The sequence below is a fragment of the Pogona vitticeps genome, chromosome 2 (genome assembly GCF_051106095.1).
Source record: "Pogona vitticeps strain Pit_001003342236 chromosome 2, PviZW2.1, whole genome shotgun sequence".
NCBI classification, from domain to species: Eukaryota; Metazoa; Chordata; class Lepidosauria; order Squamata; family Agamidae; genus Pogona; species Pogona vitticeps.
In genome coordinates this window covers 282,536,189-282,608,277 of record NC_135784.1, presented here as the reverse complement: position 1 = coordinate 282,608,277, position 72,089 = coordinate 282,536,189, and the positions used below count along the sequence as shown (strand labels likewise).

The window sequence follows — 72,089 nt, the reverse complement described above, 5'->3', positions numbered from 1 at the left end:
CCCAAACACAGAGCTCACAAAGGTATCTCAACACGCCCTATGACACGGTGCCACCGGTTGATCACTTTATCAACTTAATTTTGTTATAAAAGACTAAGGTCCATCCAGTACTGACTTTTTAACAGAAACAGGTTTATTGATTACACATGGTTTCAGGTATAATTCTTAAGCACATTCTTAAAGTTCCACACAGCTTCAGGATTTTACTTTAATCTCTTCTATATTAATCAACACTGGTCACACTCTGACTAATCACAGCCTAATCACTCCTTAAACACTCTCTGACTCAAAACCCAAAAAAACTATTCCCTCTCCAGCTCTCTCTGACTCTAACTGAACTTCTCTCCCAGGCTGCACCTCTCAGCAGCTCCTTTGTTGATGATTGATATACAGTATATTGTTAAGTGGTTTATCAAAACTTTGCTGGTTTAAGATTGTAAGCATGATGGCTCAAGCACCACAGAGCTCGGGAATCAGAAGCTAAGAGCCTGAATCAAATAAATAAATAAATAAATAAATACATTCATGATCTGTAACAATGTTGTGCAACTTCACAAATAGCGCTTGCCTAGAATTTACCACCAGTACACACACATTTTTTCTTGATCTTTCACATTCAAATCCGCATGGACAGGATGACGAGCAAAGGTGGCCCACCTGGTACTGTGTTGCCTTATAAAATATCTGAAGCTGACTGTATTAAGTTGACATTCCTGTTGTATTTCGGCTTTTTGATTAACAAAGAGTAGGAATAAGAAATTTTGACGTCCTGACTAAATGAATTGTTATTTTTCCATTTGAGCAAAGGCTCATAAAAGTATTGTTGCTAATCTATGCAGAAATGCACCCTAGTGATGTTTAACAGAGTTGGGCTTATTTTTAAAATGTTTTATCTACCCACACAAAATGACATAGATACTTCTTGTGGTTCATTTGGTTCAGTTTGGTTTGAGGATTTCAGTATTGTACTATTGCAAACCAGCTCAGAATGTATTTATTTTTGAATGAAAATGGGCATGAAAATGTCTTTAAAAATTAAAATGCTGAGTCACTTTGAAAACTAAATGTCCATACAAGACATAGGCATTTGTGGACACCGACTGAAGTCTATCTGATATAATTACACTGGTATAATACAAATGGCATAATTTCTGGAAGGGAACTGACCCCAAGTTAAGAAGTCACCATGACTCAGCATGCAGCAATTTGTGTACCTACACAAAAAAATTATTAAACAAGCAGAGCAGGGTGGGGAGAAGGAAGCAATGAGAACATTCCATTTAAGTCTACAGTTTATGGTAAGCCATAGTTATCCAGCATGCATGAAAGGTCTGTAATCACTCAAAACATCCTTATGGCTTCCTTTGCCACAGCATGGACAGGATGATCATGATCTCACTAGGCTATGCTTGCCCTATCTGCCTGCATACTCACTGGCCAGTGAAGGATGACATACGTGTTCAACATAATGTATTTTCAAGTACTGTACTGCTCCTCACATACTCTCATTATACCCAGCCTTTCCCCACCCCAGGATGATTGTCTTATTACTGCCTTGGCTGGAAATGGTTGACCTGGATTTCAATTTTTCCCCAATATTTTTTAAGTGTATGGGCAGAGATGTGAGGCAAAACATGCAGTCACTCTTGAAGACATTTGTTTTGTGAGAAATGAAACTTTCATAGCAATTACCCAGTGAAAAAGTGAAGCTGTCCATAATTTGACAGGATCTTATAGATGTATAAATTAAAAAGTTATACTTTTCTAATTGATGGGTAATCGTTTCAGGTGCAAGGAATTCTGGCCCTAACTAGTTTGTAGATAGCTGAAATCTTTTTGAGAAGCTGCTTGAAAATGTTGTACAAAAAGCAATGAAGCCAAGAATGTTGTTTAGGAGACTCCAGGAACTTTAGTTACAAAAAGGAAAAGAAAAAAAATCAACCCATATTATTATAAATCTCTCTGGGCTTTAACAAGTTCTGTTTCTGTCTTCAACAGTATTCTGGGAACTTAGCTAGGTATTACCCTAAAGAGAAGATAGGAAAAACAAAAAGTGAGGAAGAAGAGGAGAAGGAGAAGGATAAATATTAGAACCTTTCCCTTATTTTCATTGCTAAGCTTATTCAGTTTATGGATGCTGTGGTTTCTGAAAAGAGGTTTCAAACAGAGACAAGGAAATAGTGGTGTCTTTTCCAAGAAGTAATTATACAGCTGTTTGTCTTGAGAATAATGTGAAAATTTTTGAACACACCCAGATATAAGTCCTAGTAAATTAAATGGCTCTTATTCCTCTTATTCAGTAATGTTTATAGAAGAGTATATTTCTAGAGCCAGCAATTGGCAGGCATTTTGTGGATTACAGTTCCCAGAAACCCCCAGCCAACATGATGGGTGAGTATATTGGGTGAGAGATTATTAATGGTATAGTCCAAAAAGTAAACATTTTAGTCTCTGATTGAAATTCATTACCTGCTACAGCATAGTCCCATAATAGTGAAACTAAATTACAGGTTGTAGACACTTAGCAAAGATTTATACTGAGGAGGAGGCAAAATATGGGAGGTGCTAAATTTGATTGGCACTTGCATTCAGAAGGAAATAGAAGGAATATTGAGTATGGCAAAGAAAGTTAAGTTAGGATGTTTTCTAGTCATAATGACAGATAAAATCTGTTCCTCTGGTAACTGTGTACCTCAGCCTATGACTCTCTGGTCCTAAAGCTTCTGTGGGATGAATGCTTTCTGAATAAATGTCACACTCCCCATTGTCTTTTGTAACTGTTGCTTTCATCCATACTTTCTCACTTTGCTCTCTCAAGTTTATTTTCTCTTTTCAACCTTGCATTTTTCCTCAGACTCAACAGGCAGCAAACTCCTCCTCAGAATCAACTATGGGAGCTCCTCAAGCCCCAGAAAAGGTTGGGCTCCAGGCATTCTGGAAGCACCATATTCTCATTCTAGGGTCTTCTTGAACCATGCAGCAATGTACAATTTGAACTTGTGAAGTCGAATTCCATAACTAAAAATATAGACATGACATCTAAACTCTGTCCAAACATTACCTGCCTAATTGTTATTGGCACTCTCAGAGATGAATGTCTGGTGCTTTCCCTTCTCCATAGCTATTTTCTCCAAATGAAGAGAGAGGTGTCTGAAGATGAGACTCATCTCTCAGCATATAGGCTTGTGTATTCTTACTCCCATGTATAGCTGACACACAAGGAGCATTTTCTCTTCTTCTGATACATTGGTCTCCTGATGGAAAACAAGGAGGAACTATTAATGCCTTTCTAAATGTATTGATAGCAACCTAAAATTCATGTGTGAATCCATATAGAGTGAGATAAGTGGTGAAGAAGACTGCCTCCATATTTCCCTATCTGGAAATCTCAGGCCTTTGTGTCTCTAATTCAAAGATATGCTGTCCAACCTGTAAGGACATTAAACTGACTTGAGCACATTTACAATGTGTTTGTGACTGGAAGCCCTCATAGTGCAGATCACCCTACAATGGAAGTACTGGAAACATGTCCATTTGAACCCTTTTACAGGCTGAAGTGCAGATGTTTATATTTAAGGTCTGTATTACATCTGGGTGAGGTGGAGATGTAGCAGGTGAGATTTATGTGCATCTCCACATTTCCCACACCCTTTTAGCCTTACCTGGCTTCAGGGCTAATGGCTGTACAAGTCTATAGAATTCAAACTATAGTGTGCAGACAGTAGTCAAGCGTCAGAATGGCTCAGCTTGTTCAAGTTAATTTTGTTTGTATTTGTTGCCATGGGCAGGAAAATCTCAACAATTTTTCAGATACTCCTGAGAACATATGGACTGCCATTCTTGACATGCACAAATGAAGTATCTCAGTTAACTCTCACCAAAATCTGACAAGAATATATAACTGTCCAAAAATGAAAGGGTAAATGTCAGTTTTCAGTTTTTTTAACTCGCTGTATCTGTGGCAGGTTTTACAAACTAATTTGAGAAGATAACATGTCCTTGCTCCAAGGAGTTTCCTATCTAAACATAGCTCTGGAAAGGAAGGAAGGAAGGAAGGAAGGAAGGAAGGAAGGAAGGAAGGAAGGAAGGAAGGAGCATTACTAAACAAAAGAAGAAAGAGAAGAGAGGGTGAGGCAATTATAACAATCACAGATGAATATAAGCAAATACCTGTGCTCAGTTTTCATTTTAGTTGAGGCTAATAGCTAAACACTTTTTAAAATAGATGGTTCATGAAATATGAAGCTGAGCTGCTGGTGATGGAGAATCAAGCCATGGAGAGTTTAAAGCACATGGATTATGCATTCATTCATTTATTCATTCGTTCATTCATTTGATCCACTCTGATAAATAAAATTGGGTGGGGGAAGAATAAATCAAACTCCTATGAAAGGCGGACATAATTAGTAGTAGAGTGCCATGGTATCAAATTAACCACAGCAATGGAGGTGAGCTGAGATGCCACTAAGAGTGCAACATAGTGAATCATTTCAGAAAAAGTCAATAATCATTGCTCTGCTTCTCTGCACAGATCATTACTTTTACCCTCTGTGGTTTTTCCCATTAGGATCGCCAAACTTATTGTCCAATTTCGCAGGCTTTTCATAAGAATTTTATTACCGATCTGTTCCTTTCATCGTGACTTACTTTCTTCTTGTTGTTCCCCTATGGCCATTTTCAGTGCAGCTTTAGCCTTTACTAGATCCTGTTTCTACATAGAAAAATCAAGTTCATTCTGTGGTCCAGCTTCACAGGGAAATATTTGGAATGGTTAAGTCATATATTCCTTTTGGGGAAAAATAACAAGCCATCTGGTAGAAGCCAACATTACATACAGGTGGAACAAACACTATACAATTATAGTGCAATTATACTGAATGTCAGCAATAAGTTATACCTACTAAGAAGAAAATAAATTACTAGCATTAGCGAATCTTGATCCTGATGAACAGCAATCCAGTGAATTAATGGAAGAAAACACTGGAGAAAGAATATTGTGCAAAGCATGAAGAAATAGAGAGATATCCATGAAACTTAAATATAGACGTAACTGCCATCATGATATAGTGGTCAGAGCATTGGACTAAGATTCAGGAAACCTATGTCAAACCTCACAAGATTGTTCTAAGGATAAAGGAAGAAGAACAGTGATATGTACACAGAACTGATGGAGTTAATCTATACTAGTTTCTAGTATATAGTGCTTGTCTCGGTCCTTGTCTAGGGAATGAAAAGGATGTGAATCCTGCAGTCCCACTATCTCTCTTGGCAGATCTCTGACACAACCCTTCAGAATGCCTCTTTCTTTTCTCCTACCTTTCTACACCTACACCTGTCACAGAAATTCTAATAGAGGATTTGTTATTCGTAGAATGTGAAACATAATTCATCTCTAAAAGCACAGTCCACATATTAAAGAAATACAAAAAGAGCGAAGTTCTTCCAGGATGAAAGTCAAATCTGATCAGAGACAATAAATGAGATAACACTGGACTTCATAATATAAATACATAAGAACAGATATTGCAGTTTTAAGACAAATAATGGCAGAACACAGAATAGTAGATACACTATTCTGTAGATAATTAAAATAGTTTTCAGCCATATAGACTAGAAATAAGGATCATGGGCTAGAATCCAAATGAAAAATTAAAGTGTTGTAATGCCATCAGTGTAAACTTTGGCTGTGAATTGCTGCAAGTTGGGATGCTAATGCTGGCATTTTCTGCTCTGTGGCAAGCAGCAAAGCAAATGCCTACACCAACTCTTTAACTTGTAGCAATTCACAGCTGAATTTTACAGTCATGGAGTTATGCCAGCAGGTGTACCAAAGAGGATTCTGGTGACTCCTTTTTCAGATTACAACTTCCAAAATCCTACAGCTAGTATTGCAGTGACCTGAGTATGGATCATTAGATTTCAAAACTAACTCACTGATTTTAAATATGAGAAATATGAGCTGGGAGGAGGCCTAGCTCCGAGTTCAAAAGTAAATACCGAGTTGCCTTATAGGCATTTAGTCTCCTGGGCTCTGAGGGTCCAGGACATACAGCACTCAGCACTCAGGTTTGGGCACTCCAACTCATCCTCATTAAAGGACTCATCTGGCCAGGCTGTGACATTGTTTGCTCCTTCTTTCCTGCATTGTCTTTCCCATTCCCCAGGCTTCCCTTGCAGGGGCTGTAGGCAATGCCATGTGAAGAAGGAACATGGAAAGCTGCTTCAGGCAAATCCGTTTGTCTGCACCGAAATCTAGATGCCTTGGAAATAAACAAAAGTAATATGGCTTCAACAACAACAAAAAAGATGGATTTTGAGTGAGATAAAAAGTGTAGTCAATAGATTAAGGGAAATGCTGAGAAGCAGCAGAACAGAAATTTAAAATATGCAGCCCTTTTCTCCTTTTTTGTTTTCACTTTCCAGAAATAGCTTTGGATATGAGAACTGGGCAGTTTTTTAGAAATGTAAAAAGATGCTTCCCCCCGCCCAGCACTCTATACCAGGCTTGGTGTTTGTGAAGTCTTTGGAGCAGGAACCTGTCTCTTTCCTTCTTGAGTGTGAGTATGGGAAGAGTCATTTATATCAATGAGCTATACTGATAACCAGTGTTTATTCTAAGGTACAGCTGAAACAATAACTCTAAATATTTGAAGTACTAGCATTGGAAATCTATTATCAGAATAGCTTCAGATTTTATTTTTGAAAATCAGCTTGGAGGAATACATTTCAAATGTCTAAAATTTGACTTGAGGCTTTACTCAAATATTTGGCATTCACAATTGTGATTAGAACATTCATAGTCACTGCTCTTTTTGAACAGTTTCCACCTGTTACCCTGAGTCACAAATGAGCCCATCAAAATGCTTTTCCAGAAGAGATCTATGGGGAGAAGATTACTAGATCTGGTAAATTTATCAGCAGTCTTTTCCACCACAGTTCCCCCCCCCCCAGGGAACTGAATTAAAGGTTTTAATTAGTTCCACTTGCTTGGAAAAAAAATTATAGCCAGGTATACAACTAGTTTCTGTACTTCTGGGAGTTGGGTTTTTTTTCCTTAAAAAAAAGTTCAGTCATTAGGATAAGCAAACTTTCATCTGCGCATTGTGTGGTGTTTTCTAACACTAATGGGAATTCAAATATATTGTGGGGTATAAAATGTACCACATCCAAAGGACTATTTATGTGCTCAGAATAAAACATGGTCCCCCGAACATCCAAAGTGTGAAAACACAGGATGATATAAAAATAAAACAGAACCAGATGAAACAAAACATGACATATGTGTAATCTTGAGGGCTGCTTTCTGGCTTCAGTGAAATGTACACCCAGAGAACTTTCCATTCCCCTCAAATAGGACCAAACTAGTGGCAAAATCAAAGAGCAACATTGTTACTTCACTGTCAACGTCTGGCGGAAAATATCATGGACCTTTTCGTGGAGGAAGGAATCTCCCAATATATTACCTTGGCTGGATACAAACGGGGACAAAGAAACAGCTCTGTACAAAATAGAAAATGCTTCCTGAAGATGAGGAGACATTTGGAAATATATTCACTTCTTTCACCAACACTTCTACTGCTAGCAGCACCTGCTGTTTCTGGAACCTTCACCATTATCAGGGGAAAACTGTAGGGACTGTTTGCATTTTCCTCATTTGTGGGATTTTAAAGAAAATAAAAGGAAAACAGAGTTTCAGAAACATATGGATGTTGGACCTGGGAAAAGAGCAAGTCAGAATATCTCCTTCAAGATACTGTACAAGGTGGTTTGGTCAGATCTGTATGCTGTTAGTTTGAATATAGAGTGGGTTGGAGGCTTCCACAATAGCCCACAGAATAGCAAATTTCTTGTGCAGGATTCACCAGGAAAGCAAAGGGCACAGAAACACCAATTGAACAGGGGGTGGCTGTGGCACTAAGAAGTGGTGGTTAGGTTTAAGGTGTTAAAAGATGCTATAGGAGAGCCTGTGACTAATTATGTGACCTGCTAGTGTGAAAATTAGTGGAAAGAATCATCACCTCCTGAGAAAATAAGAATATCACACAGTAATTCCACAGCCAGTACAGACTGTCATAATTGGACCTTAGCTATGGTATGCTGACAGATCAGCATGAAATGAACAGTAAGAAGACTTGCAAATTCAGGGGTGGCCAAAGTGTGCCTGGAACAAGGTGTTTTTTTTAAATTTTTATTTTTATTTTCACAGAACAAGAGAAGAAGGGGGAAAACAAGGGAAAAAGAAAAAGAAAAAAACTAACTAACCCCTCAAATTAAACTAACTCCTCCCCCCCTTTGGAGTCAGAGACTCCAGCCTCGTTAACCCCTCTGCTCCCCCAATTTCATTTCCAGTGTATACTGAGTAGATATACATACATCATAAACTTTGCCCTACACTCCTGTCTCCTTCTGGGCCCAAGAATATATTAGTTCCCAGCTTTGTTTTACATAGTCTCTTGGTTGTTCCCGTAGTGCTTCTGATAAGAGTGTCCAGTTCTGCTGTATCCCATAGCTTCTTTAACAGCTCTTCTATTGTTGGAATCTCTTCGGTTTTCCATTTTTGGGCCCAGAGTAGTCTGGCTGCTGTGAGTATATACATCAGACAATGCTTCAATTTTTTATTATTAATTCCTGGCATGATATTCAATAATGCCATTTTAGGTTTTATATCTAGTTTCTGCTGGATAATTTCCTTTGCTAAGTCCCATACCTGTGTCCAATAATTTTTGACCTTTTCGCATGTCCACCACATATGATAATAAGTTCCTGCATTTTTTTACACTTCCAACATATATTGCTGTTATCCTCTGCTGATATTCTTCCCATAAATGAGAGTTGTAGTTTGCTCCAATCCTCCAGATTTTTCTGACTTTCTTTCTGTATTGCTAAATAGTTCTCTTTCATTAAATTGCTTGGTTTTTTGATAATAACCACCCCTAAATATTTTTTTCACCGCCTCAAAATTGGAATTCTGTGCTAATTTTTTGACATCTTCCTTCTCTATGTTTTTTGTCATAAATTTTGTTTTTTGATAGTTTATTTTAAATCCAGCCACCTGTCCAAAATCTTCTATAACTTCCAATAACCCTTCAAGATTTTCCAAAGTATTATCGCTAAATCGTCCTCATACGCTTGTAGCTTAAATTCTTCTCCTCTAATCTTGAGTCCTTTGATTGCTTCGTTGTCACTGATCTGTTTGTTAAGTATTTCCAATACTAAAATAAAAAATAGGGGGGATAGTGGGCAACCCTGTGCCTGGAACAAGGTTAACCCCCTTTATAGTGCTTTGGAGAGACCTCTACAAGGCCAGTTTTCTTAGCTTTGGTTTGGGCTGGGTGGGATTTCTGTCCTCTTCCCATTTCTATAACTTTACTTGAGCAATTTAAAAATCTGCAATGTGATGGCTGCCATGCTAGATTCCCAGCCCTCTTTCTTCCCACATAACTAAACTTTCCGCCATCTTATCCAAGCCTCAGTCAAAGTGGTAGGTTCAAATCTGCTGTTTGTTTGTGTAGACAGCAGGTACTACTTTTTGCTCTATACCTGTCCTGATTCCAGAAAACCTGGTGGTCCCTCTCAGATTTCATCCGGTTCCTGGTTCTTTGGATTTCAGCAACCTGAATATTGTGCCTTTAAGAGGTATGGAAGGGAGGACTTTGGGATTAATAGAAACCAATTGTTTCCTATCTACCTTAGCTTCCTTTTACTGCCTTTTCACTCAGTCCCTGTTCAGAGTCAGTAAACAATGTCAGTGTTCTATGTGTGTTAGAGTTTGACTATTGTAGAGTCAGAAGACAGAGGTTTGAGTGAAGTGTTCATGTAACCAGTCAAAGTAATGAAGTTAACCAGGTAAGATCTCATTCTATGTAACAAGTGAATGTGTTTGTTTGTTTTTCTGATATACATAAAGATTTGTGAGTAAAAGAGAAACATTTTTATTCTTCCTCAACACCAGAGTCTCTGAGTGAACCTATTAAGACTATATTGCTAGTTGGAGTAAAACTAACAACAAGGGGTGGTATATTTGAGGGAGACTTGTAATTATAATAATCTGCTATGTAGGTCCCTGTCTGGATTTTTTTTCCTACTGTATAGCTGGACGTATTAAGCCAGCAATTTCCACACTCTGTTAATAGGCTCCACTCCTGCCTCCTACTGTTCATATCATTTCTGGGAGTCATAGCTGAACTGCTTGCTCCATAGGAGCCTTCCCACAGCTGCAGGGCACAATGCCAAAGCAATGGCCTCATCAATCTTCTACAACTGAACAGTGAGGTTCATGGCTACAAGAAGTTTTGAATTAAAGACAGGTAAAGCAGAGGCATAGGTCTACTTAAGCATGACAATCGAGGGAAGGGGGCTGACATAAACAGAAAATAAAGCCCATTTTTCTGAAAGTTACAGGCTTAGAAACTTTCCAGACATATTCGCTGAGTCCCTGACTTTGTAAATTATTTAGTGCAGACAAAGGCACTGAGTTATGAATTTTCATGACTTCAGAAGCATGCATTCTTTTTATAGTTCCAAGCTTTGTTCATTGCCATTGAACACCTCAGCTCTAAAATGGAGCTTTCAACCCTCTGCTGACTGTTAAAAGTCACCAGTTTTTCCAAATGATAAATGCTAATATTTAAAAAGATTCAGTGTAAGGGAACAGGCAGAGCACTACCAATAAAAATGACTAAGTCCTGTTGCTTTTGTTGCAACAGGCAAACATGGCTGCCCATTGAGAAAGCAATGGAGTTTCACTCATGTTCCTCCAAATACAGAATTCATAAACTAATGGTTCTGTTTCCACATCGTGGAAGGGCTTTGCATAGTCTTGCACATTGTGCTTACTTAAGAACAGAGTAAATGTGCAGTTTTTCTTCAATTTTTAACTGACATTTTTATTCTAGCTTATTTCCATATTGGATCAGTTGTTCTTCCTGTCTAGAAATTCATATATATATGTATATATCTGTAAGTTTTCATTTATTTTGAAAAAACCCACAGAGGGAGAGGGAGAATGTTTAGTATGCATTTTTCTAGCATACCTTTTCAAAATCCATTTCTGCACTGAGGTATATTTGTGTTCTTTTTTCCAAATGCACACCATTTGATACCTGCATTTTTAAACACAAAGAAAGTTTTGAGCACTTCTTTCCTCCATGGATTTCCAAAGCAAGAGGTGTTCCATTCTACTAACAGTTTTGAGAGGTGTGAGATGGATATTTCTGTAGGAAGAATAAATAAATCCAACAAATTGCTTTTCTCTCTGCATGACCTGCAACTTAGGCTCCATGTACACACAATCGACCTTTGTCTGTCAGCTTGTAATAGGCTTGGGGATGGATCCATATAGACATTCAACAGTTTCAGCTTCTCCCAAAAGGTGCAGCTTGCAAGGATATGTACAGACATGTGATATACACTGGAGATTTGCATGGAATCCAAGATTTGATTTGCACTTTAACACAAAGTGGTATCCTCTTTTTTGAGCTGATTAAGAACTGAACTACTGTAATCTCAGTCCAGAGTCCATGTTCAGAAATCTAAGAAGTTCATGTCTCCCACTGGATATCCTGGGCAATACAATAGTTTATCTTCTCTTGGGCACACCATACCTTGGCATAAGAATCATACTGCAAGCTAGAAAGGATATACTGCAAGCTGGGAAATAACTGGTTGTTGCACATAATAACGTCCTGCCCATTACCAGTTAAAATGAATTCCACTGATGGCAGTGTAACTGTGCATGCTAAAATATTTGAGTGTGAAGGGCTGAGTTATGGTGACTTTATGGAACAGGCAGTGCAGAAATAAGATAATATTCTATGGGAGTCCTCTTTCTGTTTGCCATCACCTTTTTGACGGGTGTCAGAAGCAGTGATCAGAGGGTGAAACTACTGTATGTAACTTTGTTCCTTGTGCTGTCATTTTTCTGGAGACCACAAGCATAAAACCCTTCAAGGAAATCCTAGGCTTCTAAGTTTGAATGAATTTTGTGATTTTGTGCATTCTTCGGTAAACATTTTTTAAAAACCATCAACCAATATTAGAATTTTTTATATTATATGGCCATTTATAAATATCAATAGCAATTACAATCATGTACATTTCAGCCTAATTTGTATGGTCTACAAATTAGACCATACAAATGTGTATTTGTGTGTGTTTGGCCCAAGAGAAAGAGAAATATTTTCACTGGCTTGGACCCAGTGAATGGAAAAGCTCCTTCCATCCATAGAAAATTTACAATCTAGTGGAGAATTCCCACTGGTAGGAATGAGGAGAAAGCAATCTTAATACTGTAGATCATCTCTTCCCATGCAGTTCCTTGTCCTCCTCTAAAAATCTACTCCACCAGGCTGAAGGAGCCTCCAGGCGTTGACAAAGACTCCTGATGGGGCATGTGTGGGATGATCACCACCTCTTTGTCATTCCATTGGTAGGCATGTTCTGCATGAACCACAAGAAATGCCCCTGTCAGTACAAAAGAAGCTGGATACAGTCCAAGTGGAACTGGACATAAAACTAAGGCAGTGCATCCTATTTCATCACTCCCTCTTAACATCTCTTGGAAAAAAAAAGTAGCAAAGCAAGCCATGGACATTAAATTTATGGGCGGGGGGTTACCAGGAGAAATGAACTGAAAATTCTTATTCTCTCCTCCCAGATATCAGACAAAGACTTCTCAAAAAAGTCTCCTTCTGATGCTGAACAGAAATACAATTGGAGTGCCAGGAGGTTCTGTCCTAGGTCTGATATAATTCAACACTGTTATAGATGACTTGGATGAAGGGCTAAAGAGAGTGCTCATCAAATCTGTGGGTGACACCAAACTAGAAGGGACAGTTAATACTGGAGAACAAGTACAATGGGTTTCAATAAGGAACAGTTTAAAGCTCTACATTTAGAGAGGAGAAATCAAATGAACAAATATAGGATGCAGTGACACTGGCTTGGCAGTAGTACTTGTGAAAATGATTTAGCAGTCTTCAGAGGTTGCAGGCTAATCAGCAGTCAGTAGTGTGATGCAATGGCAAAAAAACAATTCTAGGTTATATCAAAAAAAAGTATAGTGTCCAGATTATGAGAGGTAATAATATAATTCTATTCTGTTCTGGCCAGACCTCTTCTAGACATTGTAGCTTGGGAACAAGGCAACTTACATACCGTATTTGCCATGGTGTATAAGACGATCCCCCAACATTTCCACTCAAAATATAGAGCTTGTTATATACTTGCCGTATAAGACTACCCCCTCTTCCGCACACCTTCCACACACCAAATAAAAGGTGCTATTCATTGTCACCATTGTATGGCCGCAGCGTGACCACAGCGCCTTCGGCCCGCCCCTGCATCTCCCTGTGATCGGCACTAGTGCGCAAGTGCGCATGTGTGAGCTCTGCGTAGACAAGGGGTGGGCCAGAGCACTGCTGCTTCCCGCCGAGCAGAATGGGCCGGTCATGGGCCATTATGGGCAGCTATGTCTATCCCAACGGAAGTGCACCTGGCATATAAGATCTGTATTTGCTGGCGTATAAGACTACTTTTTTGCCCTGTAAAACATCCCCCTTGGAGGCATGTTTTACAGGGCAAAAAAGTAGTCTTATACGCCAGCAAATACAGCATTTCAGAAGGGTCTCAACTAGCTACAGTACTTCTAGAGGAGGAGAAAGGAACTGGCAAATTGTCTGGAAATCAAGTCCTATGAGGAGTTCTTGAAGGAGGTGACCATGTGAAGAAAGAGAAGAGAAAATGGACAGGGATTAAGATAGCTCTTTTTAAATATCTAAATCTCTGTTGCACAAAAGATGAAGTAAGCTTGTTTTCTCTGACTCCAGAGGAAAGGATCCAGAGCAATGGATACAAATTCCAGAAAGATGATTTCAACTAAAAGTCAAAAGAACCTCCTGATGGTACAAGCTGTTTGGCAGTAGAACAGACTACCGTACCTCAAAGTACAATGGACTTTCCTTCACTAGAGGTTCATAAACAGAGGTTAGATGACTGTCTGTCAGAAATGCTGTAGCTGTCTTGTAGCAGTCTTGAAACAAATATGTACATATGAACCAAAACAGTGGTATTTGTTTCATTTCCACATCACCCACAGTAAAAAGAAAAGAACCCAAGGCATTAACATGTGTCCAAAGTATGACAGTCTCAGTTTCATCATTTTTGCTGCCAGAGATAGTTCAGTCTTGATTTGCTCTAGGACCTACATGGCATTAGTGGGGCTAAATAAGTTTAAATGAAAATGATGTGACATCATTACAAGTAGTAAAAGGTAAACTACGAATTGTGCTGAGTTTGTTCTAGAAATGGGGGTGAACTGCCAAAATGATGGTTCATCCTGGTTTGTGATTCCTGAAGGTTGATGAACCATGAACCATAAATTACCCACCTGTGAACCAGTGAACCACAAACTGGTTCATCAGTTGGTCGGGTTTATTTTCAGACAGCCCAAGGCTGTCTAAAGTTGGGCACCCTGACCCCACAGCCTGCCCCTGCCACCTTCCCACTGCTCCCCTTTGCCACCCCACCTTGGCTGCTACCATCCATGCCTGCCATCTGCACCACTGCCACTGCCTGCATGGCTGTTCCCACTGTCACCCGCACTGCTGCCATCACTGCCATTGCCTGCACTGCCATCACCATCCATGTCGCCACCATCTGCCAACTGCTGACATCCACCGACATCTGAGCAAAGTGCAGCCAGCCATAAAGGAAGCTGCAGCTGCACCCTTTGCAAGGGGTGACCCAGGTTCTCTTAGCTTCTCATAAGGAAATCTAGGCTACTCTTTGCAAAAGTAGCAGCTCCGGCTTCCCTTAGGGCAGGGAAGCCACAGCTGCCATCTTTGCAAAGGATAGCACAGATTCCCTTAAAGCAGCAAGTCTGCCCTACAGGCAGCCACAACAGCAGTTTTGCAAGGGGTAGCCTGATTTCCCTTACGCATGCTGTGTTTTGCCAAGATGGTGGCGGAGGCCAGATGCTGTAGCAGTGAAGCCATTGGTGATATGGTCACTGGTGGTCAAGGTAGGGAGGGAAAAGGGATGGGGGTAGGCTGAGGGGTCTGGGCTGTGAGATGGGTTTGTCTGCTTATGGGCCCACCAATCAGCTGTTTGGTGGGCCATAGACACAGTGAGAAGGCCATAGGCTCTTTCTCTCTATGCGAGACAAATAAAAATGGAGAAATATTCATCCCTTTGTATTGATTGGGGTCTCTTGAACTGATGAACAGAAGGGAACAAATATTAAACAAATCAGGGATTTTGTAACGAATATGACAATTTGCTTTTTATTCATCTTCATCCCTATTGCCCCCCCACCCTCCAGAATAATGATGTGAGACACAAAGTGATGGGGTAAACCAGGGCCACACTTTATTAACCAATGTAATATTTAAGTTCTCACAACAGAGAGGGGCCTGCCATAGTGCGGAATGGGTATAACAGGGTCTCACGGGACCCCTTCTCAAGATAATGGGCGAGTCCCACACCCCGAAGCTGCATGGTCCTGTAGAAAGCACAACTCCAGCCAGCCTTGCTCTCACCACCCCTGGGCCTCAAGCCGCCAATTCCATTGATGGCCCTCGATTTAGGGGTGGCCGCAGCGCATCCTTCCCCGCACACTATAATCTCACAATCCGCAGTGCTGGGAGTTTGGATGCGCTATAACCTTGCTTGTGTTCTCACCACGACTCACCGACTCAACTTCATTCCACACTACTCGCCATGGCACTGGAACTAGCATAGCTATGTCCCTTGCTCACCCACCTCATCTACAACCACATGCAGGCCCCTCTGAAGATCCCAAAGGAAGAGCTCCAGTCCCAAATCAGACAGGTGTACCCCATGAATTCTAAACAGCTTTGGCCTGTCCAAACGGATGCCCTATAACAAATCCAAATCCCTTGCACACTGCATGGCAGACTTCCCTATTAATTCTTCTACAAGCTGTGTTTATGCATGGTGGGAATTAATCCACTCTCCAGCTGGACCAAGGAATCATAATTGACCACAAAATGCTCATTGCCGGGTATTCTGACTTCAACAGGCTCAAATCTTGTATTATAGCAATCACCAATGACTTGCCGCTACACTTAGCCAAGTTGTTGCCTCCTAAATGCACCACCAGGACATCAGGAGGTGAAACATGAAGGCCACGAGGCACTGCTTGTAGGAACACATCCCACAGCATGCTCCTCCGCCCATTCCACTGCAACTGAGCTACTTCACCTAGGTCTAAATCCCTTCCCCAGGCAGATCTGGCCATATTAAGAGCCACCCAAAATATGTACAGGAGCTGTGACCAACGAGCAGGACACGCATTCTCATCTGCAGTCTCACCACACCTGGAACAAAAGAAACAAGGCCAACAACCAAACAAAACCTACGGGAGAGCACGGACATAGCGACCACAGCAGCCCGATGCTCATCATCTCAGCTTCTTACCATATTTTTCTGTGTATAAAGCAACACTTTCCCTAAAATAGAGGAAAAATTGAGGGTCGTTTTGTAGACAGAAGTAAGGAAGGGGGGAGGGATCAAAGCGCTTTGATCCCTGCATTCCTGCTCCACTTTCCTTACAAGAAAGTGGAGGGGAAAAGCAATTCCAAAAAGAAACGCCATTAAAACTCTCTAAAAATTCAGCCACACCTGAATATCCTGCCGCATCCCCACTGTCACGCTTGTCCTGTGGTTAGGCCATCAGAGACCACTCATTGCACTGCAGAGCCTTCTAAGAAAAGCCCTGCCTGGAGCCACAACACATCAGGCAAAATTCGGCAACCCCACTATTTGTAACTCTTTAAGATACACCTCCTTCCTCTGAATTAAATTGTTAAGTCTCCCCTGCAACTCCTTCAACTTAGTGTCAGGCAGCCTGGAAGCCTGCCATTCTGTATCTAATTCGATCCCTAAGAAGGTTAGCACGGTGGACAGACCCTCAGTTTCCTCTTCAGCCAGCGGAAGTCCTAACTCTTTTGCCATCCTCTGGAAAGCCTCTAAAATAAATCTACACCTTCCAGATCCTTGCTCTCCACAAAAAAGATAATCATCTAAATAATGAGCCATCATCCTGTACCCTGCCCTGCACCTGAGGTTCCACTCCAAAAATGAACTGAAACACTCAAATGCAGTGCAATATATGGAGCAGCCCATTGGCAATGCCCTATCAATGTGAAAGGCACCCTGGAAGTGAAAACCTAAGAAATCAAAGTCGTCTGGATGAACGGGAAGGAGATGCTTGCTCCCCCCTCCATCCTCTTATTTTGAGTGGTGTCCTTTGTTCCTCCCCTCTGTCCACGGCCAACCTCCCAATATATTCAGTGTATCTAAATAATTTATAATGTTATATATTTATTTATAAAGGGGGGGGGCAAAAGCTCCCTACACTAATGTAGAACACCAACTCTTTCCTATCTAATCCCCCACTAATTGATAAATTATTGTGTCATTTTCCTTTCCTTTCTTTTCTTTTTTTAATTTCATTTATTTATTTATTTTATATCCTGGGATAAGCAAAACCACAGGGGGTGAAGCCTTACCAACACCTGAGTGCCCACATTCCAAACTATCCGCCTCCCAAGTGCGGCTGCACTGTCGGGCGCAGCACCCCTGCTCCTCACAGAGCTTCCAATGGGCACGATTAATCGTTCCATATTCCTATTACAATCAATGACAGATGAATCAAACCGCGGGGGGGGGGGCTGACGTGAGCCCCCCATCCCAATGAAGCTGCGCCATGATCGGATGAAACTGTGTCACAGTCTCAGTGCTCCGCAGCAGCTGTCCGTCCGTCCTTTGTGCTTTGCAAGCCTCGAACAGGCCGAACAGTGGGCAGAGCACCTGTTAAATAGACACTCGCTCCCTCTCCCTGGCGTGTGAAGGAAGGGCAGGCTTCCTGGGTTGCCTTTTAAAGAAGGAAGCAAAGAAGACCCTGTCCACTGTCCTTCCTCCTCCTCCTCCTTCTTCTCCTTCTTCTTTTGGTGGTTGCCTTAGGAAACTGCTCTGCTGAGCTGTGAAACAGAGACGTTTTCCCGGCATTTGGAGAAAAGGGAGTAAAATAAAACAGAGGACTGAGTTCTGCAGACTGCTTCAGAAGTACTTCTGTCCTGTATGCACCTCCGGACCTCATCACCACCCCAAACCTTGGGGCCTGGTGTCCTTGCAGCATGTGCTGTGCTGTTTGCGTATCCCCATTTGTGGGAAAGGAGGTTTTCCTGGAGATCCAGAAGCACATCAATACCAAAATGGATTCAGACAAGGATAAGCCAAAGTGTCTGCAAAATGACAATTTGGGCACCAAACAATGTGCCCTTCTATGGGCACAGAGTGGTTGGAGGTAGGCAACACATATCTCTGATATAAACTTATGTAGGTATTCTGTGATATATGGCTGGTATTCAGGGATGGTGTAATTTGTTACCATAGAATCCTCCTCATCAAGTCACCACTTTTAAACTAAAGTTTGCTTCTTTTGCTAGACATCGCCAGAAAAGCAGCCCACAAACCTTATTTCCTGAATGTGCCACATATGAACTCTGAGAAATATTATAATGAAAATATACCATTATACTGTTCAGCTGTACTGAAGCAGGTTGGCTGATCATTTTAATTTAGAGGGCTCAGGCACCACCAAGCTGCTGCCACTTACATTCAAACCTAATTAGAAGGCCAAGCAACTCAGAGGTATTTGCATATGAAAGGAACATTATTTTCCTGAAGATGCTTTTTTTTGTGTCTTTTCCAGTTTGCATCAATCCTTTTGCTGTATGAAACTATTTGATGAGCTACATTTATCCCTCCCTCTTTATCTCTTGAGCACCAAAGCAATATTCTTTGGGTGGTCCAACTGGACTTGACCTTCCCAAGAGCGTGTGCTTTGAACTGCTGGAGTACATTTTTTTTATTATCCACAACTGCAGATGCATGATACACTCAAAGACAAATCAGATGGGCTATTTGTAGACTGAAATCTTAATTTTGCTTCCCTGGCAAAGACTTCAGAAGGAACTTTTGAAGATTAGAGCCTAACTTGGTAATCATGAGCATTTGCCCTCATTCTTCAGAGGGCAGGAAAGGAATCACAAAAGGAGGTGGGGGTGGGTCAACTGGTGAGTCATCTTTCTATTTCAGGCCATTATTGACCATATTAAGCTTTATATTTGAATTAGAATGGCTGGATGCAAAATGAAAAAAAAAAGAAGCATGGAGGTTTTGTGATTCATAGAAAAACATGCTCCTTTTCTCTTTACATCCCTTGACTTTCCTCTAGAGGGATTTAAGCATGCTGTTTATTCTCATGCCAAGTTCCATCCATGTTTTTGGTGAATTGTGCTTCCTATTTTTAGTGTTTAAGCTGTTCACAAATCAAATCTCTCTCTTCACTAAAATAAATACCAGTGCTTTCTACTCCTGGATAGCTCAGTAGTTTAGGTATCTGGCTGTGGAGGCAAAGGTTGGGACTTGGGAGTTCTGTTCCCCACTGTGCCTCCTTGACGGGCTGGACTTAATGATCCATAGGGTGCCATTCATCTCTGCAGTTCTAAGATGATTATAATGATGGTGATTATACAAACCACAGATAGATTGACTTGTCATCAGTTTCAAAGATGTCATAAATAAGGTTTGCAGTTTTTCTCCAGTTCTAATATCTTAAATTTGGTTCATCCCGAACTATGAGAATTTTTCCAGTATTGAGTTCATTCCTGAACATTAAGATACCACCAATTGTCCCAATTGTTCACAAGAAAATTCAAATGTATTTTTGTGTGCGTATCTCCCAATAAAACACCTTTTTGTCTATAGTTTTGCCTAATGTTCACATTTTTTTCAAACTATTTGCATGATCACATGGTCAAAATCCTGTTGGTCATTAACATGTGCATAAGTTAAATTGTGTAATTCACCATGAAAAATTCTAACTAATTTATAACTACTAATGATGTAATATTAACTAACAACTGGTGCACAATGAGGCATATGTCTAATGATGTGATTGGTGCCTATTAATCAGAGCCAGTTTGCTGCAGTGAGTTATGTGTTTTAATTTGCACATGAACAAATCACAAACAGGATCCTGGCCACTGCTTATGGTTACAGTGGATGCATCTGGTGAAGATGGTTGCTATCCACAAAAGCTTATATCGAATAAAAATTATCAGTCTTTTAATTGTGCCATGACTCTTTGGATTGGATTGATATGAGTTGGAGCCCTGATCTATTTCCTTCCTTAATCTGGAATCCGTCACTCCAAATTTCCATACCTGTTAATCCATTTTCCTTCACTGTATTCAGGATTCTTCTGATTCCAGTTTCCACAGCATCTTCCTCTTCCTATCTCTTCTCTCACTGCCCTCTCATGCCATCCCCATCCTCTACTCCTTGTTTCTATTCCTTGTCTCCCTATCTTGATGTTGCCTTTCACGGCTTTTGTATGGCTCTACCACCAGATGGCTCTTCTGCCTCCTAAAGACTGACACATTGTAGAATGAAGGGGACTGCCACAAAACAAAACAAAAATTAGCCCCCAAGCAAAGGGAAAATAACTCCAAAGTGGAACAGGAGCAGAAGGGATTAATTTGAGTCTTCAGTAACCTCTTATAGATCTGTTAAACTAAATTCAAATCAATGGCTACAGAATTGTACTCAGCTTAACAATGGCTCCTTCTCAAACTGAGAAGATATGACAAGTGAGGTACCACAAGGCTCAGTCCTGGCCCCGGTGCTCTTCAACATTTTTATTAATGATTTGCTTCAGGAGGTGCAGAAAATGCTTATCAAATTTGCAGATGACACAAAATTGGATAGAATAATACCCTGGAGAACAAGGGAAAAATGAAAAAGATCTTGATAAGCTTGAGCACTGGGCTATTTCCAGTCATGCCTGGGAGTCTGAATGGATCGTGAGATGGGTAGCTGTTTAAGGGGCTCCCCCTATATAACATAACAGCAGTAAAACTATCCTTTTCTCCTCCCTGGAGATTACAATGGACCCTTGCTACTTCCTTGTACTATTCAGGGCAGTTTCGTTCTTCCTGAAAGGCTAACATAGTAATTACACATGGAGACGAGGAAAGCTTTTTAAAGTACTGTTTTCAGCCTGCATCTCTCAGGATTCTGCCTGAGAAAATTCTGAGGCAATTCTGTGAGTAGTTGTCCAAAAGAAACAAAATTTTCATTCCCAATTACAACCCCAGTTTCATGGGTTGGTTGGTTGGTTGGTTGGTTGGTTGTTTGGCTGGCTGGCTGGCTGGCTGGCTGGCTGGCTGGCTGGCTGGCTGGCTGGTTGGTTGGTTGGTTGGTTGGTTGGTTGGTTGGTTGGTTGGTTGGTTGGTTGGTTGGTTGGTTGGTTGGTTGGTTGGTTGGTTATTCGATTTATATCCCACCCATCTGGTATATTCTACCACTCTGGGTGGCTTTGATGTCACAGAGCTGATCCAAGCAAGTGGCCTCAAAACCCATTTTAGGAATGCTAAGTTAAAAAGGGAAGAATCTTGCATGGCTGCGGTCAAGCCTGGATTCCCAATGAACTTGTTCATAGGGCAAGTCACCATGCACTACATAATAGCACTCAGAGAGTACATAAATGACCATCTGCATTGAAATCAATCCCTGTAACATGTCATGAGAGAGATTATCTTCATCTTCAGTAAGAAAGGGAAGCAGATCATGGATAATTGCAGAGTATGTTTAGCCTTCAGGCGAAACAAAGCTTAAAAATAATGAGAAGAACTTATAGATATGGGAGCCGGGGGAAGAAACTATACAAGTTCATGCAGGTTTTATAAAGGGCACAACTTCTGTCTCTGATAGGCATGTACTTTGAAAAACAACTAAATTTCCATTGTAAAATTTTGGCACTAAACTCAAATTTTTATGTCAGGCCTTAGATAAGTTGGGCAGTTTCTTGTTAAGTGATGATCACTGTGCCAGCAAATTATGGAGATTCCTCTCATTGATTTCCATGGGTTCCTGAATGGCACATTTATCATGTTTAAAGCATTTGTAATCTAAACTTTGGTCAAAAGGATTCCCAGTACAATTTATAGAACATAACAAACATGATTGCCCTGCCTTCAGACTTACTGTTTGAAAAACATAAGACAAAAAGAGGGAAAAGTAAGAGGATGACAAACAAAGTAAAGACCTGTTCAGACATTCTAAACACTTTTGTTTATCTTGCTCCAGGTGCACAATCCAGAACAACAAAGTTTAAGTCAAAGTGAGCAATTTTCTGAACTCCAATTCTAGACCTTGAAGAAATGTCCCTATACTCCCAATTTAAAAAGAAAATAAAAGTGAGCATGCAGGCGAATGTCACCAGGTTTCTTATTCCTCTCCACTCCTCAACTGTTTTAAGGCCAGGATGGATACTTTTCCCAAAAACAAGATGAGATTATGGCTCATGTCATGTTTTGAACAAAGACAGCCTCCTTCCACATAAGACAGATCATGGAAGTGCACACCAATGAAATCTACCCCACAATCTTTGAAGCAGCCATTCCCAACCTATTGGGTCTCAACTGTCAAGGTTGCTATAAGTCAGTTCTGACTTGACAGCACATAACAACAACTTGGTAAGGTGCTTGAAGACAATTATATTGCTTGTGTGTTGCAGGGAAAAGACAGCTGGGACCCAAAAGAGCCCACCAAACCTGTCACTGGGGTTCTTTTTTTGGTCACACCTGATGGTTGTGTTAACATGTACTGTATCCATCTCCCTCTCCCTCTCCCATGGAGATTTTTTCAAACAAAACCAGCAGAGGGGAACAGGATTCTTCTGACATGACCCTATTGGCTTGTTTTGGGGACCTTTTATTACCTCACATTATACTGGATTATAGTCAGAGATATAAAACATCTCCTGGAATAATATGTGTGTGTGTGTGTGTGTGTGTGTGTGTGTGTGTGTGTGTGTGTGTGTGTGTGTGTGTGTGTGTGTGTGTGTGTGTGTGTGTGTGTGTGTGTGTGTGTGTGTGTGTGTGTGTGTGTGTGTGTGTGTGTGTGTGTGTGTGTTATTATTATTCCAGGAGATGTTTTATATCTCTGACTATATATATATATATATAAAAATCAGGTCTTAGTACTGACCAGCCCATTAAAATATATATATATATTAATGGGCTGGTCAGTACTAAGACCTGATTTACGATTAACGGCTCTTCCTATTTTCCCACCTGTTCTTTCAATTTTCTCCTCAGTTTACCCTGCCTTTATGCCAAAATCAATGACAGCAGGTCCTGTGTTGTTTGAGATCTTTGCACAGTACCTAGTGCTTTTAGGAGCTTTTATTTGGCCTTCTCGTCATCACCACTGGAAACCAACAAAATGAACTGAAGCCCACTTCTGTCAGGAGTGCTTGAGGTGCAGAATTTTAAAACCATTTCCATTTCAATATTATTCTTTTTTTCCTATGTTATTATAGAGCATGTAAATTTGTAATTGAGAAATAATGTGATGTTTTAAAAATGTCCTCTCTCTTTCTCTCTCTACATATGTGTAAGTCACATGAAAACCCCGAAAATATGTTATTATTTTGCCCCAAATTGTTCCAATTTGATGAATTTTGTTGTTATATGCCATCACAGCACCACTGACCCATGGGGACCCTATGAATGAGCTATCTTCAAAATGGTCTGTTCTTAACAGCTCTGCTCAGCTCTTGTAAACTGAAGGCTATAGCTTCCATGATGGAGTCAAGTCATCTCATAATTGGTCTTCCTCTTTTCCTGTTATTTTCAACCTTCCAAGAATTATTGTCTTTTCCAGTGAATCTTGCCTAAACATCTTGCAATAAAAGTGGAGAGTTGTTGACGATACTGTATATAGTTACTCCCTTGTTCAAATTTGGACACAGTACTATAGTGGTAAATTTTGAAGTGAAGATTATCAGCATTTTGTATAAAATGTAATATGAAATTGCCTTGGTGGTTTGTGGGAAATCAGAAAAGGCTGAGTCACTCTGGTTGGCAATGAGCCAAGAGTGAAAGTCATGTGACTCTGCTGCACATGTGCAGAGTTCAATTTGCTCTGTCATGATTGCATCAGACTACACTATATAAGCAAGGTGCTGACTAAGCTTAGTGTTGGGTTGATGCGTGGAGGAGCAGCACGTCACTTTGTCAGTTGGAATGGTGGACTTTGCCGGTTCTGAGCTGCTACGTATGTATATTTGTAAATACACTCTCGGTGAAGGGAACGTCTGTGTCCAGAGTCTTTATTTTTGCTCTCAGTTTGGAGATTACTGAAGAATCTCAAGCAACATAAACAATACTGCTGTGTGTAAATCTCAACTGGTTATGGGCTGAATTTATGGACTATTTTTGAGCTTCTCATATTGTGAGAAATAGCCCATGTGCGCAGCTTAATTTTTGTTGTTAATGTGAGAGTGTGAGAGTGAGCACCAATTCTTATCAGAATGGCAGCGACTGCTCCTAATTTCCAACTTCCCTGTCTTAATGAGAGGAACTATCTTGCATGGGAGCTGAAGATGAGAATATTCCTGCGCAGTGAAGGTCTTTGGGATATAATTAACAACCCACCAACTCCCATAAGGAGGGAGGAAGATATCCAGAACAACCAACGTGCCCTGTCTACTATTGTTTTGTGCCTAGAGGACAGTCAGTTATCTCTGGTGAGAGGAATTGACTCAGCACAACAATGCTGGTTAGCATTGAGGAGGGCACATGTACGGGACTCTGTATCTTCACGGATAACCGTCACCAGGCAGCTCTATCGCTTGAGGCTGCAGCCAGGAGGGAGTGTATCCAAACACCTCGAGCAGATGACCTGGTTGTTCATCCAGCTCAAAGAAATGGGTTTGGAGTTTTCTGAATTGCATAAAATTTATATAATTCTGTCAAGCCTTGATGAATCCTATGATGTGTTGGCTGTGACATGGGAGGCAGTTCCGAAGGATCAGTTTACTCTGCCTTACATTTGTGCGAGACTCAGAGAGGAGGAGTCCAAAAGAGCAGATAACCAGGTGGCAAGAAGCCAGCAAACCCCAAGCGTGAAGGAAGCTGGACCTAGACAGCATGAAGTTCCAGGCACCTTGACGGTGAAAAGGTGTTTTTCCTGTGGAAGTACCTCACATCTGCTAAAATCATGTCCTGAGAGAAAGGAGAAATTCTCATCCAGCAGAGCTTCAGGAGGGAAAGGCAAGCGGTGGTGACAGTAGCAGCCAAGAAGTGGGAGTTGACAGATTCCAGAGGCTTCAGTAGTTTACCAGGCTGAGCATTTTCAAGGACAAGACTGGATCCTTGACAGTGGAGCCAGCTACCACATGACCAGGAATCTGGGGTTGCTTATATCCAGGGACAATCATTACACAAGTTACAATGTGTAAGCTTAGCAAATGGTTTGTGTACCCAGTAGTGGCACAAGGAACGGTTCAAATACCTGGTTTAAGTAAGCTTGAAAAAGTATTGTTGGTACCCCAATTAAAACACAATTTGCTTAGTGTGAAATGCTTAACAGAAAAATTCAGACATTTAATGATGAAGCCTGTACAGTATTATTAAAATGGTAATGTCTGTGGGCAGGCTGAACAGTGCAACAGCTTGTATAAATTAATACACACAGACCAGTTGCAAGCATGTCTAAGCCTAAATAAGACTGAACATGATCAGTGCATACATTTACTACACAGGAGATTTGGTCACATGGGGTAGAACATAATTAAGGAAAAAATTGAGCACTCAGATAGTTTGAAAGTAAAAGATTGTGCAAAGTACTTAGATTGTGATATGTGTCAACAAACAAAAAGTAGGGCTGCACCGGTTTCTAAATGTAGCTGCAGAGAAACTCAACATCCTTTCCAGAGGGTGGCAGTGGATCTGATAGGACCCGTGCCAAAGTCATTAGGTGGTACAAAGTACGCATTGAATATCATTGACCACCACACAAGATATTAATTCACCTACCCAATACATTCAATGGATGAGACAGCTAAAACTCTGAAAAGTTGGATTAAGTTTGTTGAAAAAAATATCAACCCCACAAAGCGGCAGAATTCTAATCAGATAAAGGGACAGAATTCACTAAAAATGCATTGTGTAATTGGCTGAAAGCCAAAGGTATAAGGCAAAGATTTACCAACATAGCTAATGCTGAAGAAAATGCATTAATAGAGAGGCAGAATGGTAGACTGCAATCAGTGATGGAGGCTCTATTAAAAGATGCAGGACTTCCTTTTTTGTTTTGGGCTGAAGCTCTGAAAGTATCAAATTAAAGATCCTATAGAGATGCAATTAAAACAACACCCTATCAAAAGTTATATGGAAGAAAGGCAAACCTGTCTCATTTGAGAGTTTTTGGAGCCAAGTGTTCGGTAAATGTTCCTAAGAAATTTAAGAGAAAGGACCAACCCTGTGCACAAAAGGCCATAATACTTGGTTATGAGCTGGGACAAAAAAGTTACAGGTTGTACAGTCAGTCCTGACAGAAGGCTCATATTTTCTCAATCTGTAAGTTTTAATGAGCAGGATTGGAAAAATGTTGAGATGAGTTCTCCTGTGTTTGTGCCTGCAAGTATAGATGAGATACGAAGCACAGAAGCTCAACAAGAGATTAGCAAAAGTAAACATTCTGAGGTTGAACAGAGAGAAGTGTGCCCAAGTTCAGTTGATGAGGAACACGGTACTTCAGGGGATTTCAGACAAACGGTTTTAAGAAGGTCTGAGAAAAGTAGGGAAGGAATTCCACCACTGAGATATGGGCACGTGGAAATATGTACAGTAACAGTTCCTCAAAATTATCAAGACATTCAAACATTGCCTGAAGCAGAGCAAAATAAATGGGAAAATGCTATTAGGTCAGAGCTGCAATCTCTAAATAGCAAACAGGTTTTTGTTGAAACACACTTGCCAGAAGTACACAAATCCAGAAAAACATGTTGCCATCAGTATGCAAACGTTAAGGATGCAGTTCAAAGAAAAATGGTTGAGCTGAGATACTGTCCAACTGGAGAAATGGAAGCAGATATACTAACGAAACCATTTGGGGTAATAAAGCATTACCAAATGTTAGAAAAGATTGGTTTAAAGGAAATTTAAAGTATGTTGTACTAATGTAAAATGTTGGAACAACATGTGTAAATATTCTGGAGTGTATAAACTTGTAAATATAATTACAGAACAATGCAATTGGGAGGGATATCAGCATTTTGTATAAAATGCAATATGGAATTGCCTTGGTAGTTTGTGGGAAACCAGAAGAGGCTGAGTCACTCAGGTTGGCGGTGAGCCAAGAGTGAAAGTCATGTGACTCTGTTGCACATGTGCAGAGTTCAATTTGCTCTGTCATGATTGCATCAGACTACACTATATAAGCAAGGTGCTGACTAAGCTTAGTGTTGGGTTGATGCATGGAGGAGCAGCACGTCACTTTGTCAGTTGGAATGGTGGACTTTGCCAGTTCTGAGCTGCTACGTATGTATATTTGTAAATACACTCTCGGTGAAGGGAACGTCTGTGTCCAGAGTCTTTATTTTTGCTCTCAGTTTGGAGATTACTGAAGAATCTTACTTGAATTCCTCTATATGTATATTATCTATTCCAGGAGGTGCTAGCTCAGCACAAAGGTGTTCATATGCATGCTTGCTCACATAACATGTGTTTAAAAGGTAGTGCTTGAAACCCACTATTTCACTGTCTCATGCATACGAAAACGCTCACACTTTTCCAGTTGGTACAGAAGGCCCTGTCTCTGGAACCATTACAGTGGACCCTCTATTTATGGAATTAATCTATATTGGAACGGTGGCTGCAGGTCGAAAAGTCTGTAGGTCAAGTCTCCATTGACCTACAATGCATTGAAAACCAATTAATCCGTAACTGGCCAGTTTTGTTCTGTTTTTGTTCCATTTTGGTTTTTTTCTGGTCTGTAGGTCGATTCTCCGGCTGCAAGTCGAACCTAAATTTTGCAGCCAGAGAAGTCTGTAACTCAAAAAGTCTGTAAGTCAAGCCATCTGTAAGTCGAGGGTCAACTGTACAGTGGTCCAGCCCCAGTCTCACGTTTTAGCCCTGACATTCGAAGAAACAAGACGTTTCTGATCTGGCAACCTGTGGAGAGGCCATGGGCGTACTTACACACTAGAACCTGCTCGCCCCTAATCTAAATCTTTCGTTTGCAGAACTAAATATATATAAAAGTGTGCAGCCGATATATTTTTCACAAATTATGCACTCTTCTGCCATAGCTGACAAATAAGAGGTATATTTTAAAATATCAGATAATTAAATATTATTTTATTTAGATTTAAGATAGCGCATTTCATTACCTGGATTTAGGTTTGGCCTAAATTCTTCAGTAATCCTTGCCTGATTCCCTACAGTCCATTCACACATTTCTGGCTATCAGCCTGGTGTGCTGGAACCCATTCTATATGTAATCAGCACTCTTTTGATGCAGTTATCATGGCTAACTTATTTGCAGTTCGACAAGAGTGACTTCCCTCCTAGAAATGACTGCAGTTCACTGAGGGAGAAAAGGCTAACCATTGTCTTTTTCTCAGCTGGAAAGAAATCATTTGCCCAAATAATTTATCAAAGATGATAATAACGGGAATGGGGCCTATTGATTGAAATGTTGGCCATGCCAGAAATCTGTGCAATTCACAAGATGTTCATTGTTTCACACAGCAGCACATACTGAGCACAACATTATCACACTGCTTGCACACAAACATGTTGTAAACCATATTCAGAAAGTGTCTGATTAAGGAATGGAAATCTGTTCTCCAGTCCCCATCCCTGTTTTCCCCCCTCTTAATCACATATTATGATACTCTTTCGACAATATAATGTATCAGATTTACTCAGCATTCAAATTAGATGCAAAAAGGGCTCACAGTACATGTACTTCGTCCCTTGGATTCAGGAAGGAATCGATGCAATCTACCACATGCAACGCCGTGGCAGATGCTCATCTGGATCCAAATGGTGAGGCGCAACTGTGCCCACTTCACTAGCTAAGTTTCTTTCTTTCTTCTTCTTTTTTTTTTTATACAGGCAACTGGACCACAAGTTGGTCCTTGCACTCATAGAAAACACAATGCGGTTGATACCTGTCCATAGAGGACAAGTGCAGACAGTTTGTGAGAAAGTCTGTACATGCTCTTACCTTCATATGTGCATAAGGAATGCTGGATTAGTTTGACTGGCTCTTCAGGTATTAGCGAGAGATATTCCAAGGACAGTGACTTTCCTGGAAATACGATTCCTAATCAGCACATTATCACACGTTACAACTCCACATATGCAACATCCCTTTATAGAAATGGAAACAGGAGGTCTACCTTATCTTGAGCCAGACTTAGCAGCATATACAGGGTTGATCCATATACAGGGAGATGATTGAATGTGGATAAACTGCATGTCTCCACATAATGTCCATTCCCCAGGTGTTGCCACCTTTTGGGGTGAGGCACCAGGAGAATTTCACCTCTAGAATCTTCTTCTAGGTTAAAAAAAAAAATTAAGAAGCAGCAACAACAGCAACAAAAGCAACCAGGAAGAGCTGGGGCTGCCCATCTTAGATCCAGGGGTATGAAGAATAGCCCTTAAAGGCTCCATTGGTGCTCACGCTTGGTTTAAACAGATTTTCTCAATGCTTAGGACTTAAGATTTAACACTGGAGGGGCCAGTGATTTCACCTGGCTTCTTTCAGATGCAAAGCAATATATCCCCAGAGATATGCACCAGCCCCCACCAGCAGCTCTGAATAGTTGTTTGTGGGTTTTGGGAAGGAGTTTGGTCTTAACCCCCCTCCCCCCCGATTTAAAATTTAGGGTTATTAAAACAAGTATGAAAATACGCTTTATTATAATGATAGTAAAGGAATACTTTTCTTTTACCCCAGTAGTATTTAAGTCTTGGATTATTAAAAAGGTATAATTAAACCTTATTGTTATCATTAGGGGGAGGATTTCTATAACATTTCATTCCTCCTCCTCCCCCCCCCCCCCCGCAATCTATGTTTGAGTTTATGGGTGGGCTTGAACATGTTTATGACTAATCTGATGAAAAAGGTGAGATTATTTATTAATTTATTTGAACTTGCTTAAGGGTTCAAATGTAGGTTGCAGAGAAAATGTGAAATGACATAGAAATCATCCCCCTAATTATAATTATAATAAAGAACTTTATTTATATGAAATTATTGCATTTCTTATTATAAACATAATATTTTTCTTAAAAAATTAATGTTTTCTAATAAAACATTTCAACCTTTTGACAAAAGACAGATGTTCCATCATAACCTGACCTTAAGAAGGAAAGACTTTTGTATCTATCAATGCCCAAGTTATCTCTGGCCCTTATAAAATCAATAAAGGGACACTAGACAGTAGGAAAACAGGTGGTCTTTTGTCTACCATCTCATTAATAGATATCCTATATGTTTGGTGTTTCCTGACAGGAATCTGTCAGGATTGACTGCCATTTGAGTCACAAGAACCTGCTCTCCTGAAAGTGAACAAAATGTTGTGCACCTGTTATTTGAATACCAACCTGGTGGCTGCTGGATCATAGCAGGTGATTCCAATCCCAATTTCATCTCTAAACATGTACCCTTCCTACTAATCTACCCATCTGAAATCAGGCATGCCTTTGCTTAAAATGGAGTCTTTATGATGAACCTCTAATATTAGCATTAAGTTGAAGGAGCAATCTTGCAGTGAAGCAAAGGCGGCTCTAGGCAGTCTCTGAATCATAGATTGCCAGGGAGCTTGATGTCCTGATGATTGAAGGTTGAGCTATGCTCACAGTTCTGAGGTCCACCAAAGTACATTACACATCTTAAGAAGTAAAATTTGCAGTCCTGGTCTCATCATCTGCAAGCCCTTACCCCTGAATCCTGCTATTGAGGAACTGAGTTTCCTGCACTGGATCCCCTGCAACGTTAGTCTCTTCATAGCTCCCAGTTGACTTTACTGGGGCCAGTCAGAATACGAAGCATGGAATCACCAAAAGTCCTCATACTAGTCCATGCCCTCGATCTCTTTCAGGGAGGGCTTATACCACTTTCCAGACTGGGTTGTTCTTGCCTGCATCCTCACTGGCTCTGGAATTGTATCCTCCAGTGTCTCTTCCAGCTGGTTCTTCTTGAGGGCTGGCATTCTCTGGGTCCAGCAGGCTTTTCAAAGGGCATCAGATGAGTTCAGATGACCTGTTCAGGATGCTTCCATAGGGACAAACCCGCCTCCTAACTGTGTGAAAAGTTTTCTTCATAGTCAGTCGAAATCTGCCTTCCTGTAATTTCAGCCCATTATTGCATATCCTGAACTCGAACGTCTGGGGACTAAAGATGGGGGTATTCATATTTGTATATGAATACCACTGCACAGTTGGACTAAATGAGGGCCTGGCCCCTGGGGCTGGACAGTCCACTCACTCGTCCAGTGGCAGCACCCTCGATCAGCCTTCCAGTTGCTCCTGGAGCCCCGCTCTCTTTCCACTCATCTAGCCAACTCCAGGCAGGAGGAGGGAGGATGACCCTCCCTGCATGGCTGCCAAGTGGCTCTACTGAGGACCAATCCTGCCTCTCCTCTCTATGATCTCTATGATAACCTTTCAAGTGTTTGGAAAGTGCTATCATATCTCCCTTCAGCCTTTTTCCCCTCAAGGTTTGATATGCCCAGTTCTTTCAATCATTCTTCCCAGGGTTTGGTTTCTGATCATCCTTGTTGCCCTCCTCTGAACTGGTTCCAGTTTGTCTGCAACCTTTTTTGAAGTGTGGTGTCCAGAAGTGGACACAGTACTCAAGATGAGATCTAACCATTGCCAAATATAGGGGAGGTTTCTATCTACTTTGTTGCAATTGGTATCTCACTTACTTGTACATAAAGCATTGCAAACGGGAAGTAATTCCAACGAATGTGCCTTGGGCAAGCTGCACTGTCCCAGGGCACCCCCAGAAGGAGGAAATGGTAAATGACTTCTGAGTATTCTCTACTTGGAAAACCCTGAAAAAGGTCACCATAAGTCAGAGTTCACTTGATGGCACAAAGTTATTATTAACATTATGTAAGCAGACATAATGTTCATGTGATGAGCTTTCCCCCATTCTCTGCTCTGTGCAGTTCCCATTCATCCCCAAATGTGCTCCAGAGAGTACCCCAATCCTCCAGAGCAGCCTTGAAGAGATGCATCACAGGAAAGCATCGCAGAGCGGTGGTATTTGTATGCCTACTGATGAGTTGGCATGTTGGTATTCTTCCTAGCCAGAGGCAGACTTTCTAAAAGAGTTATGTCAAACATTTTCCGGATCAGAGTAAACCACACAGCACGCCTTGAAGAAGAATAGCCCAGAGGGAGGAACAGAGTTTTGCCTTTAACTGAACAGCCACAATTGGGGAAAACAGCAATTTTAGTTTTGTGTGGGAAATAATAGCTCCCTGCGGATGGTGATTTCTCTTGTTTCAGCCCTCTAGGTGGGAATGCACACAGAGAAAGTTCAGAGCAAACAAAATATGGGGGTAGATTTTGCTGGCAAGGTAAAACCTGTACCAAAGCTGATGGTACTGTAGGTGGGGAATCTACAAGATGTATTATAGTACAGATGTTCTTTTATTGCATTCCCCCCCCAGCTCATGGAGATAATGCTGTAGTTTAAGTCTAAATCAGAGATTGCTGTGGCTGATCAAGCCACATACAGTATGTCTGACCCTTTTCTCCATTCTCAAAAGAAACTTGCTTTCTGCCTATACCAATTTTCTATCCTAAAGCCAAAAGTTTTTTCCCCAAAAAGCCAGAAACATTAGCATTTAATTCTTCAATGTTTCAACTGAATTGATTTCTTTCTTCATCAGCTTTCTTAACTTCCTAACATTTGACATCCACAAACAATCATTGAGAACATCATAGTATGAATGAGCTTCATCTTGGTGTGCAGTGACACATCCTCACATCTGAGGACTTTTCTTTATTCTTTCATGTCTGTCTTTCCAGATATCAATCTCCTTTCCTTGTTGAAGGCTCCATTTTGTAGCAATGCTGGGAAATATCTGCATCTGAATCCCAAGTCTGAGACCAAGACGTTGGTACCAAGTACCAAGACTAAATCTTTGGTACTAAATCTGGAGTCCCAACCCCCAAGTCTGAGTCACTATTAAAAATAACCTTTTTCCCCAGAAAAAAAAAGGAAAGGTGGGTGGGTTCTGAGTTGTTAGCTGTGTCCAAGTCATTGGGGGGAAACAACCAAGTTGAGTTAAGTCTGACTTGACAGCAAGTCCCGTGATTCAAGTCCCTATCTCTCTCATTTTGGTCAATGCTTGAAGCAAGGTATAAAAGAACTTTAAAAACTTTAATTTTGTCATTGACAATATTAAAGTTATGTCATTATTTTTGTCTTCACCTACAATCCTGCTTTTGCAATTTCTTCCTTAACTTGAATCCATAATCATTTCACATTGTTATTATTTTCTGCTAAACATGTGATGTTAGTTGAATAGCTTGATTTGCTCCAGTGTTCATTACTCCTACATCTTAATATAATCAGCTTTCCATATATCTTCTGCATGTAGATTCAATTAACTTTTCTACATCCAGAAAACTGAAGATGTTGCCATGATCTACAAAATGCAGAGTGATTTTTTTTCTTAACAATGGAATATAAGGGATCATACCCCAACTTCTCAAAGCTGAGCACTCAAAGCCCTGAGCCTTCATGAACATGTTTGTTAGCTTGCCTTCTTTCATATTCAGTTTCTTTAAAAAGAAAAGAAAAAAATCTCCCTTTGAGAAGTTTACAAACCGTATGTGTACATTAGCACCTTGCCCACCACTGTTCTGCAGCCACTGGTATTCAGAGACAGGACTGAAGGAATCTGATCCACTTTCTTTAACATTTGCAGTGATTACCTTTTCTTCTGCACCATTTCAAGTTCTACATCTTTTTTGAGATGTGATAATTTGAGCAATCTCATTTTTTAAAGAAAAAAGGGCAACTAAAAAGATGCAGGTTTTCCTACACCTAATATGTTAATGTCACATTATTAAAGATCAAACCATTATTTCCCAGGGAAATATAAATGATCTGAGGGTTTTTGTTTTGTTTCTTTTTCTGCGAAAGTATACTTTCTTGTGTTTCTTGTATATAATGAATTAGATTTGCTGCGGGGGCAAGAACATGTATTAATCAAACCCGCCCTTAGCTGCTGGAGGCTCCACTTGTCACCGGTTAATAATCTACAGAATCTTAGCTACCTAAACTATATAGCACATTAATGCATTATCTGACAGATGGGCTAGATTACATATCCGTATCTGTATTTACAATCTGAGTGTAGGATTGTAAGTACGGAAGCCAATTCTGAAGCACAAAAGAGCAGAAGATGAACTATTTCTGATGTAGTCTGAAATTTTCTTTAGCTCAAACTGAATGAAATAGGCGAGTTCAACAAGAAGAAGGGAAAATAATTCCTTATTTAATATATTCTCGAAGGCTTTCATGGCCAGGATCCAATGGTTGTTGTAGGTTTTTCGGGCTGTTTGGCTGTGTTCTGGAGGTTTTTCTTCCTAATGTTTCACCAGTCTCTGTGGCTGGCATCTTCAGAGGACAGGAGCTAGAACTCAGCACAGACAGATGATGCCAGCCACAGAGATTAGTGAAACATTAGGAAAACAAGCCTCCAGAACACAGCCAAACAGCCCGAAAAACCTACAACAACAATTCCTTATTTCTTATTTTTATTTTTTAAGGAAATTGAGAAGTCTGCTAGTAGAAGGGGAAATCTCCGCATGGAGTCTTGTCATTCTTAGACCAGAAAATCTCAGAGAATGAGAAATTTTTCAAGTACAGTGGTGCCCCGTATAGCGAGGTTAATCCGTTCCGGATTAACCTTCGCTATACGAAAACATCGCTGTGCGGGTAAGGAAAGCCTATTAGAACGCATTAAACTTAGTTTAATGCGTTCCAATAAGCGTGCAAACTTACCCCTCCAGCGATGTTTTCGCAGCGTTTTCGCGACCTCCGTAAGCAAGGGGAGGGCGTGAAAACACTGATAGGGGCCATTTCGAGTCATCCGGCGGCCATTTTGGAGCCGCCGATCAGCTGTTCGGCGGCTCCAAAATGGCCGCCGGAGCCCCAATCGTCGCAAAGCGAGTGCGGCGATTGGGGCAGATCCGTATAGCGATCCCCAAAAAGGGATCGCTATACGGATTCTTCGTTAAACGGTGCGCTCGTTAAGCGAGGCACCACTGTACATTTCTTATCTCTACTGAAAGCAGTGTATATACACTGTAGAGAATGTTAGCTATGTACAGCTAAAGTCTGCATCAACTTCATACCTCAGTGGCTGCTCCTTGGCTTTGGAATATGCTGCCCTGTGAAGCGAGGTTGTCCCCCACCCCACCTTCATCATCACACAAAGACCTTCCTTTCCAGGTAGGCTTTAGCCATGAAGTGGAGGTCTCAGGAATGCTACATTTATCACATCTGGAGATTTTTAAATATTTTTTAAAAATATTTTTAATGTAATAGTTTTTAATGGACTGTGACTATTGTATAGCCTTATTTGTTGCAAGAAGTCTTGGATCTCGTATAAGGAGAAAAGTGGCATATAAATAACAGACAGACAGAAGGAAAGAAAGATCTTTAATTGTCTTCTGCTAGTAAACAATGGTTATTAAAACAATAATATGGTATCACAAAACAATAGTTCCCAATCCCAATACAATTTCCCTGGAATGTCTATTCAGAAGTAAATCTTGCTGAGTTTAATTAGTTGTATTCCCAGATGTAGTATTGCTGTCTAAATCATAGCAATGATTTCTTTAACAGTAATGCTTGTGAAATTTTGCTGGCATGGTGGAAATATTTTTTCAAGATGGGAGGTTCCAGAAAATACCCTTTCAGTACTTTTCTCCTTTAAACAGTGCCTGCCCTTTTCCCCCACTCAGTCCTCATATTTTCCACCTTTTCCAAACAAATCTCCATTTTCCTTTGTTGCTTAACCAGTTTGCATGGCTTCCCTCTTCTTCAGTGTCCTTGTCAGCATGCAAACATTCACCCCACCCAACACAAACTGCAGGGTCAGGGCATAGATTGAATGGTGCAGGCAGAACAGAAGGGCACAACTAACAGTGCTTTAGTTTTATTCCCCCAGCCACAAGGAGTTTATCCCAATAATTCCCTAAGGCATCTACAGTGGTGCCTCACAAGACAATTGCCTTACCAGATGAAAAACTCTCTAGGCGAATGGGTCCAGTGAGGTTTTTGGTGCCTCGCAAGACGAGGCCGTTTTTCCTATGGCCGTTTTTTGCACGACGAATGCGCTTGCAGAGGCTAGCCCAGCACCATTTTTGAAGATCGCGCCCCTTTCCCCTGCCTTCAACAAGCCTCCAAAGGGATAAAGGAAAAAAAGAAAGCCTTTTTCCTTTCAGAGCCTTACCAAAGGCAGGGAGAAAGGATGCGATCTTCAAAAATGGTGCTGGACAAGCCTCTGCAAGCGCCACTTGGAGGGACCCTGGCGTTTCCCTTGTACCATCGGAAGACTGGCAGGGGGGGCCCTCCGGGTGATCAATGTGACAAACCCAGACCTACTGGGATCTATCACACAGTTACTAAGCTGCCACCAACCATTCCCTATAATAAGTCACACAGACCAGGGATGGATTTTTAACCAATAAAAGAATAAGGTTTATTTTAAATACAAACAGGGTAAATAAAACAATCAGGTGAATAAAATAAAGTAACGTGGCTTATTCTCACACACACAAGCATACAGTTTGGTTCACCTAGAACCTTTAACTTAAAGCACAGACCCTGAACCCATCAGTTCTGGCTAACCAACAGACCCCTGAACCTATCAGGGTGGTACTCTGACCCACAGTAGTACCCTGTCAGACACACAGACTCCCACAACAGCTTCTTCTTCCCCAGCTGCTGCTTCGTCCCAACCCAGTGTCTCACAGTCTGTCTCAGCATCTCCTCTTCACCACACAGGCATCACATATTTATACAGTACAGCCCCTCCTCCTGATGTCCCGCCTTCCACTCCCCATAGGATGGAACTTTCCCTCCAAACCCATGACAGACAGGTAACATCAGTGCTGTTATGTAACACCTCCCCTCTTTATAAGTTGTTTTGTAGGGGGAAAGCTAAAAGTGCTTTTCACCAAAAAAACAACCTGCATAAAACATACAACAACAGTTATACATACCCTATAATACTTACATATACTTACACTCCAAGTTAAACATAGCAAATAGGCATTTAAACATTTTACCATATACAGTACATCAATTTACCTTTATTAATACCAACCAAATTCAAAACACAGGTACATTTTAACTTTTTGTTCACCATTATATACATATAGTCCATGTTCTTTCGCCGTCTTCAGTCTTCAGGTCTTCTTGATAAGGCGTCAGCAACACAGTTCACTGACCCTCTGACCACCTTCACTTCAAAGTCATAGTCCTGTAAGTTCAAAGCCCACCTCATAAGTTTGCTATTGTGGGTTTTCATTGTCTTTAACCATTGTAATGGTGAATGGTCAGTACACAGAACAAAATGTCTTCCCCAGATGTAAGGCTTGGCCTTCTGGATCGCGTAGACTATGGCCAAACACTCCTTCTCCACGGTTGCCAAATGTCTCTCACCTTTTTGGAGTTTCCTACTCAGGTAGGACACTGGATGCTGGTCACCATTCTCATCCTCCTGGCACAGAACTGCTCCTACCCCGCTGTTAGACGCATCTGTGTAGATGATGAACTCCCGGTCGAAGTCTGGAGCACGCAGGACTGGATAGTTGATTAGCGCCTCCTTCAACCTCTGGAACGCCGCCTCACAGTTGCTGGTCCACGGGATGCGGTCATCAGCCTTCTTCCTCGTCAGATCGGTCAGCGGAGCCGCCATCTCGCTAAACCTCGGGATGAACTTTCTGTAGTAGCCCACCAACCCAAGAAATGATTTGACCTTTTTCTTGGTGTTGGGTCTAGGCCAATCACGAACAGCTTCTATTTTGGCCTCCAGGGGTTTTATCATTCCTCCCCCTACCATGTGACCCAAGTATTTTATTTCTGGGCTACCCAGCTGACACTTGCTGGCCTTTACTGTTAGCCCTGCTGCACTTAACCTCTGCAGCACTAACTCCAGGTGTATCAGGTGATCTTCCCAGGTATTACTGAAGATCCCTATGTCGTCAATGTAGGCCACTGTAAAGTCACTGAGCCCTGCCAAGGTCTGGTCCATCAGCCTTTGGAATGTGGCTGGTGCATTTCTGAGACCAAAGCTCAGGACTCGAAACTCATAGAGACCAAAAGGGCTGCAAAAGGCAGTCTTTTCTTGATCCCTGGGATCAATTCTTAATTGCCAATATCCCTTTACCAGGTCCAATGATGAGATGAACCGACAACCCCCTATGGTTTCAATCAGGTTGTCTAGCCTGGGCATTGGGTAGGCATCAGGAGTGGTTACACGGTTTAATTTCCTGTAATCAACACAAAACCTAATGCTCCCATCAGGCTTGTCCACAAGGACTATTGGAGAGGACCAAGGACTAGAAGAGGGGACGATTATGTTCTCCCTCAGCATTTCGTCCAGCTCCTTCCGCACCTTGTCCCTATAGGGTCCCGTTACTCGGTATGGGGATACTGCCTGCGGGGGTGCATCCCCTGTGTGGATCCGATGCATCACTCCCTTCACTATCCCCGGCTTGTTGGAAAACACCTGTTGATATTTGCTAAGCAGCATTTTTAGTTCTTGCTGCTGGTCTTGGGTGAGTGCAGGACTGACCTTTACCTCCTCTGGGTTGTATTTTACTTCCCCTCTACCCTCCCAGAAGGGTAATTCAGCTTCCTCACTCTCAGCTGCTTTTATCGCGAATAAAACCCTCTGTTCCCCTCTGTAGTAGGGTTTTAGGGCATTCACATGAACCACCCTCCTTGCTTGGTTCTCCTCTTGCTCTATTAGGTAGTTCAGGTCTGACATCTTGGAAATGACCCTATATGGTCCTGCCCATTTGAGCTGCAGCTTATTCTCTCTGCAGGGCCTAAGCCAAAGCACCTCCTCCCCTGGGTCAAAGTGCCTCTCTCTAGCTTTGCGGTCATACCATGTTTTCTGTTTGACCTTCTGCGCTTGCAGGTTTTCTGCTGCCAGCTCTAGATTTCGCTTTAGGTCATTCATCAAGGTGTCTATGTATGTCACAACGTCTTGTGGGTCATCCTGGGTGATCTGCTCCCAATTTTGTTTGATCAAATCAAGGGGCCCTTTCACCCCTAAGTGTGCAGCAGACATGTCAGAGTGACCCCTTTGTAAGTTCATGGGGCGATACTTTTCAGGTACCACCAGCTGACTTCTGATCCCATCTCCCCCTTTTGAGATATTCCTCAGGGTTTCTCTATATAAAATCCCCTTTTTCTCCAGAAATCTCACTGGGGTTTCAGGTGTTAGCTGGGCGTCAGTCACCTGTTCAAAACACTTTTGGAGAGTGGCGTCTGCCTTTTGCTCCTGTCCAAATCTGCTGTCTGTGGTTAAGGTTTCCACCACAGCTTCTGAACTCCCCTCTGCTTCCGTCTCTGGCTCATCATTACCCCCCTGAACTGTCCCTGTGGTGGCTTGTGAGCGTGTAATCACTAGCACCCGTTTCACATGTTCAGCCAGGTCATTTCCCACGAGCACGGCTGCTGGCAGAGTCGATAAAATCGCTAGCCGCCAATCTCCCCTCCAGCCTTGAAAGTTGACAGGTACCTCTGCTACTGGCAGAGAGATTATCTGCCCCTCAATCCCTGCCACCTTCATGCTCTCATTTGGGATTATAAACTCCCTAGGAATAATATCTGGATGGCACAGGGTTACCTGGGAACAAGTGTCCCGCAGCCCCCTATACTGACGGTCAAGTATTCCTACGTCCACCCCTGCTGTCTCAAACAACTGAGAATCTGTTTTTATCAGCAAGCAGCGCTTTACCTCCAGAAGAGGACCATTTTCCTCAGCCTGATCAGCATAGGTAGCTGTTCCAGACTGAGTAGTCATGGCAACAGGCTCCCTCTGTGACAATGAGCTTTGCTCTTTCTGGACACAGAACACAGCTTTTGGCTTGGTCCCACTAGAATTCTGAGGCACCATTCCTTTTAGCTGCTTTAATTTCTCACACTCTGAGATTAGATGACCCTTTCCCTGACAGAAATAGCATTTTCTGGTATATTTTGATTCTCTCTCATCTTGTTTTGGTTTTCCCTCCAAAATCTGAGGTCTTGGTTTCATGTCTGAGGGCTTCCCTTCACCATGGGCCCCTCCCCCTTGCTGGCTTTTCCCTGGTCCCTGAGAGTACTTGCTGTAGGTTTCTTTGGGTTTACCTACAGATTTCCCCTCACCCAAGGGCTTTCTTATTTGGGAGATAAAATCTGCGATCTCTGCGGCTGCTGCCACAGATTTCGGTTTCCTTTCCCTCACCTGGAATTTCAATTCCCCCTGCAGGACTGAATAGAACTGTTCCAGGGCTATCAAGTCTTTAAGCTGCTCATAGGTCTCTATTCCCTCCTGCGATAGCCATTTCTCAAGCAGCCTCACCAATTGGGCCCCCACTTGGGTAAAAGTCTGTTCTGGTTTTTTAGTGAGGGACCTGAACCTTTGTCTCAGCTGCTCTGCATTTATCCCATGTCTTGCAAACACCAGTTTTTTAAACTCTGCAAAATCTTTCATCAATTCCTCAGGCATCTCGGCATAAACCTCAGCCAGGCTACCACTGATTAAAGATCGCATGATGGTCATCTTCTCAGTTTCCCTCACTGAGAAGTCCACAAACGCTCTTTCCACTAAGGAAAAGAACACCTCAGGACAATCTCCCTTGTGGTACACAGGGAATTTCTTCAGGTCAGCCTTAGACAGTTGGCCTCCCTCAGAATCCCTATTATTATTATTGTTCTGGTTCATCAGTTCCAGTTTTCTTAATTCAAACGCCATTCTCTCTCTCTCCATTCTTTCTTCCCTCTCCATTCTCGCTCTCTCTAACCTTTCCTCCATTTCCCTCACCCTCAGTTCATGCTGTTGGGCTAGGAGTAATTTTCTGAGTTCTGGGTCCTGCTCTCCTGTGCTGTCACCTTGCACTGAGCCAAATTCATCCTCAGAACCTTGGTCAATCTGGGGGTCTTTCACTTCACCCATGTCTGTTACTTGACTTCGAGTCAAGGGCATACCCCCCCTCAGAACAGGCTGCTTTAAAAAGTCAAGCCTCAAAATAAAACGACCACTTTTTTCCCTGCTTGCCTCAGAACCAGCTATCCTATAGAGATTGCTGCTGTTCTTCAGCACTACTTGCAACAGTATCGAGTCAGAGCCTACCCCCCTCTGCTGGGCCTCTCAGCTGGCAAGCTAGCTCGCTGTTGCTACGCAGTTTTGCCTCAGCGTTTTCCCGCCAAAACTAGGCTGCCTCAGAGCACCTTAATCTAAGTCTCCCCAGTTGGCACGTTCTTCTACTAGCGCACCTCCCCGTGAGGTACACCTAGAAGATTACCTACGCGCCTCAGACTGTCCCTGACTAGACCCCCCTCGCTCTGGGCACACTTGCCAAGGCTTTGGTGGACCACTGGACAACTGGACCAGTCGTATCCCACACGCTGGACACCAATCAATGTGACAAACCCAGACCTACTGGGATCTATCACACAGTTACTAAGCTGCCACCAACCATTCCCTATAATAAGTCACACAGACCAGGGATGGATTTTTAACCAATAAAAGAATAAGGTTTATTTTAAATACAAACAGGGTAAATAAAACAATCAGGTGAATAAAATAAAGTAACGTGGCTTATTCTCACACACACAAGCATACAGTTTGGTTCACCTAGAACCTTTAACTTAAAGCACAGACCCTGAACCCATCAGTTCTGGCTAACCAACAGACCCCTGAACCTATCAGGGTGGTACTCTGACCCACAGTAGTACCCTGTCAGACACACAGACTCCCACAACAGCTTCTTCTTCCCCAGCTGCTGCTTCGTCCCAACCCAGTGTCTCACAGTCTGTCTCAGCATCTCCTCTTCACCACACAGGCATCACATATTTATACAGTACAGCCCCTCCTCCTGATGTCCCGCCTTCCACTCCCCATAGGATGGAACTTTCCCTCCAAACCCATGACAGACAGGTAACATCAGTGCTGTTATGTAACAAACGGCGCCTGCAGAGGCTTGTCCAGCAGCATTTTTGAAGATCATACCCTTTCCCCATGCCTTCGATAAGGATCCGAATGGAAAAAGGGGGAAAAAAGAAAGCCTTTTTCCATTCAGAGCCTTACTGAAGCCAGGGGGAAAGGGCGCGATCTTCAGAAAGGGTGCTGGACAAGCCTCTGCAAGCACCACTCGCTGCTCAGAGGTACCCCCCGCCAGTCTTCCAATGGTGCAAGAGAAGCCCCAGGGGACCTCCTAAGGCAGCGATCTGGGTGAGGGGAGAGCCACCAGTCCTCTGATGGTGCTTCCCCAGCTGCCTAACTGGTAGGTGACTTTTTTAAAAAAAAATCCCATAGGAATGCATTAATTAAATTTCAATGCATTCCTATGGGCAACCGCAGCTCACAAGACCAAAATATCGCAAGACGACATTAACCCCGGAATGGATTAATTTCGTCTTGCGAGGCATCACTGTAAAGGAAAAGGAGGGAGAAAAGGACTTTAAAAGGGCAATGTGCAGTCTTCTTTTATCCCTAAGCAGTTTCCACTCATCCCCTTTGCCTCTTGCCCTTCCTGCTCCCTAGAGCTGAAACTAGTTGTGCTGTCAATCCAAACTTTGATGATTTAATCTTTGACTTTTCAGGAGGAAAGTCAAGGAAGCTCCATGCTAAGGTAAAAATCATTTTCTTTATCTTCTTCAATTTTCCTTTCCCCTTAACAGGAAGTATTTTCAGGAATATAGCATGACCTGTGGATGACTGGTCGGTTTTTATTCTGCCTCGTGGTCAGCCTGATAATAATAATAATAATAATTGTGTTTCATCAAGTCAATTTTGACTTATAGGTTTTCTAGGCAGATAATACAGTGGTGCCTCGACTTATGAATGCCCCTACTTACGACCAATTCAACTTATGAACAGCTCCGGCCACAAAATTTTGCTTCAAGGCGCTCCTCGCTGCCTTCCGCCATTTGAATTTCCTGCCATCGGCCCGCGGAGGGCAGCGAGGAGCACCACCCCTGGCCTTGTTGGAGCACGTCAGGAGGCGAGCGGCCGGAGGGAGCACCCCAGCCAGGCTCAGCCTCCTGGTGCTCAAACACTGCTGCCAGCACTGGGAGGCAAGCGGCCAGAGTACCCAGGCCAGGCCAGCCAGTGATGCTGGTTCTGGAGCTGGAGACGGCGTTGGACACCAGCAGCATCGGTCGTTTTAGCTTGGGACTGCCTGGTAAGGTGCCATTTTTTAAAAAAAACTGTTCTGGGTGGGTTTTGCAGGGCTGGAGGTTTATGTTTCTGTGGGGCGTTGTTTGTTTGGTGGTTTGTTTGTTTTTTCAGTCCCACCATGGGACTTGCTCTGTTTATTTTTATTTTATTTTTTGAGGTATTTGGGGGGGGGCTGGAACAGATTAATAGCGTTCTCGCTATTGGTCTTATTACCATTTTCACTTACATTCCATCTGCTGGAACGGATTATGGTCATAAATTGAGGCACCACTGTACACATAAGTGGTTTACCATTACCTTCTTCTGGGGGGCTCCCTGGGGCTGTGCAGCTTGCCGAAAGCCACATATGTTGGTTCTTCTGGGGTGCACAATGGGGAATGAAACTCCCAGTCTCTGACCCCACAGCCAGATACCTAAACCATTGAGCTATCCAGCCAATGGTCAACCAAGAAATGCACAAAAGCCTTGATACGTTTTTTATTCCACATTTGTCCAAAGGCAGTGCATATGGCTATTTCCAAACATTCTGTCTCTCAGTTAGAACATGTTACTGGATGGCCAAAGAAGGCATTAACTATGATGTGCATTCCCTGCAAATCAACTGTAGGGAAGAAAATGTAGCAAATAAAATGAATTTTAAATTTTATGTGCTACGTTAATTAATTAATGTATCAGTGGGAATGCAGCACTACCTGCGGATTAATTAATTAATGTAGCAAATATTTTTTTAAAAAAATCTTCATATTCTTGATGGAAATAATTTATGGGAGAAACTAAAATAGGCAGATTTATCCAGACAGACTTGAGATGTTAAATTGTTAGCTCTTTAAATCACTGTGTTACTGGCAGCTCATGGAGTGAAAGGGAGAGAATGCGCCCTGGTCAAAGGGAGGTTGCTCTGGTCCTCTTAGTGCTTCTATTTCTTCTAGCCAGGGGGCCCTTTTGAAAGAGCCCTCCCTCAAGGAGGTAAGGCTTGTAGACAAAGGGCCTTTTTGGCAGCTGCCTCCAGACTATGGAACGCCATCCCAATTGAGATTCGGCTGGCGCTGGCGCTGATGACATTTCAGTGCCAGGTCAAAACCTTCCTGTTCCAGAAGGCTTTTAATTGAAATAATGTCAACTGTGGGTCCTGATGGCAATTTTAGAGTATATATTTTAATTGTATTTTAATTGTTTTACCTTTTTATTGTATTTTAATTGTTGCAAGCCGCCCAGAGACCTTTGGGTAGTGTGGGCGGCATATAAGATAAATACATAAAATAAAATAAATATGTGCCTCCTAGAGTACGTAGATGGCAGGAAAGGGCAACACTGTGCTTTTGATCCTAGGACTTAGGCTGTTGTAGATGGTGAGCAATGTCACTGTCCTTGTTTTTTGAAGGATTCACCAAAATTGGCCAGTGCTGCATGTCTGGGCCATGAAGAGCATGAGGTTTTTTTTAAAATGAATGTGAGGGGGGAAATGACATAATTTACAACCCTAGTGAGGACTGAACTGGGAGTTTCTTCATTGGCAGCCGTGACTTTCCTCTAGAGATTTTTTTATTTGTGTTTTTATTGATATGAAACAAATTTATTTCTATTACAAATCTGTTTGTATGCTAGGATACTTTTCTCATGGGCTGCTTCTAAATCACTTTCTTGTCTTTCACTGTTAAGTCTTGGTCAAGGAGGCCAGAAGCACAGCGGCTCTTCTGATTAGTGGAGCTATTTCTCAGTGTCAGCTATTGTGTCAGGCAAAGAATATATGATGCAATTTAGAGCTTTGGGACTCAGTTGCATATCAGTGTCAAATGTTAAAGTACTGTATTCCCCTCCTCTCCCAATACCCCCAGTATTTTGGGCTCGTTAGGAGACTGAAAGGGAATGATTTATATTACTAGCTTAAACATTTATGAAGACTAGATAAAAGCAAGAGAAGAGGGAACTGATAAATGCAAGCAACAAGTCCAAAGCTGTCATGAATATAATCCTAGGCTTCTGTGCTGGCCCTGTAAATTATTTGTTTAAAAATGTCTGTGAATTTCAAGTGCATTGTTCCTGATAACATGGTGGCAGGATCGGGGAAGAGGGCACCAAGGACAGAGTGAACAGCAAAAGCAAATGATCTCATAATCTAGTTTTTACCTATTCTTAAAGTTGACTTTATAACGCCCATTGATAATAGAAAAAGAAAAAAAAACACTAGACCCATACCTTCTAAGTAACTGCAAGTGTGCAAGCTCAAGAGGTACCTCCCCACAGCATTCACAGTTAACTCCTTAACAAAGATGGTTATGTTTATTTATTATCTGGATTTACAGATCGAGGGCCATACTGGGTTATAACCATAAACTTTTGAGATGAAGAAGCTCCACTACCACCACTGCACCCATCAGCCAACCTTCACTTGGAAGAGCTGTGCTGAATGAAGGGATTAACCTTATAAAATTTCTCTGAAAACCACTACAAAAAGATGCCATTTTCCCCATTGGGGGAAAGGTAAGATGGAAGCCAGGCTAATACCAGAGATGTTTAAAGAATGTCTATTCCAGATTGCAACTCCTTTACTTTAGAATGCTCACTGGATATCCTGAGAGTTCCACTCCAGAAAATTAAGTTTGCCCAAGATATTCTTCTGCCTGGGATAAAGGACAAGGTCTTTCATATAGAACAGACTGATAATTGTTATATCAAGACAGGGTAGCCCATTGCATTCAATAACAGCTGGGCAGTTGCAGTTCAGCAGGAAATTGCAAAATGGGCCATAGCTATCCTCCAACAGAGGGGTTTGGCTGGGTTGAGTGAACTGCTGCTACCATTGCCCAGTGTCTGCGGTACTCTGCCCAATGGAGAGGCTAGTCCTGGGCAAGAATATTTATAGGTGCTTCCTAATGGAGCAAATGATAGCTTTGGAGATGGGATTAGTGGTGGTGATGCATAAGAAATGGTGCCACTTCCCCAAGCCCCCCAATGCAACTCAGCATTTGGGTTTGATGTTGGCGCATTTAAAATAAATTTTAAAAAAGTATTGGGCTGGATAATAACTTTAAAACTGCAGAACCGGAAGGGACCCTATGAACCATTGAGTCCAGCCCCTATCAGGGAGGCACAGTGGGGAATTGAACTCACATATCTGAACCACTGAGCTATCCAAGATCTAGCCTGGGCACATGCAATTGGGTTACTTTGTAGTGTTTGTATACTTACTCTTTTTTAGCTTTTAAATATTGTCTTTTGATGATGTAAGCTGCCTTGGGTCCTTTTTAAGAAGAAAAGTGGGGGCAGAAATATTTTAAATAAATAAACTAAACTCTCTTTTTTTTAGTATTTTAAGGGCTGAAATTCTGCACTTGTAGTTACGTTACATAAGGGTGAAGTTGTCATCCACTGTGGTGATTTTTCCTGAGAATAAACAAAGCCTCTGTGGACTCCCTTTCACTATAAGGAAGTTGCAGAACGGTGCAAGATGGGTAGGGGTGGGGAATCTTTAAATTCCCAAAATCACCACCACCAGGACAATGATTTTTGAAAATTAAAGACATTCCCCATTCCCTGGCAACCAACAGCTTCACCACAATGGAAGGGGTCCCATGAGAGCCTGGGGACATTCAGAGGTAATCAGAGAGGGAGAGGTTGCTTCCAAAAATGTGTTGCAGGCGATGACATCATCTGCCTTAGATGGTGTAATTTATAGAACAGGATTGCAGCCTTTAGAAGATTAAAAAAGACTACTACATACCCATTAAAACTCCTTCTGAGCAGCAACTTACTTTTAAAAACCCTGCCTAAAAACAAATGTCTTTAATAACAACACAACAACAGCAGGTAGGAGTCCAGCCTGGCCTCCTGTGGCAGGGCTTCCCATGAAAGATAAGACATTGTCCATGTCTCTCACCTTTATTTTTCAAAACTCAAAGCTTCTTGTGGCCCAGCCATGAAGGCATGTGCAGATTTCAGTAAATAATCTTGGATATCTAATCGCTTTTGTTCCCAGATTTGGCAATGTCTCAGGCCCAGAGTTTGAAAAAGTTACTTTTTGACTACAGTGGCTACTATCCCCAGCAGCACAGCCAATTACTATGATGGCTTGTGACTGCTGAAAGTTGTTACTGAAAAATGTAACTTTTTCAAGCTCTATAGAAACCTGCTATCTGCTTTGGGCACTCAGCCTGCAACAGTTTGCACAGCAGAAGTGGAGGATTACAGACATTAATGGCTTCCATTTTGAGCCTTAAATGAAAAGGATATTTAGATTTGATACACATTATTAATAAAGCTCCCAACATAATGTGAGTGAAAAGACATATCATCCAGTCAACAGATGCACATCCAGGCTTGATGGTCCTGCTTAAAGAGAAATCAATTTGACTCCATCTGACTCGCATTAGGATTTTATATCTCTGTGTCAAATTACTACTGGTAATTTGTGTCTGTCCTCTGAATTTAATAAATAATAGATCTGCATTTACTGATATAATAGAGATGCAAGAGGACATACCCAAGATACACTGGGGAGCCTTTAAATGAAAAGGGACATTTCACTTTCATAAAAGATGGAAGAGAAATCCTTACCAGCTGAAATAAAATCCATTCCAGAAGAAGAAGAAAAATGCCTAGAGTTCAAAAATGGTATAGAGTTGTTGATGTCATACATGTGTATTTTCTATGGATTATTCCTCTGGATTATTCTCTCCATTGTAGACTGGAAAAGCGTCCTGACTTTTGTTTGTTTGTTTCATTCCATGAGTTACTTCTCAAAAGAAACAACCACACAGGATTGCACCACTCTGTGAATGAATTACAAGTTGCATTTGTCACATCTCATCTGCTCATTAATCTGTTAAAAATATGCATGTGTATAATTCCTTTATTAAAAATTTGCATGCATTTCAACTTCCTATTGCTAATGGGGCTCTCAAGGCAGCTAACTATCTAACACAAGAAGAAACCAAAAAGTACTGCCAGCAGTATTATCCACAGCAAATTCAAATGCCCAGACTATTTTGTGGATCATATGGACTGGAAAATAGCATTTGCTATGTCTTTCCACAGTCTAGGAGGGGACATTAGCTGATTCTTCTTGAATGAAGGAGTTGTACAAGGTACCAATTCAAGCATGACCACTAAGAAGACTATCCTGTACTTTCACTAGAAATAACTTCAAATGCCTTTCTCATTCACAAATCCATTTGAATTGGGGGCATTCTGGCAAATTAGGGGATGGGGGTGGATAAGAGTGAAATGTGTAGAAGGGGCACTTAAGGCAAGGCAGCAGCATATCTTTCCCTCCCCCAAATGATTCCAGTTATTTAATCTCCTCCCAACTTTATCAAAAGGATCCTCTATTTCAGTGACATGGTAAACTGGAATAGTCACTGTAACTTTTGTTCTCAGAAAACACATTTTAGATGGGTTAAATAGAGGGAGATCCATATATTATAATCATCATCATCCAAATGGGAGGAACGAACTGAAGTTCTCTAGGAGGCTCTAGGAGGGCTGTGTTTCCTCTTTTGATGTATGAAGGCAGAAGATGAACATAGCATTTGTTTACCTGAAGAAAATAGTTCTCGATTCCACTTTTCAAACTATTGGGAGCTTAGAATATTTTCTCCCTCTGAGGTAATTATTAGTGAGCCCTCAGTTTCTTCCTCACTTTGAACTAGAGGGTTCCCATTTCCCTCAGCCTCTCGAGGTTCAATTCCCTCCATGGCTGATTTTTGTTGTTGTTGTTCTTTCGGGTGACATATTAGAGTTATAGTGGACTTTCTTATACTATTTTTAAAAGGACCTCTCTTTCAGCTGTTTTCCCCAATAATTATGTTGTGCTTTACTCAGCAGCTCTCTCTGGCTGTTCTCCAGCTCACAAGCTTTGTTACTGAGTTTCTTTGTCTGAGCAATTCCTGCCTCCAGACACTTCTTATTTACCTATCACCTCAGATCTGTTCTGACTCTGGCTTCCACTCTTATCCTTTCTCTCAGAGCCTTGGATTTCAAGCTAGCCCACTGGGTCTCTCAAATCCTGAGGTAAAAAAGTTTTCTTTAGAGTCGGTACCCTGTCTTAAGCTCTCCCAGACCTGGGTTCAGAAGCCCTGCTACTAAGCCTTTCCACAAAAGCTCTAGCAGGTTACTCACTTCTTCACCACAGATCCTAATTAAAAGGTACCCACGACTCCAGAAAATTCACTTTTAAATTTTGAGCTCACTGGATTACTTCAAATCCCGCCACTGTACACCAATTGTGATGTGCCCCTGCATGTCCCCAGATTATTTCATTAGCCTGAGGCCCACGACACATTCCCTCCTTTACGCTGCTACCAGTTGATATCTGTCAAAATGTTCAATTAGAAAGATTGAGGTCCATGCTGAGTGTAAAGTTTAACAAAAACAGGTTTATGGGATACAGTTCACTTAAACAGGTTTTTCAAAGACTTTAAAGTATTCACTAGGTTTGTAATAACTTGTTTCACTCTTAACTATGTTAACTCCTCATTCTACCACACTCTCTAACTCCCACAGACTAACTCTTCATTTCAGACTCTCATCTCTGACTTAAATTGACTAACTTCCAAAAACTCCTCTTCTCAGCCTCTCCCCCCCTCCTAGTTTCTCTGGCTCCGCCTCCCAATAGCTCCCATTGGTACATGCAAATAACCTCCTACATGAGCCAAAGCAGGGTGATTGCCACAGCCATTTTCTTAGGTTCACTTTGGTTCTACAGTACCGACATCATTCCATAGCCTCTAAAGTGGCTTCCAAGTAATTCCCTGTGCATGGGGGGAGGGGGGCGCTAGACTTTCCTGGGGTTCAATCAATGTAAAGAGGTGATAAGTTCTGTCTTTCTACATTATGGTCCTGGCATTCTACTCTTCCTCCAAGATTCACATATAAATATATTTAGCACAATTATGCTGATGTAGGTTAAGGGACTTAGAACTTCAATACCTCTCTTCCATCTGACCCTTTACTTGCTCACTCACATAGTCTTCCAACTGTCCCTTGGTTCATCCTACCTACCATCAGCAGCTGAATCTAGGAGCCATCTGTCATTTTAAATATCTCCACACTGCCCCAAAGTTATGCTATGTTTGGTTATGCTCTGAGGCCTTCCAGAGGCTGCCGCCATCATCTCTAAGTCTGAAGTTGCAAGATTTGGTAAGCAACTAGAACAAGTGTTAGTACCAATGGGTCCTGAGAGAGCAGACCGCTACCTGATTCCAAGTGTGCACTGCAGTCCTGCTGTCCATATTGGTATCTATGACTAGATGTGAAACATTGACACGTGAACCTAAGCTGGGAATGTGATTGCTGAAGTCAGTGAAAGACCTCCGTGCTTATTGATTTAGGAACATAAGGACACAGGGAGCTGCATTACACTATGTCAGAGTGGCAGTGACTGTCACCCTACCTAAAGACCTGATACTACTTAGTGATCTCTCATCCAAGTTCTAAACAGTTCTGACCCCGCTTAGCTTCTGAAATCAGAGGAGGTTTGATGTCTTGCTTATTTTAATTGCTTTTGTTGTGAACCAGCCATAGTGACCTCTGGTTAGATGGGTGGTATAGAAACCAACCAACCAACCAACCAACCCACCCACCCTCCCACCCACCCACCCACCAACCAACCAACCAACCAAAGAAAAGTAAGTAAGTAAGTAAGTAAGTAAGTAAGTAAGAAAGAAAGAAAGAAAGAAAGAAAGAAAGAAAGAAAGAAAGAAAGAAAGAAAGAAAGAAAGAAAGAAAGAAAGAAAGAAAGAAAGAAAGAAAGAAAGAAAGAAAGAAAGAAAGAAAGAAAGAAAGAAAGAGAAAGAGGATGGGCTGTTGGAACCATGGTTCTCAAGCTGTTTTCTGTACTTGATGAGCACCCTGATTTCTTTAGAACAGTGTGGTGATACAATAACAGATAGTGTCAGATTTCAGAGATACTTTTTGTTTTCAATATTCAGAACTCTTTCCCATTTTATAAGATGCCATTTCCAATTAATGGAAGATCCCGAGAACATAGTTGGGAATGTAGTTTTCTGCTTTATACATTTCAATAAGTCAGTTCATTTACTCTGTAATTACAGTCTTGCTCATTTAAGGGAAGTAACAATTTGTAAGGCCAGCCACAGAGAGAAGAATATTATTGAAGTTGCTACTTGCTTTGGCTCCCAGTCCAGATTTTTTTTTCCAGAGTTGTAAATTCTGTGTTATGAACATATTGGATTTTCCCCTTCCTCCCAAAGTCCTCCAGTGCCTAATACCAATAGACAGAGCTGAGCAGGAGTTAAAAACATTAGTTTTGTGCATAAAATAACACATCTCAAGGTCTTAGAAAACAACCATTGCTTTTTGTCTTCAGTTTGTGAAGTCTCATGGAATTATTATGTTTCCGTGTCTCCAGGTGCAACAATAAATCTTAGATTAAGGGATAATGGCTGGGTTTTGAGTTTTGTTTCTGAGCTGACATTAAAGCCTGAGCATACGCCTCCATCCTTCCTACAGCTTCACCAGTTCAGCAGGAATATATTTGTATGGGTGATGTCTGGGTGCACATACTTGGAAGTGTTGTGCCATTCGGAGCAAGGCAGGGAGTACAGCACTAGCACCGTGACCTGCGAGCTCTGTTTGTTTGCTTGCTTGCTTGCTTAAGCTCTGAAAGCAGCACCTCAGTGCTTGGATGAAAAAAATCCTTGCGGCCTAACGGTGAGCTTTCTACAAGGCCTAACAGTAGTGTAGGGCCTGGGGAAATTATCTGTGTGCCAAATATGGCTCCCAGATATTCATACCCTAATGGAATCCATTACAGTGGTGCCCCGTATAGCGAGGTTAATCCGTTCCGGATTAACCTTCGCTATGCGAAAACATCGCTGTATGGGCAAGGAAAGCCTATTGGAACGCATTAAACTTAGTTTAATGCGTTCCAATAAGTGTCCAAACTTACCCCTCCAGCGGCTCCAAAATGGCCGCGGATGACCCGAAATGCCCCCCGCAGCGTTTTCGCGACCTCGGTAAGCAAGGGGAGGGCGCGAAAACACTGATAGGGGGCCATCAGCTGATCGGCGGCTCCAAAATGGCCGCCGGACGCCCCAATCATCGCAAAGCGAGTGCGGCGATTGGGGCAGATCCGTATAGCGATCCCCAAAAAGGGATCGCTATACGGATTCTTCGTTAAACAGTGCGCTCGTTAAGCGAGGCACCACTGTAATTGGAAAATGCATGGTATGAAGTGTGAGTGAGTCATGAATACTGAAAACAAAATCTCTCTCTGAAATCCTACACCATCCTGTTATTGGACAACCACTGCAGTTGCTGGGCACGTTTGGCCACTTCCCTGGTTTGCCTTTTCTCTGTATTACTAGCCTATTTGCCCAGATTCCCCTCTATGCCCTCTTCTAAAATTATTTGGCTCAGAAGTAAGTCCAGACTGTTGCTGGTCCCCAGTCTGTGATATTTCAAGGGCCAGTAGCTTGATGTCACAACGACCCGCATCATGTTCTCAAGTTTTAGCCCTGAAATCTCAGAGACTGGGTTCCTGACAGTGTCACGTTTACAGCTTGAAGAATCCCAACTGAAGGCCAGGTACTTGTGGACAAGTCCCACACCCAGAAGTTCTGGAATGGGTAATTCTTTGCTTCTGAGACACTGCTGGATCACTTCTGGTGAAAAGACACAACATCCAAAAATTGGAAATACCTGTGCAGCGATAAGAAATGTATCCATTTATCATACTGTAATGAGTTTTACATGCCACATTTTGAGAGCCTTTTCTTAGACAAATCATGTGAGTAATGAGTAGCATGTCATCAGCGTGAGATTATTTATAATTGTGCCATCTTGTGAAGGTATAATTTTAATTTGCCTACTCTTGTTTCATAGTTCAAGTTTAGGTTCTTTTTTAAAAAAATTAATACTACTTTTGTCACTGCTCTACTGAAACTGGGGGCATATATTTCTAAAAATGTTCTACCTCTGCAAAAGGTACATCTTATTTTGATTTTCCATTTGTTTCCTGATTTGCATTTGAGACTTTCTGCATACGTTAACATTCCAGCAAGACAAACATTTACAAGAGAATGGGTTGCAGGAAGGAAGAGTGATTGTGTTGGTGTTACTGAGGCAAATTGGCTGACACTTCCTTGCCCCAGTCCAGTCACATGTAATCAACTAATCGGAGTAGAATGTATAATAACTAGGACTTACTAAGCCTCGGGCCTTTTATTGTGGAAGCACGAAACTCCCTTGGAAGAATACACAGCAAATAATCCATTTGTTATATTGCAAGGTCAGGAGATGGCATTGTTACAAACTGTCTTACATCTACAACATTCTGTTTAAGAGACTGAAATGCCAACAACATGCTAGTAGAAAAGATGCTGTCTTTTATCGGAAGCTATATATTCCGTTTTTCTGCTTGATGGTGATAAACCTTGGCATAGAAAACCTCAGAGGTGATGCTAGATATTCAAGAGGGCACAGGAAATTTTTTTACTTCAGACCATAGTTCCAGTGGAAAGCAGACCTAAATAGTGCCGTCTCAGAGATATCTGTCCACTGCCCACAGCAACTGTGCTCCAGGCAGGTTAGAGAGAAAGCCGAAAGTGGCTGCTCTTTACTTAAAGTATAATGTGTAGCCCAGCCTTTGATTGGTTGAAGCAATTTTGTCAAATCAAATGGTAGAATTGCACTGTTATTCTGAGGGCATTGAATAAAGATAGCAATTTCTTTCCTCACAAGGAATACAAGAATACAGAGATGATTTATTAATTAGAAAATGAAATTACAGTAGGACCTCTGTATCTGCACAAGATTGGCTCCAAGCCACCCCCCCATTTCTTAAAAAAAAAAAAAAAACAAGGATTATAGCAAAGGATAAACCTCAGAAGCCTCTCTGCTGCAAGGTCAGAAGACCAGCAGTCGTAAGATCGAATCCATGTGATGGAGTGAGCTCCTGTTGCTTGTTCCAGCTCCTGCAAACCTAGCAGTTTGAAAGCATGTAAAAATGAGAGCAGAAAAGTAGGTACCACCAAAGTGGGAAGGTAACGCCGTTCTGTGTCTAGTCGCGCTGGCCACGTGACCATGGAAAACTGTCTTCAGACAAATGGTGGCTCTACGGCTTGTAAACAGGGATGAGCACCGTGCCCAGAGTCGGCCATGACTGGACTAAATGTCAAGGGGAACCTTTACCTATATATAACATAGTCTCTAGCTCTCTCTAGTGGCCAGTTCTTGTAACTTCATTGTTAAAATATTTGGATGGGATTTTTCTTTTAATATTTTCAGACCGTGGACAAGTGAATCAGTGGATACTGATCCTGTGGATAAGGGGGTCCTACTGTAAATATATGTACATGTATTTTTGCCAACCAAAATGACCTTTTAACTTGTGATTCTGATTAGGTTGCAGTTCTATCCTCTCTCATCTGAGATTAAGCTTTATTGAACTCAATGGGATATTTTTCAGAGTACACACATGTAGGATTGCACTGTAAAAGTTTCATTTGGAACAGAAGGAAAGCTAGGGCAAATTTCAACATAATTCAGGGGATTAAGGGCTGTTTAACCTATATAAAAAAACCTGAGTATGAAACTCTCAAGAATAAATGTTTACATTGAAATAATATTTTAAGAGGTTCATCGAATCATAGAATCATAAATTTGGAAGAGGCCTGTAAGGCCATTGAGTCCAAAATTACTACTCTTGCTCAATGCAGGAATACAAATCAAAGAATATCTGCCAGGTGATTATCCAAGTTTTTCTTGAATGCATCCAGTGTCGGAGCACTCACCACCTTCCGAGGTAACTGGTTCCACTGTTGTACTGCTCTAACATTTAGGAAGTTTTTCCTGACATTCAACCAAAATCTGGTTTCCTGTAACGTAAGCTACAGTTACAGGAAGCCTGCACTCTGGAATGATTGAGAACAGACCCTGACCCTTCTCTGTATGACAGCCTTTAAAGTATTTGAAAGGTGCTATCATATCTCCCCTCATTCTTCTTTTTTCAAGGCTAAGTATGTCCAGTTCTTTCTTTATAAGGCTTGGTTTCCAGCCCCGTGATTATCCTTATTGCTCGCTTCTGAACTTGTTCCAATTTGTTGGCATCCATCATGAATTGTGGTGTCCAGAACTTAACACAACATGGTGAGGCCTAACCAGTGCTTAATAGAGGGCAAATACTACCTCATGGGATTTGGAGTCTATACTTCTGTTAATGCAGCCTAAAATAGCATTTGTGATTTTTGTAGCCACATCACACTTTTGGCTCAGATTCAGCTTATGATCTCCAAGATCCTTCTCTCTCGTAGTACTGATGTGCCAGGTATTCGCCATCTTGTAACTGTGTGTTTGGTTTCTTTTTCCTTGGTGCACTACTTTGCCTTTATCTCTGTTCGATGTCATCCTGTTTTTTTCAGCTCAGTGCTGAAGCTGATCTAGATCATTTTGAATTTTATTCTGTCTTCCAGGGTGTTAGCTGTTCCACCCAATGTTGTGTCATCTGCAAATCTGATTAGCATTCCCTATATCCTCTGATCCAGGTCATTAATAAAAATATTGAATAGCACTAAATGCACCCTGAGTGCATTTATAGAGTGTAGAAGCTGCACTCTATAAACAGACATAAAAGTGCTGATGGAGAAGCACTCAAAATCCTAGCAGAGGTCTCGAAGATTTAGGAGAAACAATGAAAAACACTGTGTTCAGAGAAGAGAAACCAGAAATGCTGTATCCCCTTTAAAGACTAATTTGTGTATTGCGTCATTTAAGAATGGTGCCAGCGTGTGTCAATTAGTGACCCTGCATGTGGTGCGTCTTTTACTTTTCAGGTCAAATCTTCACCTTATCCATGTGGACAGGGTGCTATTCATAAAATGACAAGGTATTTTGTATTCAGCCAGCATTATGTCCTGAGTTCAAGTACAAAATGTAAATTGGAAAGTCAGCCTTCGATGTTAAGTTTATAGAGGTTATTTGTAAGGAGCCATAGTTACACATCCAGGGCAGGAAGAAAGCCGCTTCTTTGCCTTCCTGTCAACATAAATCCCCTCCTTGGTGCATTGGCTCTAATCAGAGCATGACGGTGCAACTCAATTAAAATCGCATGCAGAGCCCATAGGACTGGAACTCTGGAACAGAAAGACATGTATATCCAGGAGACTTTTCTGTTCATTTGCAGAAAGTATGGGTATCACTATTTTGTTTCCAGTTACCTTGAGCTCAATGCAGTGAAGTGGTTCCTAAGCTTGATTTTATTCTTTTATACAATCTGATTGCACTCCTGTTCTTATGTGGGACTAACAGCTCATTGAAATCAGGTGAATCTGATTTAAATAGGTGAATCTCAAAGTCTAAAAAAATGTTTACATCCTTAAAAGTCAAAAGATCCTGTTGCCAAATGCATAGGGTAGCTGCACCAAGGGCATAACTGTCCTTCATGGTCCACCAGATAACCAGCTCACATCTAAGGACTTCTGCTTACCCCACCTGACCTTCTCCAGCCTTGTTATTGCAGGTGGCCACTCCTAGAGAGGGATGGGAAGCTATTACTAGAAATCAAGGAGAATGCCTGGAGCATGCAGGTGGAGTGATTACCACTACTTTGCAACTCCTTCACTTTCTAAAGCCTTTTTTAGATATTTTAACAAAGGGGTTAAATTAAACAGGCAAGATAAGGACAGAGGTAACCTTGCTCCTTCCTTCCTAGCTCAGTCGATCTGTAGAGCTAAAACCAAAAAGGAGGTGGTCTCCATCTGTGCAGCATCTCTGTGTGATCAGAGATGCTGAGTTCCCAGTCATGCAGAGAGAGCTAAAACGGTACTGTAGGAGTGAGGTTAGCCTTCTCCTTCCACACATATTTACTTTAATCTCTTTGTAGAATATCTGAAGAGGCTTTCAATTGCCTCACCCCACCTAGCGTGCCTATATATGAGTGTGTTTTCAGGCACTTTTATCTCCCTTTTGATCTTAAAAATACTCCAAAGGCTGTGCAGCATTAATAGAGTGCAATACATCTTGTAACAAATTAGCTAAAAATTCTAAAATACATTGTCACAGAAGCTGACACCTAACTATTAAAATTGAATTTAATGAAATGGGAGGGAGACTGAACACAGGCAGAATGTGACTCTGGATTTAAGAACAAACAAACATATCCTAATTCACCCATCCTTCATAATACCCCACCACTATCATGCTAAGCATATGTGCTCCCTACTGGTGAAGCCTTTACTTCTAAGTACTGTTGAATAATATAAATACCGGTTGTTGTGGGTTTTTCGGGCTCTTTGGCCGTGTTCTGAAGGTTGTTCTTCCTGATGTTTCGCCAGTCTCTGTGGCCGGCATCTTCAGAGGACAGCATTCTTTGCTCTGGTGTAGTTGGCTTGGGAGTGGAGTATTCATAAGTGCTGTTCTCTGAAGATGCCGGCCACAGAGACTGGCAAAACATCAGGAAGAACAACCTTCAGAACATGGCCAAAGAGCCCGAAAAACCCACCACAACCATTAGATCCCAGCCATGAAAGCCTTTGCGAAAATATAAATACCCATGAAAGAAACATCTTGCCTGGCAAAAGACACTTCTATCATCATCTGATGATGATGATCTGATGATCAGCATCATCACCTGAGCTGGAAAGGACCTTATGGATCATCCAGTCTAGTCCCCTATCAAGATGGCACAATGGGCAATTGAATTCCCAGCCAACGGCTCTGCAGCCAGAGACCTGATCCACTGAGCTATCCAGTAGTGAAATAACATTTGATATAGTATTGAATGCCTGCAGCAATTTGTATGATGGCATTTTCAGATCTGTTAATGTAAATGCAGTTTAGTCCACATATATTTCTCAGTAATTGGCACTTGCAGTCTCAAAAACTCACATTAGTGGAAGAAAGAATAAAAGTTTCATTACTTACAGATGAGCAGGTAACAACAAACTAATAAAACATGGCTGCCTGCAGCAACAGGACTGAAAAGACTTGCTGCTTGCCTACCCTGGTAAATCTGAGTATGAATTCAGTCAGGGAGCTGCCATGGATAGTGGAAGCTCTGCTGTTTAGATTTGTCCATCATTTTATATCAACAGACAAGAAGGGCTGCTTGGAACCAGAGTGGTCTTCTTTACCTCAAGATCGTGGTCTTCTTATGTTCTGCACATGAAGGCTTATCTCACATCCAAGCAACTGAATTTTCAGTCACTGGGACTGTTGCTGGCACCCACTTGGGAATCCATAAGATAAAAATGGAGAGAGTAAGGAGAGGAGATTATATGGGAGGGTTAGTGGGAAAGCAAGGGAAGGGCTTGTCAAAACCTATGAAGCTGTTGCCTTCTTTCCATAGTTCAGAACAAGGACAAGAGGGCACAAACAAAATAATGGGTTTTACTTTTACACACGCAGACATACATACCCCTGTAAGGCTTTATTACAGTCACCTAACTTATGGATCCTCCTTCATGGATTGCTGCCTTGTCGTGGCAAAGGGGCTTGAGTAATTCAGAGAAGCTATGGGCTATGCCATGCAGGGACACCCAAGACGGACAGGTCATAGTGGAGATTTCTGACTAAATGCAATCCAGCTGGAGTAGGAATTGGCAATGCCACTCCAGTATCTTTGCCAATAATACCCCATGAACAGAAATGAAGACAGGAGGGCCTGGCGTGCTCTGGTCCATGGGGTCACGAAGAGTTGGACAAGACTAAACGACTAAACAACAACAACAACTTATGGCTAATTGGATAGCTCAGAGGGCAGTTAGAGGTTGGGAGTTCGATTCTCCACTGTGCCTCCTGGGAGAAGAGCCAGCCTGTATGACCTTTGGCAAGCTGCATAGTCCCAGGGCACCCCCAAAAGAAGGAAATGGTAAACCACTTCTGAGTACTCTCTGACTGGAAAAGAATTGACTTGGGGGCATTTGCTTATTATTATTAATAGCCATCAGAACCATCAGAACAAGCTTTATTGTAGGTCACCACAATATCAACAGCAACACAAAACTGCTCTGATCTCATATATCTCTACATAAATTCAAGGTGACATGGCCTCCCTTCTTTTTTAAGACTTTTGATGCTTGGCACATATTTTCTTTGCTGCCAAAGCAAATTTTGCTACTTGATAGGTAGTATTTGCATCCCTATCCACAAGCAGCATGCACAGTTGAGCCAGGAGGAGGTCGTATCACATAGGAATCTAAGAATGCCAGCAAGACGTTGGCTTCCGGGGTGCTCCTACAAAGGGCAACTTAATAAATAATGGAAAGCATCTTCGACCTCTCCTGATCCACAGATACAGAGTCTTTGATGAAATGGGATATTATCATATCTCCCCTCCAAAATGGCTGATGGCATACACTGAAAATGCAAAGTTGTGAATGCTTTTCTTAAAGGGGCTAAGGTTAGATAAACAAAATAATCCTCCCAACCAAATGATTTTTGTACAAAGGAAACCAACGAGAAGAGGACGTTCGTGAGATGGCACACAAATCCAGCCACTTAAAACTGAAGACTGATTTTTTTTTCTTTAACCAGATGCTTTTAGAGGCAAAAGTGGGCAAGGGCTCCACGTCTATCCAATAACTGTGTGAAATGGGTCTAACCAAATCTACCCAGGACTTTCAAGAAGGACTATGGAGTTGTTCTTCGCAGTACTTCGTTGGGAGGCAAGTCATTCATTGGAGTTAATCCTAATTCAGCCCTTAAATATGCAGCAGGTGTGCCATGGGGGACAGTTAGGAGAGATCACATGAAAGAGTTTTGAACCCTTCTTGAGCAAGGGTCTTTGTATATCCCCATATCTCTGCCCCATATGTTATTTGGGGTACTAGTTTCTTGGCAAATACCTCAACTACAGGGGCAACTAAATTCCCCCGTTTTTAATAGCAACTTAATGACAATTTAGCATCAACATTTCAAAATTTTCTCCTTTGACCTTAATTAGATTTTTTTTGTTTCACTAAGTTAAAAAATTGGGTTAGCTAACTTTCTCATCTGTGCTGATGGGGTATGGAAAAGGACAAGGTGCACATTAAACACGGCAGGGCAAAAACTGTGGGGAGACACCAAGAGGATGCAGCTTTCTGCCTTTTTATAACCTCCATAAAGTTTTCCCAAAGTAGGGGCAGGAAGCTTTGGGAAGGACCATGTTCCACACCCAGGACCCACCATACGAGGCCTGAAACTTCAGAAAAGGAAATACGACCATTCATCTCCAGAATTCTTTTCATGGTTTTGTTTCTTTTGCGTTGGGTGCTTCGAGGGGTACCATGCTTCATTATATAGGGAAAATGCTGCTCCTATAGGCTGCCAGGAGCAGAAAATGAAGTTTGCTGAGTAAAAGATGTTTGGAGTTCAGAGATGGGGTTTGGCAAGGCAGAGGGTTTTTAAAAGAAAAACATGGCTGACAACACGTAGTCCATGGCTAAGCTGGACTCCAAGGGACACTTTTGTCTACAAAGAAATTCCAAGTACCCAAGATGTCCTGTTACATAAAGCCTCTTGAAATAAATGGAACCTGCACAGACCTTCCTGTTGAATCACGTCCCCTATGTATTGTTGGAAGCCACAAATTTGCAGTAAATCATTAAGCAGCAAAAACAAGACTGTTTTGAAGGAAGTGCTATAAAATTATGTTACTGTTACTGTGCAAATCCCAATTTTATTGCCTGGAAAAAGAGGAGAACCAAATAATCATTTTGCAATTAAAAAGAATTAGCACCCAGGCAGAACCATAAAAGACACAATTTCATTTTGTCTGTTGCCTCTTATTTCTACACTTACCTGAATGCCCCCCAAAAATTATAGGCATGCAATTTCACAATGGGAGGAAATGCCATGACCAAACGAGTATTATTGGCACTAATCTTGCAGATAATACTGATTAATATTTGATTTGCTGTACTTTCTTTTTTTCTTTTGCATTACTGAACATTAGTATTTGCCATAATTTTCTGATTTGTTCAGTTAGCTAAAGCAGTAAAGAGGCAGTTCTGGAAGTTAAAGAGACTCTAGAGCTGCAAAAGAAAGGAATACATTCCACTTGGCCTTTACTTTGCCCAATTCACAGAAGTAGAAGTGGAACTATCATTTGAAGAGAGATAAAATTGCTTTTCTGGGTTCACATTGATGGGCTAAACAAAACATATTCTTTAGCCTTCCGACTATTTCTTAAAGAACTACAGTACTACTAATAATGTTCTGTTACCAGAAGTATTACACTAGTACTCAGAGGCCACTGATAAGATTCCAGTTCTGCTGGCTACACATTGTCCTGACACTCCATAATGATATTATGGCTGATTGTAATTCAATGCTTTTTATGGATAAAAAGATTATGGTGTCTTCCTGTAGAAAAAGAGGGGATGGGAAAACTGCTAGGCAAGCACCAAACAACTTGTCAGACGTTCTTTCTTTTTCCATAACTTCCATTTCACTTTCTGTGGATATTTTTTTTTTTTTTTTAAAAAAAATTCAAATCAAGGGATATTGAAGCCAGTTTTAATAATTCATTGGCTGACTAGGGTGTTTATAAGCTGGCTGCATAGCTCAGTGGATTAATTAGTTCTGGCTGCAGAACCAGAGGTTGGGGGTTCAATTGCCCACTGTGCTTCCTGTGAGTAGAGCCAGCCTGTGTGGCTTTGGGCAAGCTGCACAGTTCCAGGGTGTCCACAGAAGAAGGGAGTGGTAAACCACTTCTGAAAAGGTTTGCATAAGTCAGAATTGACTTGACAGTACATGATGATGATGATGATGATGATTTCTTTTCTGAAATGTTCCTATCCCATCTTTCTCTCCATCACAGTAACTGAACCAACAAAAGCATGCTCTTTCTCCATCACACACCTCTTCAAGCCAAAAGCCTACAAAATCTATTTTGAGGTGCACTTAATAGCACCTCAAGTAACACCTGAAAATGGCAATTGCCAATGTGACAAAGCATGTCCGTGTAGATTCCTTTCAATCAGTTGCTTTGTGGCAAGCCCAGGGTTGCTGCCGTGTATCAAAGGTCCTCCTGATTCCTTTTTTTCATCCATTTTTAAAGCCTGTATAGTAAGCACATGAGGATGGGGAGAATGCCACATCAACTCTGTTTAAGTGTGGAGGATGAGAGTCTAAACTGGTGAGCTTCTGCTACTGTGATGGCTCACTATATGAGCTGAAACCCTGATTTTTCTAGGGCTCCTTTTAACTCAAGTAGAGACACTCAAGAGAATGTAGAGTAGAGGCTCTCTGCTTCAGACCCATTTCCCTCTACTTAAAGAAGGCAACAGAAACAATGATGGAGAGCGTAGGACTAGCTTCCCCTCCTCTAGTATTTACTATCAACTTAGAAATGATTTCAGTCCTGAGCCTGTCAACCTCAAATGATGGTCAAATGTTTTCCTTGAAGACCTTTCAGCTAAAACATGTACTCTACATGATGTACATGAGCAAAGGGATTCCTTTGTTCTCCTACACTTCCAAGGAAGGTGAGGAATTGAACTCAGTTATTAAATCATACCTGTCTCAAAGGAGAATCTCTGTTGCATTTTTGTGTATGCCTATAATGAAAACTCTTGCAGAATGAAACACAAAAGATAGGATTCTTGGCCATGTGTGATTCTTACTCTTAACATACTTCCCTTATCAGGCAATGGGGTGAAATTCATTCCATTTACATTTTAATGGAAACCAACCTAGTTTGCACTTCTTGAGAGAAATACCAAACTGGAAAATACACATTTAGCTGATAACATGCATTTTTTAAAAAAAACAATGACAACAACAAACACATTTGAATGAACACTGCATTTAAAACTATGTATATTGGAGAAAATCATATACAGAAAAGCATACATTGGGTAGAAGTGCTTGCAAAGCCTTCCTGCTGGTGAAAAGCATATAAAAACCATTCAAATGTTCATACAGTCTTTAAAATGATAGCAAACTGATGCAAATATGGAGTGGAACACACTTGTGCTTCAAAAGCTGTAAAAGACTCTTCAAAAAGTCCAGAAGATGAAAGTCAAGCAGACAGATTCATCTGTCCCTATTGCTAAAGTAGAGAGGGAAACATTCAATTTGAAAGAAAATTAACCATCTAGATGTTACAAATGTAGGAAACACAGGTGTCCCCCTGGATCCGTGGGTGATGCATTTCAAGACCTACTGCAGATGCTCAAAGTTGTGGATAGTAGTAAACCCAATATATATACTGCAGTCATGGCCACAGAACAATTTCCATAAAGCAGGGTGGTGGGGATAGTGGGCACAAAATGACAGTCATAGTAAGTGGCGCTGGTGGGTGGTTCGCCCCCTCCTGCCACTGCTGCCATCTGTTACTTGAAATAGAGTTGGCTGGCAAACTTGAAACTTATTGGAGGGTGGAGGATGAATGGAGGTGCCACAAACAGCAGCAGCAAGAAGAGGAGGAGGAGGAGATGACAAGAAGTCCCTGAATTAAAGATTAGACTACTGCAATGTGCTCTACGTGGGGCTACCTTTGAGGCTGCTGCGGAAACTACAGGTGGTGCAGAACGCGGCGGCCAGATTACTTAGTGGAGTGAAAAAAATTCCAGCATATCTCACCCACTCTGGCCACACTGCACTGGCTGCCCATCCGTTTCCGCATTGACTTCAAAGTGCTGATGCTTACGTACAAAGCCCTAAACGGTTTAGGGCCTCGATACTTGGCGGAACGCCTTCTCCCACCAAGGTCTACCTGTATCACCCGTGCAAGCCAGGAGGTGAGGCTGAGGAGCCTAACGCTGAGACAGGCCCGGAAGGAAAAGACAAGAAATCGGGCCTTCTCAGCGGTGACTCCTCGCCTCTGGAACAACTTACCTCCTGAGATTCGCATGGCCCCCTTGCTGAGTATCTTTAAGAATCAACTAAAAACATGGCTGTTTCGGCAGGCCTTCCCATCAGATAATCCCTGACGCCCCTTAACACTTTTTTTCCTCTCTTATTGTTCCTCCCACCTTGTTTAATGTCTTACCACCTAATAATTGTTTTGTATAGTAATTTTATTGTATTATTTATGTTGTTAGCCGCCTAGAGTGGTCCTGACCCAACCAGATAGGCGGGATATTATTATTATTATTATTATTATTATTATTATTATTATTATTATTATTATTATTATTATTATTATTATTATTATTATTATTATTATTATTATTATTATTATTATTATTATTATTAATAATAATAATAATAATAATAATAATAATAATAATAATAATAATAATAATAATAATAATAATAATAATAATAATAATAATAATAATAACTGGTATTATAATGGCCAGAATGAATAATTCAGAGTAAACCACAGATAACTGAAGCCACAGAAGCTGAATGGGATTCTACTGCACTTCTGCCATTTCTTGGGGAAAGGGTAAATTGAAAAACTACTCATTAGATGAAAGCATCAATTTTTGTAATCTGAAGAAAAACATTGGCAATACCAAAGAATACATTTAGCAAAATGTGCACAGTCAGACACATAACAATGAATCTGTTTCTTTTATTACCATATTATGCCGTCTGTAATTTCCTAATGGAAAATAATATGCTAGTGATGAGAACAAATACCAGGCAGAATGGGACAGAAAGGGGTTAAAAATTTGCTTTGAGGACTCAGTGTTCTCTTCACCACAACTATTTCCTTCATCCTTGAAAGGAATTTTCCTTTGACGAATATTGTTCCAATTGTCATTATACTCTAAAATGATTAGGACTTCTTTTGTGGAAGGAATAAACTTTGGCACCCAGAAAACACTGGTAGTTTTTAATTGATGGTCATCAGCAAAGGGGACAGTTATTTTCCAGGCTGGCAGCCTTCTCACTTGCAAAACGAGGCTTGCCAATCAAGTCCACTGAAATCAATGGCCTTGCATGTACCAAACCGTAGAGTGGGATCCGGCTCTGGGGATGCACAGAGCTTGGAAGCAATGTGTTGCAATTAACAATGTTATTTGTAAGACATTATTTTTGGAAGGTAAGGAATGCAGAACAATGTTATCTCTTACATGTAATATAATAAAGAGTAGCTAGGTCTATACAAAAGGGTAGTTGGCTGGATAGATCAGTGGTTTGAGTTGGGAGTTTGATTCCCCACTGTGCCTCCTGAGAGAAGAGCCAGCTTGTGTGTTGTTGGGCAAGCTGCACAGTCCCAGGGCACCCCAGAAGAAAGGAATGGTAAACAACATCTGAGTATTCTCTACTTGGAAAACCATGAAAAGGGTCACCATAAGTCAGCATTATTGTTGTTTACTCGTTAAGTCGTGTCCAGCTCTTCGTGACCCCATGGACCAGAGCACGCCAGGCCCTTCTGTCTTCCACTGCCTCCCGGAGTTTTGTCAAATTTATGTTGGTAGCTTTGATGACACTGTCCAACCATCTCATCCTCTGTCGTTCCCTTCTCCTCTTGCCTTCACACTTTCCCAACATCAGGGTCTTTTCCAGGGAGTCTTCTCTTCTCATGAGATGGCCAAGTCAGCGCTAACTTGATGCCATATAATGAGGTCTGCGTAAGGGCCTATCAGTTTGGTTGGGGCCCAAACTGGCAATTGGAATCCAGCCCTTATTCAGTTTATACTACTTAGGGCTTGATCCAACTTGACTTGACATAACATAACAACTACAGTGTAATATAATCTAAAGTAATAGCACTGTATTTGCCTCAGGTAAAATATTGTGGTAATTCTAATTCCAGGTTTTGCCATATTTTTTTCTACTGTGTAGAGAGTTTCTTCATAATTTTTAGATTCAAAATAAGACATCAAGACAATGATGTCTTACATTACAATTTGATGAACAATCCACATTCATGCTTTTGTGAGTATAGGACCGCTATATCCCTGGGATCAGTATCCACAGTTTCACTTATCCAAGGATTTTTGCTGGTTTACAGAACATTATTGGAAGTGATGCACAGGAAACAAGTGATGCACAGGAAAGCCTCCATTTTCTGCTAAACTGGGATCAAAGTCTCCCATAAATAGAAGAAAAGAGCTGGTTATGACCCAGCATGTATGAGGGACAGTTCATTACTCACTTCTTGTCTGTGGAATTAATGTCCGTTGGTGAGGACCAAAGATCAGAAGTAATTAGTTATAAGCAGTTTAGTTACTTGCCACTAGTTACTTTGGTTGCCAAGTAATATAATTAGAAATTGTAATGTTCCTCTTTAGGTGTAAAGAGGAAGTGTGCAATCAGATGCAGTTTTAGATTGTGTGTTTTTTGGATCGTTGACAGTATGATATGGTTCTCCTTTATTTGCTGGTGACCAGAAAATGTACTACATATTACAAACCAGCCTGACTCTGCTCCATCCTCTGCCCAGAGTTTTTTGGTCAACAAAAAAGTTATTTTTCTGGAGCAAGCTGGTGCTATTGGGACCCAACAGAACAGTCAGTTTAAAGGTTCCCTTTTAAGATCACACCATAGAAGCAAACCTTTTCTGACACGATCCAGTGTAATCTTTCTCCTTGTCTGATGACACCTTAACACTCATGAGACAAGGGAAATATTGTTTGATTTTGTATTGTTACTGTAACGAAATGGAAGGAAACTGGGAATTGTAGTTATACTAAAATGGAGTCTGTGTAAGATGAATTTAAAAGAGATGTTTTTCAGGAGCTTGATATGCAGAGTTGTTTGTCTAAGTCACAAGGTTGAACAGTCCAGAGAGAGGACATGCAAGAAAAACCACTAACTTGGAGAAGATAAGACACCTGGAGCCTGGATAATGAGAATTTTGGGTGGCGATTGGAGTGTTCTGAATTACGCCAACTTGGATTTAATTGCTTGACAGCTGGAAAGAGTAATTAAGAAGGAGGTTCTAAAGATATGTAAAATGAGATTGTTTGTCTATGTGAAAGAATGGTCCATGAATGCTGTGGAATGTGAGACACAGAGACTTGTTTTCCTTTAGAAAGAAGAAGGTGGGGGAATAGCCCAGCTTCTACATGCCAACATGTAGGGACATAGAGCAAAGATGATTACCTAGCTGTTTTTATTTTAATTAAAATTGTAAGTTTATTTAAACATTGTAACTGTCTGAAAAAAAGCTTAAGCTTTAAAGCTAAAACTGTAATCTAATGAATCTACTTTATTTTCTTAATAAAACAAATATAAAACTTCAACAGTGGACTAGTCTCTTGATACAGCAGGACTATACAGTGTGGGTGAAAGAAGGTTAATAATGACTACTGTAAGTGGAGGTCCTACTGTCCTACTTTACAAGGCTGATGTGTATTCTAAGGAAACACATAGTCTATGGTTTATTGCTTTGGAAGCAATAAAGATTACTTTTAAGGTTCAGGCTTGTCTATGGGACTTACTATGCACTTCTGAGGCCTAAAGGACCTACCTTAGGAAATAAAGGTGGTAGCTTTGCACCCAGAGGGACTCCTCCCTGATCACAATCATTGTCTCTTTAGGGAGACAGGATTGTTACAGTTACTAATTAGGGGGATGTGGATGAACCCAATCTGTTCTGTACCCAACTAAACAGCATACACATGAGAGCCCAGCCCACCCTGTACCCTTTGGGAAACATGTCAACTCTTTCCCCAAATCCATGACATTATTTTTGTGTCACTGGATCTCCATAATTAAAAAAAACACCACTGGGGGGCACAAGCAGCTATAACCTGGGGAAGCTGCACAACAGTCTACTTGTATGACCTACTCAAGGTTCATGTGAACATTGACCATCTGTTTAGCCCAATGAATGCTGAATGGCATATGAAGGATATGACAGTGATTCCTTGCTGTGTCTCATAGTTTCTCCAGAACTACACAAATACTCCTTCTTCAGTCTATTATTGAGTAAAGATAGTATACATTCTATCAGAAACATTGCCAAGGTTTAATTTCAGAGTGCTGTCCTCTGAAGATGCCGGCCACGGAGACTGGCGAAACATTAGGAAGAACAACCTTCAGAACATGGCCAAAGAGCCCAAAAACCCCACAACAACCATTTAATTTCAGAACTGGCCATTAGGGGGAAGCACACAGTATCTTCTTGTTCTGCTGGTAGTGCACAATTCAATGAATTATTTGACAAATTATTATTGATAAAAATGTAATTAATAATGCACTGAATTCCTTTTAAAAAGTAATATTCCAAACTGTGTTCTTATATTGAGATTTCCCAGCATTAACTCCACACAAAGACATTTCATCTCATCACAAATCCAGATGAATCAATTCACACAACTCATCAACTTCCTTCCTTCCTTTCTTATGCTCACAACATATTAAAAACAGAAAAATCATGGCATCCTAATTACAACCTGCAAAATAGCAATTTATACAACTAAACATCATGGCAGCAACATATTCTTAGCAACAGCATTGAAGGCATTAAAGCTGGAAATGCAACAAAATGGTGCAGTGGGCTTAAGCTTTCTCATCCCCTCATGAAATTCTTGTGACATGTTGAGAAAGAAGGAAAAGATTAGAAAGTCTGTCCCCACCTTGTTTATTTCTTGAAGACCGTCTTATTTTTTTGCTGTGATGGAGGAAGTTGGGCTGTTGGACTGGGAAGTTTTCCATCTGCGCCATCACACCACAATGAAGGTATCTTATTCAGAATTGGGACTGATTAATACTTGGGTGGGAGACCACCAGGAAATATCACAGATCTGTGGAAAGCATTAGGGAGGAACCCTTTCTGAATCCCTGGCCTAGATAGAACAGTGCTCTGACTAAGGGTCTGATTATGCGGGAAAATAGATTGCAATTTGGTTTGCTTGTAGAATAGTCTTATGTGATCTATATTACAGTGATCACATAAGAAAAATGGGAATGCACTGCAGTGTAACCTTGATCCTTGCCCAAGCTGGACCTTTTTGATCCAACTGTAGGGCGGCTATGTTTTGTGGCCAAACTGCAGCAATTTCCTGGCAGAAAGAAAGGTTACTTTAAAGGAGATTGACCCCATTAAAATGATCCTTTCTCGTGCAGACAGGCAGGCAGCTTCTTAAGTTCCTAAGATCTGTTAGAAAGATGGGTGTTTTGCAACAAATATCTAAAAAATCAACATTTAGATCATTTACCACATCAGGATTTTTTTTTTCCTATCTTGCCTCTCCCCCTCAACGCCATACAGATAACCTCGAACTGCACAAGCTGCTTGTAGAAGAAGCAGAACCAAACAATAAACAAGACAAAGGAGAATCAATGTACAATTATTATGATCACATTTGTTTTATAACACACAGCCAATGAAACAAAGAGGCCTCACTTGTTCGATTTTTGTCATTATTCCAAACAAATCTACACACTAGACTATGACAGATACTGCTCATAAGGCATTCTGTTTTTGTACAAGATGAATTGTTATGGGGCCTAGGAAACAAAGGACAGTTTAGCAGAATAATCCAACATTATCAAAATCTGGAAAAAAACCTACTGAGTAAATGAATTCACACTATTTTTTTAAATTTTTGCCATGTACGTGTGTGTAGGTACACACATGCATACACACTCATATTCTGATTGTTTTTTTCTTTAAATGCGTTCACCCTTCAAAATAACTTGCCATGTGATTGCTTAAAATTATTTTAAATCTGTGATTTGTTCACCAGCAGGTCACAATAAATATTAATATAATTTTGTTTCTATTTCGACTAAGTGCATTATGGAGTAGCAAATGTGTTTATCCATTTCTCCATTGGTGAACAAATATTGCTCTCCAGTAACATCCCCTCTGGTTGTTATCTGCCATTTACTGGTTTGGGGCCAACGGTAAACAACCAATTATTTTGTAGTCAAAATATTTATATATTCCCAGATTTATTCAAAGTGTAATATTTCTGTCTGAGAGGGAAATGGTTGGCTGAACTAATTCACTTACGTAAGTAGCCTCCAATTTTATCTGTCAAAAGATATGTGAAGTATCTTAATACAGTAAGAAATAATGCATTTATATTACCTTTCATTTGATTTCTCCAAGTATTAATTAAACTTTGTGACATAACCATACATTAAAAAGCATGTATTGGGATATTCTTCAGGCAGTTGAGAAAAACAAAAGATAAATCAGGAAGACATTATGAACACTGGAAAATGTTTGGATTGAAGAAACAGAATAATTTTCACCTTCTGACTGACTCCTTGTGGAGTAAGGTTCACAGCATTGCTTGGTGAGAGGAAGACATTACTACATCTCCTTGCCAGGGATGGGGATTTGAGTCATGGGACTTCCTTGACTTGGACTCAGGTGGTGTGTTTTTTCCAATGACTTGGACTTGTGCCTCAGAACCCACCTATCCTTCCTTTTTTGTGGGGGGGGGGAGAAATTGTTTTTAATAGAAACTCTGACTTGCGCCCTGGGCCTTGGGACCAAAGACTTGGGCTGGGATTTAGGACTTGGGTCCAAAAACTTGACAACATCCCTGCTCCTTGAGATCTCTAGCTACTGGCTAGGACATTCTGAGACTGGTAGTCTAAAAAAGTAACTTTTCCAAGATCTGAGACTTTGTAGTGAGGAAAGGTGGTTTTGGTTAATAAGGACAGCCACTCACACACCACCAAGAAAGAGGACAAAAGAGGGCATGGGTTTGCTAATTTATATGGACAGATGCAAAAAGTAGAATATTCTTTTAATAACATAAACCAAATAACAATAAATCTGATTGCAGTGGGAAGGACTGTAACCAGGTCACCTATGTGTCTGCTGAGACTGTTTTCTAGGTGTTAACTATAGATGGTCAACTTCAGGGAACTTGGCCTTCCCTCCTTATAGTTGCCTATCTTTAAATCAGGTGGGGGCAGGGGGAGAAAACCCTCATTAAAAAGTGGCTGGGTGGGGTGATGTGGCCAGCCTCTAGGTTAAATTGTTCTCATCTCACAGAAGGATGAGGGAAGGAAATACAATAATCCAAAACTGCTATTTGATTGACACTTTCTGGTATTTAAAAAAATATTGACAAGTCCAGAAAAGAAGAGCAGAGTAGGAAAAGAGTAAGGGAAGGATGAGGCCACAAAACACCAGAGGAGGCTGGGCGGGGCACTGCCACAGAGGGAGTGCTCATCAGAGGGGGTGGAGCACCAAACCATGGATCAGCTCTTCAGCCAGGAAACAGACTGCGTCAAACTGCCAAACCAACAGTTTGCGCCCATCTCTACCTAGGAGACTCACAACATAAAAACAAAATGGAATAGATAAAATACTGGTGCTGCCTGAGCAATGGATCACCTCATTGGCTGTCCCAGTTGCCATCTGATGACTACTTGCTATCCTGTCTCCTAGATCACTGGTTCTTAACCTTGGGTTACTCAGGCGTTTTGGACTGCAACTCCCAGAAGCCTTCACCACCAACTGTGCTGGCTGGGGTTTCTGGGAGTTGCAGTTCAAAAGCATCCGAGTAACAAAGGTTAAGAACCACTGTCCTAGATAACCATTGTTTGGCAGTTGATGTCTTTATGCCTTCTGGGCTTAAAATCACTAGAAGCACCCACTGCCAGTTCCTTGTGAAGCACTGAGGCACCCCTCCTGAACTGGGCCTGTGATTTAAAAACAACAACAAACAAAACAGTGATTGAAACACACACCAAACTGGATACTACAAATTGTGCGTGCTGAGTGTCACTGAGCTGAGCCAAGAGTTCCTTGGGTTTACAGTAGCGCTCTTCCATTCCCACATAAGAGGCAAAAGATGGCAGACATTTTCTCAGGCATGTTCTGAAAGCCAGTCTGAAGTGAGCTAGCAGCAGGAAGAAGTGAGATACCAAACAGGAAACCTCTATTCCCACTGCCTACCTCATTAGAGCATTTTAGCACGAATGCCTCATGGAAGGACGCCCC

The 72,089-nt window shown here is 41.4% G+C and overlaps 1 long non-coding RNA gene across 1 annotated transcript; it reads left to right on the top strand.

The window, feature by feature from the left end:
- Nucleotides 1-35,298: 35,298 nt before the first annotated feature.
- On the top strand, nucleotides 35,299-50,673 carry LOC144586393 (uncharacterized). Its single transcript, XR_013541189.1, has 3 exons — nucleotides 35,299-35,376; nucleotides 42,751-42,779; nucleotides 45,631-50,673. It is a non-coding gene; the product is annotated as an uncharacterized LOC144586393 (long non-coding RNA).
- The last annotated feature ends 21,416 nt before the right edge of the window (nucleotides 50,674-72,089 follow it).